Raw genomic sequence first — 72089 nt, forward strand, 5'->3', positions numbered from 1 at the left:
AAGTCTATAGCCAGCCTGGGTTATTAAGATCTATTAATGTGCAGAAAATGAACAGATGGCAACTTGCCTGCTTTATTCAGAAGCAGTCACTCCAGTAAACTTGATGCATCCCTTTCTGATTGATGAAACACAACTTCTTTGCTTTTAAAGGAACAAGAGAACACTACTAAGGGGCTTGCATTACCTGATGGCACTTCCAAGAAACCTATTCTTCCAATTAAGCCGCTTGGACATGGGCATTAATGAACTATAAGTTTGGCCAAGTCACAAGTACAATTATAAGCAGAGCATCTCTTAGCTGTTGTCAGTTACTCCTAACTCCCTTCCCCTAGCCCTTATTATGGAAAACCCAAGCTGAGTCAGGGCACTGTGGCCATTTTAAGTTACTTGCTAATTAATTTCACAAAAGGGTTTATTTCAGCATAAGTGATTACCCTGAATTTGAATTGACCAGACTAATCGATGACTTAGATCTAAGCACACTTACCTTTAAGGGAAGTTCAGATACAGCTCTTTATAAAGGGTCAAAACCAAGACCCCAAAATTAAAAATACTTGAACGTTGGAGAAGCTCTGATCCAACATGCAGCTTTTACCATTCAGCCCATCTTCAGCATAACTGCTAATATCAGTTCCCTGTGAAGAACAAAAAGGATGTGGAAACTACTGTAAAGAAGAGGACCAGATTCTTAGCTGATGTAAACTGATGTAGTTGTACTGATTTCAGGGAGTTGTGCCCATACATATCATTTAAGTATCTGGCCCCAGTTGGGCTGAACCTGTTCTTGCTTACACTGCTGTTACTCCACCTGGCTAACCTCTTTGTTGATATAACAGGGCACAGCTATATGCATTTGAATAAAATTTTGCCCACTTTCAATACAAAATTTGGACCATTGCTTTACACCTTACTTAAGCTATACCTAAGTTGCACTGGTGTTAGCTTGGAATCAGGCATAGACATGGTTAATTAGGATATAGCCTTCTCTATCCTTGATCTCAGTTACTTTAATTTGAAGACTCTCCAAGTTAAATGATTATACCCCCTCCTGGGATTAGTGATTTGCTGAGAGAGGAAATTCATTATCATAAGCACAACTGTGGTCCAAATATAAATGATTTTTTCAAAATAAACAGACTCACTCTCAACATTGCTTCTGGTATTTCTAAGAGATTTATTTTTCCCTTGACTGTAGTATGGACCTCTGGAGACCGAGATCTGAAACACAAAATGCCTCATTGCAGGTTTTCCCTATGGCTTTTTAACTTGAGCATCCAGCAACTGGGTGGGTATGCCTTGGGTGTGAGCTGCTACAGTACAAAGCTTTCCTCAAGTTCTTGTGTCTTCGGTGATGCTACAATCAGCCACTTGCAGGACTTCTGGTGGCACCTTCCATGGTTCTCAGCAGGACAATAAGCTGAAGTGTCCTAGGGCTCTTCCCTAGTGAATTATGAGAGATTGTGCTTGTCCTCCAGGGACACAAGGTGAAACGTGGGAAGGCACTGGAAGATTGTCAGCACTCAGATGATTTATCTACTCCCTCACTGCACACTGTATGTTAAAAATCTCCCTTGGGTTTTGGCCGGTCCCTCAGGATGGGCCAGCCAGACAGCTAAGGTTCAAAGTGGCATCAGGCTCCAGGGAGAGGAGTTTGTAATATGGATGGGGAGGACTGAGGGTAACAATCATGTAAGAACCTAAGGCAGAAGTGGCCAACCTACAGCACATGTGCTGTAAGTGGCACTGGCAGCTGCTGTGTGTGGCATGTGGGCCCCAGGCATCCAGTAAGGGGAAGCATGGGTATGGAGATATAAAGACTCGATGGAACAGAGTGGGGGAAGGACCCTGATGTGAGAGGTGTCCCGTGTTACCGCCAAGAGCCAGGTTAACTCCTCCCTGCTCTGCAACTGCCAAATTCAGAGCTTTGCTCCTCACTTGCCATATTAAACTGTGAGCCAGGAAAGGGTTAACTTGGTTGTGGAGCCAGGAAAGGGTTAACTTGGTTCTGTGATATTTCTTTTGCAGCAGTGTCCTACCTCACTCTGCTCTGTGCAGCTTGTGGGGTGAGCCTTCTGCCTCCATTACAACATCCTAGGCCACAAACCTTTATCAGGTATGCCTTTGGGAATGGGGGGTTAGGGGATGAGGATCAGAGTGGCATGCACAGAGGATTTACCTTGTGCCAACCCTGCCAAAAATGTTGGCCACCACTGGCCAAATGCAACTGTTCAATTAAGACAATCCCCAAGAGACCTGCCAGGATTGCACAGCTTGTGAAAGAACAAGCCAAAGTGGGGATGACCAGGCATTGGAATAGGCTACCTACAGAAGTCGTGAAATCTCCATGCCTGGAAATTTTTAAAAGCAGGTTGGACAGACACTTGGGTGGGGTGGTTTAGTCAGGGGTGATCCTGCCTTGAGCAAGGGGCTGGACAAGATGACCTCATGAGGTCCCTTCCAGCACTCCTTTCCTATGATCCCAAGTATGTGTGGGGACACACACCCCCTTACCCCATTCCTGGATCTGCTACTGGGTTTCAGAGACTTGTATATGCCTGCCCTTGATCATAACCACTAGTTCCGTGGCTGTCATTATAGTAAGTCTCAGGCATATGCATACAAAAAGAGACCCTCAGCTTGTATAAATTCCCAACTGTGTTCAAAGATGAAAAACAGGACAGTGCTATGGTTGGCTTGAGTTATAGCTCAGGATGCCCAGGTCTAGTTCCCACACTGCTACGGATTACTTCTGTGACACCAAGCAAATTATTTAGTTTGTCATTGAAGGTATTTGGGTGCCTAACTCCCACTGGTTTCAGGTCCATTGATTTGAAATCCATGGGAGTTGAATGACTAAATACCTTCGTGGATTTGGGCCTGTCTACCTCCATTCTACATTGTAAAATGGGAATAAATAGCACAGGTCTACCTCATAGTGGTGGTAGAAACATAAATACATCATAGATTGTGAGCTGCTTTGATTTTACAGTGAGGGCGGAGGCGAGTACTTTAAATCTCTGTGAATTTGGCTTATGACAATGTCATACATCACTTATCAGGCAAGTAGAATTTTGCAAGCCTGGTTTATTATTTATTAATTAAAATAAATCTAATATGAACTGCTTGTGTTCAAGAAGGAGCAGCAAGTACATGTATTTCCTAGTACTTGTATACAATTCTTCTTTAGATCAGTAAAAGGAATGACTTGTCCAAGTAAGTGTCACTCAATATGTGTAAAGCTTGCAGAACAGGACCAATGTGAAGCATTAGGCCAAACAGCATTCTATAACATTTTGAGTGGTAGTTATAAATCCAGAGGAACCCCATTAATAATATAGTGCAGAAGCATAAAGTCATTTGGCCCCACCAGCTGGATATGGAACATGGGGCTTCTTGCCAGATCTGGCCTGTGAGAAGTGGCAAAAGCAACGTTAATTCTTGCAGCTGTGGGGTTGCTGTATTGGCACAACTCTGGAACCCAGGGGTGTCTTTACACATACTCTGGGGGGTGCACTTTAATTGGAGCTCTGAAAGCCATTCTAATTAAAGTACCCAGAGCATCTTATGTATCAGCATCCCCACACTTCAAAATGGTGACAGGGGTGCTTTATCTAAAGCTCATCAAATGAGTATGCAGAGGCTGGCTGAAGCGTACTATTTAGCATGCTCCAGCAGACTTGATTAAGTCTGCTCCAACATGCTATAATTACAACATGTCAGAGCAGCCTTCCCGCATTTGTACGGGCACCCCAGCAGTTTAACACAGGGATGCCACTCACCTCTGCTTCTCCCTTGCCACTGATTTTAGTGGCCCACAGTGAATTTGGTGGCAGGTAAGTGGGGGAGAGTTAGGGTTAGGGTATTAACCTCTTGGGTTCCAAAGCTGCACTGATACAGCAGCTCTGGCAGCTGTGTCAACAGACCTGTTAGTCAATATGGCTCGTGGAAATACGTTATCCAGTTCACAAGAAGCCTCAGAGGCCAGATGATCCACCTCCACAAGCTGCATGTTTGACACCCCTGATAGGATATTCCTGTACAGCAATCATGGCACAATTCAATTACTTTTCCTTACAAAGAGCTCACAACAAGTATACACATAGATAAAGATTAAGGTGCTTAGGGGATGCCTTAGACATCCCATTTGAAAAGGAAAATAAAAATCTTTCAAATGCTGAATGTTTTGGAAGCTATTAGGCTATGCTCCAATGATGAGAAAGAAATGCATCAATGGCAAGTAACAAAGTGGAGCTCGATTTACTTGGAGACAAAATATTATTGGTTTAATTTAAAATGTCCAGAAGGCTTATATTTATCGAGGCAGTGGGGATTTTTTTTTAAACTTGCAAAAAGTAGCCCTAATTTTGCAGTTCTATCATGGTCAAAACTCCCTTTGACCTAAGTCAGCAGGTCTTATGAGTTGTCCACCATTTGGGACTCTGATATCCCAGGACAATCCATAAGATTTCATTGTTTTCAAATCCAAAGCTGCCTTAAACCCAAATCCTGAACCTCGCACAAACCTCACTGGACACATATCCAAAGAACGCCTCCTTGTTTCATCAATCACATGGCAGCTGCAATGCAGCAAGTTAGAGTCAGAAAGACACACATAAGCATGTCTTAGATGCTGTCACAAATACTAAGCTACCCTTTGTACTTGAACACCCAACAGACCTGAGGAATATAGAGAGGGAGTGTGTATGGGTCCACAGACAGAATCACAATCTAGGTGTTACTGTATGTAGCTTAAGAGCTGCAGCCCAACTGCAGGTAGTTAAAAGGGGTTTGCCTGCCTGACTAGGAGGACTAGGCCAGCTGATAGGGATGACTGGCTGATCCAGAGGAAAGTTAAAAGCTCTCATGGAAGGGAGCAGAGAGAGAGGGGGAAGGTTAAGATGACGGCACAGAGCTTGGATTACTTTTGCAGGGTCTGAGCAAAGACTGCAGGGTGTCAGTAAACCCTTTATTGTTTAGTTATTTGTTTGTTTTCTGATTACGTTGCTTTTATAGGGATATTTGACCCAGGAAAATATAAAACTGTGCTGTAAACATGACAACCTGCTAAACACTAGTTATGTGGAGCTCACAACCTGAGTTTTCTAAGTGGGAGTTGGGGCCGTGTTCACTTGCAGAGTTTTGGTGAATTGTTGAAGGCCACATCAGCAGTGCCCCCTCCCCCCAACAGCTTACCAAAACTCCCTAAGTGGTTCTTCTCCATACTCAGCCAGGAGGCTGGGATGGGGCTGTGAGTGGGCAGGGAGCAGCATGCAGGAGCAGGATGGGGCAGGGCAGGGATTGCAGGGTCATGACAGTGCAGGGCCAGGGCCCAGGGCCTAGCCATGCTCCACTCCCCACACACCCCTGCATTGGACACTGGTTCCATGGGCAAAGGTGTATGGGGTTCACAGCTCTGCCCCAAGCCTTGGCCCCATGTTGTCACTACCCCATGATCCCAGGGTATACACAGAGACCAGGTAGGTAGGGCATACAAACAGGGTGGAGCTGTGGGTGGGCAGGGAGTGGTGTCTGGGAGTAGGACAGGCAGGTAGGGCCAGGTCTGGGATCTTGGGGTGGTGACAGTGTGGGGGCTGGGACCCAGGGCAGAACCATGATGCACTCTCTGCACGCTCCTGCCCACAGAACTGGCACCTGTCGCAGGGATGTGCAGGGAGCTGATCTTGGCTCTACCCTGGGCCTTGACCCCACACTGTCACCACTTTGCAATCCCAGCCCCTCCTGCCCATTCTGCTCCCAATTGCTGCTCCCTACCCACCTACCCATGGTCCCATTCCTTTTGCCCAGCCAGGTGCCCTGCCCATGTGACTCCCCCCAGCAGTGTGTGCAGAATGGACAGACTGAGTCTGTCAGCAGCAGCCAGAAGAAGCCACCACCATGGGGCTGCCAGGAAGTGAACTTGGGCCCTGCACTGCCCCAACCCTGCCTCATGCACCCAAGGTTGCCCCCCACACCAGGGCCAGGTTAGACCAGGGGATGTGCCAGACAAAATCCATTGGTGGGCCTGATCCAGTCCATGAGCTATACTTTGCCCATCCCTTTTCTAGTCCCTGGATTGGCACCCTTTTGCTAGTAATCGCTTTACTTGGATACATTGGGTCATAGCATAAATCAAGAGCAACTCATTGAAGTCAGTAGAATTACACCAGTGTTAACCAGAGGACAGAAGCCCCAAAGACGGGGAGAATGTGCCCTTTAGCCAAGGCACCCATCTGTGCTCCACTACACTTTTCAGTTAGACTGTAACTAAAGGATCCAGTTGAACTTACTGTTGCTGGGAAGAATGGCAGTCAGACTGTAAGTAGTCCATCAAGAATGACTCTAACCCTTCCATCCCTGTTCTCTCTACCTTTTCATGCATCATGTGAGCTGCTGATCCAGGCAGTCAGGAAAAAGCTTGATTCTCAACTTAGTCTTCATGTGCAGAAAGGCTGAGTATGGGCAGCTTCCATGGAGTGCAGCTGGAGTTGTGAGTGGCGGCATAACTGAAAACAAAGCCCAATATCCATCCCACCCTGCCTGCATGCCCTAAAAAGACTATGGAACAAGTAGGATTCAAAATCCAGTGTCTCTAGTTGAGTGTTTTGGCTGAGTCCCTATTTCAGTATGGTACATATCAGAGCAGATGGAAGGGTTTGTGTCTTGGTAACAATCTTGTTTATCATAATAAGCTGAAGGTGTGGTCAGCCTATAGAAAGGCACAAACATGCTCATGGGCTGGACTCAGGGTATGCAACTGTAGTGGTATGGGCAAACATAATGAGATTATGTGCATGTAGGAACTAGTGCTTGTAGGTAGACAGATGTGGATGTGCAAGTGGGTAGCTATAAGGGCTGTGGTTCATAAGCAAGGGGATTGCCTACATGTGTGGCAGGAAACTAATCAACTCTGCAGAAGGGTAGTGCTTGTTTGATTTTGACAACCATTGATTCTTCCAGATCATGGTGTGTGCACAAGAGGTCACCCAGACATTCAATGCATATGCCTAGGCAGGAGTATGAAGGAATGGAGGTTTCCCAGACCTTCCATCCTCCCTTTATGCCATTGAGACAGAATCCAAAGGCCAGACCAAGTCCAAACATTTGGTGCCTTCAAAGCTGTAGCTGTATAAGTGTCCAGGAAACAAACCCAGGTCTCCTGTGGCAGACAATTATTCTACCATCCAACTACAGGGAACTCCAGTAGTACTTGTAAATACAAGTACTATCCTACTGAAGTTTATTACTCTGCAGCACCACACATGTAGATGCTGGCTGGAGCATGAGGGTGCTCCAGTACAGGGGCTGCATGCCAGATAGCCCCACAATAGAGCACCCTCATGCCCCAGCCAGCTCCTCTGCAGCACATTGAGACAGGTCAAAGCAGACCTGAGCCACCAGGCTGACCCCTGGGTCCCCTTCCAGCTGGGGCTGCTCTGACTTGGATGACTATGGGGTTCTGGGGGCCAAGCTTAGAGAGTTGGGGGCCCAGGTGGTCTTTTCGTCCCTCCTCCTGGTTAGTGGAGGCTGTCAATGGCAGAGCGCCTGCATCTGTAAGGTGAACCGGCACCTCCGGAGTTGGTGTTGTCATGCTGGATTTGGCTTCCTGGACCATGACCCACACTTCAGAGCAGAGGGTGTCCTGGGGCATGATGGTCTCCATCTCTCCCCCAAAGGTAAGAGTTTATTTTCTTACAGGCTAGTTGACCTCCTCCGGCAGGCTTTAAACTAAGTTTGTCGGGGGATGTGGATCTACAGGAGCAAAAGAAAACTCAACCAGGTGTAGGACCTGCCCAGGTAAGAGTTCAGGTATATATGAAGGGACCAGTTGTCTCTCCTAGGGGGTGGTGCCCAGGGCTCCTTTGGGGGGATTAAGGTGTCTCTTCACTAATACAAGCAGCATGGGGAACAAGCAGGTACTGCTTGCAAGTAGTAAAATCAACCTGGTTGGCCTAGTGGAGACATGGTGGGATGAAACATTTGACTGGGCATTAGACATAGAGGGCTATAGGTTCTTTAGAAGAGATAGGAAGAGGAAAAAAGGTGTGTGGGGGAGTTACGCTCTATGTTAGGGAACAGTATACCAGTTCTACCTTCCAAATGGGACCAGAGGAAGGCTTAACTGAGACCCTGTGGGTCAAACTTCAAGGAGGGCAGGGGTAGAGGGATCTGGTGGTAGGGGTTTACTACAGGCCACCACATCAGGAGGAAGAGCTGGATCTGGAATTCTCCAGGCAGCTTGGGGAGGCCCTGAGTTCAAAGGATGTTGTGGTCACGGGTGATATGAATTACCCTGACATCAACTGGGAGGAGCAGTCGGCCAGGTCTAGCCATTCACGAGGGTTCCTGACGTGCGTACAGGACCTACACCTTGTGCAGGAGGTACACGTCCCCCACTAGGGAAAACGCCATACTGGATCTGGTGTTAGCCTCTGGGGATGATCTGGTGGGGAATGTGCTAGTACAAAGGAGGCTAGGGGACAGTGATCATGAAACGATCCAGTTTGCTATTCAGAGAAAGGTGGGGAGGGTAACTAGCACAGTGCAAATGCTTGACTTTAGGAAAGCCAACTTCAGTGTGCTCAGGGCAGTAGTCAGGGAGGCACTCAGGGCCCAGGGGGTAGCTAGTATGGGGGTCCAGGAAAGGTGGTCCTTCCTCAAGGAGGCTATCCTTGGGGCGCAGCAGGATGCAATTCCTCTGTGCAGGAAGGCAGGAAAAGGGTCCAAGAAACCTTCATGGCTGAGCGCAGATATCCAGGCTGGCCTGAGGGCAAAGAAAAAAGTGTACTGGCAGTAGAAACAGGGGGCAGGGACAAAGGAGGAGTACACCTCCCTGACCTGAGCTCGTAGGGATTTGGTAAGGAAGGCTAAAGCAGCACTGGAGCTTATATTAGCTTCTGGGATTAAGGATAACAAAAAGTCCTTCTTCAAGTATATAGGTAGCAAGAAGAAGTCTTGGGGGAACATTGGACCCCTACGGGGTGGGGCAGGGCAGGGCAGGGCAGTTGGTGACGGACGCGTGAGAGAAGGCAGAACTCTTCAACAAGTTCTCTGCCTCCGTGTTCCTGTCTGCTGACAATGGGGTGCTCTCAGGTGATAGCGTAGAGAGGCCCAGGAAGGATGCGAGTCCCCCAACTGTTAGTTCAGACCTAGTTAAGGATTACCTGGAGGGCTTAGATGTGTCCAAGTCGGCAGGCCCGGATGACCTTCATCTGCGGGTGCTGAGGGAATTGGCTGGTGTCATTGTGGAGCCATTGGCATGGCTGTTTGAGGACTCCTGGTGCTCGGGCCAAGTCCCTGAGGACTGGAAAAGGGCCAATGTGGTCCCTATTTTCAAGAAGGGGAGGAAGAAAGACCTGGCAACTACAGGCCAGTCAGCCTCACTTCGATCCTGGGGAAGGTCTTTGAAAAAATTATCAAGGGCTACATTTGTGAGAGCTCTGCAGGGGAAGTGATGTTGAGGGGTAACCAGCATGGGTTCATGCCAGGCTGATCCTGCCCGACTAACCTGGTCTCTTCTATGACTAGGTAACAAAGAGCTTAGATGTGAAGGAGGAAGTCGATGTCTTCTTCTTGGACTTCCAGAAGTCCTTCGACACAGTGTCCCACCCAATTCTGGTGGGCAAGCTGAGGGACTGTGGCATTGACAAATGCACAGTCACATGGGTGGCAAACTGGCTCTAGGGGCGCACCCAGAGGGGGGTGGTGGATGGGTCAATGTTGACCTGGGAGGGTGTGGGCAGCAGAGTCCCCCAGGGTTCAGTCCTTGGGCCGGTGCTGTTCAACATCTTCATTAGCGACCTGGACGAGGGTGTGGAGAGCACCCTGTTCAAGTTCGCTGATGACACCAAGCTGTGGGATAAAGTGAATACACCGGCAGGCAGGGACTGCATCCAGGCAGACCTGGATAGGTTAGAGGAGTGGGCAGACCTGAACAGGATGCGGCTCAACAAGGACAAGTGGAGGGTGCTGCACCTGGGGAGAGGGAACCAGCATTATGGTTACAGGTTAGGGGCTGACCCTCTCGGCAGCACAGAGGCAGAGAGGGATCTTGGAGTCAGGATTGACTCCAGGATGAATATGAGTCGCCAATGCGACAAAGCAATAGGCAGAGCCAACTGCACCCTGTCCTGCATCAACAGAGAAATCACTAACAGGTCCAGAGAGGTCTTGCTCCCCCTCTATGCAGCGCTGGTCAGGCCACAGCTGGAGTACTGTGTCCAGTTCTGGGTGCTGCACTTCAAGAAGGGCATGGAGCACCTGGGAGGGTCCAGAGGAGGGCCACTCATATGGTTGGGGGCCTCCGTGGCCAGTCCTATGAGGAGAGGCTGAGGGACCTGAATCTCTTCAGTCTCTGCAAGAGGAGACTGAGGGGAGATTTTGTGGCTGCCTACAACCTTATCAGGGGCCAGCAGCAGGGACTCGGGGAAAGTCTGTTCACCAGGGCCCCCCTTGGAGTCACCAGGAACAATGGCCACAAGCTGAGGGAGGATAGGTTTAGGTTAGATATTAGGAAGAACTACTTCACTGTAAGGGTGGCCAAAGCCTGGAATAGCTCTCCTCCAGAGAGGTGGAACAGCTCACCTCCCAGAGAGGTGGTGCTCTCACCTTCCCTGGAAATCTTCAAGAGGAGACTGGATAGGCACCTGGCTGGGGTCTTATGACCCCTCCCACTCCCAGTACTCCTTCGTGCCCATGTCGGGGGGTTGGACTAGATGATCTGTCTAGGTCCCTTCTGACTCATTGGTTCTATGATTCTATGACTTGGCTCAACATGCTGTGGTCCCCAGCACACATTCAAATGCGGCACCTGGGAGCAATAAATTCTGGCACAATATGTGCCAGAGTTTACTGCTCCACTCTAATTGCATATGTAGACACACACAGGAAGATCAAGGCTGTACCTATAGCTTGATTGGACTGACTTTCTCTGTGTAATAACCTACTTATTAGAATTCTGAATGCACCATGAGTGGTAACATGGTTTCTGATTAGTATCTGGGGGTATAGCAGGGGTGGATCCAGAAGGGGTGCAGTGGCCCAGAAACACCCTGCTGTCAACACTATAGGAGCAGCAGCATTAACTCCCTGTAGGAAGTAATAACTCCCTTCCTTTTTTGCCACTCCATGGCATGTCTCCTAGCCTCCCATTCCTCCCCCATCACCCACCTGCTGCTGTTTCCACTGACCCAGGGGCAGAAGGCCTCCACAGCCACTCCTGCCTTGCTCCAGCTGGGCTCTGCAGTGAGCTGGGCTTAGCCAGGGACAGTAGCAGCACTGGGTGGGTACTTTCTCTCTGCCCACTCCCCCAGGGGTCCTCTGCCAGCCCAGAGTGCCACTGTTGTCTTTGATTCTGACTCGCTGTGCAGCCTGGCTGGATCAAAGCTCTGGAGCCTTCCCACCTCCTCTCCCCAGCAAGGCAGCTGGGGACAGAGGCAGCAATAGGCAGAGGATCAGCAAATGGAGAGGAGGGTATGTTATTAAGGATGGAGAAAATGGGAGAGGGGACCAAGAGTGGGGATGGAAGATTCTTACCTGATTGGGGGACTTTAAAAAGTTCCCTGCTGCTGCTCCTTCTACAGAGACTGCCTGTCCTGTGGGTAGCTGGGCACAGAGGGGTCAGCTACATCTGTGGCACTGGCGGGTACCCCTACACCCTGCCTTTCACAAAATCCTGGATCTGCCCATGGGGCATAGTACTTGTCTTATGTCCCCTTGGCTGTGAGATTGTTTTCCTACAAACATTTAGAAGCTGGTAGAAAATTTTCCCTTGATACTTTGATTTGATGGAAAGTGGCTTTGTTGACAAAATGGAGATTTTCATTTAAAAAATGTCACTTGTGTTTAAAAGTAAGTTTTCATTAAAATAATTCACCAGTGGAAAGCTTTCTAGTTTTTAGAAATTGGACTTATATTGCAAAAAATCAACCTCCCCTGCCTAAAATTTTCATTTTTGTCTGTTTTTTTAAGAAGGAAAATATCACATCTTGACCAGCTCTGCCAACAATCTACCTGCTAGTTCTTCAGTAACTGGGGGCATCCTGTTTTTTTTTATTTCGGCATTGCTGTCTACTCCTCCCCAGCCATGCAGCGGGCACCTGATGGCTGTCTGCATGTTGTTTATGTAGCTTCTCTTGTGCACACCATTGGTGGCAATGTTTTACTGTGCAGGCATTCTTGCAAAGGAGGAGATAACTTTGGCTTGTAGACTGAAAAAGGGAAGGAAGGGGGCTATACAAACAATGAAGGTGTGTGGCCTGAGGTGGTTACTAGATGTTCTTCAGGTGGAAGAATGGGAGCTTTGTGAGAGAGGAGGAGGAGGGTGTGAACCAGAAGCTGACGCAGAAACCAACTGAATGAAAACATCACATAGACTGCCAAGGCCTTTTGCATAAAGAATGTGAAGTGTGAGGCCTGGATCAGAGACAGCCAGCTCTTCTAAGATGTGGTGGGGTTTAGGGGGAGAGCTGAACAGTGGATCTCACAGGCACAGGCTGTAATCCTGGCAAAGCATCCTTGCCAAGGCATAAGCTGCTAACAGCACTGCACACTCAAAATCACCTTCATTTTATTCCTTTCATGCAACCAGAAGCAACCAACTCCATCTAGTGAGGGAAATGGGCCCTTGTTCTCTTCCCTATATGGCCTGCTTACGTTATTCTATTACAAACAAAGGGTTATAATGGGTGGTAGGATGGGTAATAAACTCTAGGCACGGGGACACTGCTGGTAAGGTGTGGCCATGCCCTGTCTTTCTTGAAGCTCTCCTCAATTCTGGGGTAAAGTAATCTGAGAGGTGGAATGGGCAAGGGGCACTCTAGACAGTCCAGGTCAGGGGGAGCAACCTAAAGTCACTATAAGTGACTAGTACCACAATGCTGCACCTCCTAAAACACTAAATGAACTTGGGCCAGAGCCCTTGAAATAAATGATTCCTGAAAACATGCTTCCATCTCATGGGTATCTTTAGAAAGCTGGGACTGGGGGAAGAGTGGAAGTGGGGTTCTATAGGGTGATACTATTGCAAATTATGATAATTTGGTAAGAGAACAGGTCTACAGCTGGAAACATGACTGGAGCACAAGAGTGCTCTGCTTCTCCTTGCCTCCTTTATTTCATCCTCTGATTGCTGCAATCTGGCATAAATCAGAGCAAGATTCAGGCTGCTCTAACACAGCCGACACTGACTCAGCATGCAACTTGAGAAAATACCCAATGAGTTTTCAAGCTCTCTCCTGACATGGACACTGTTGCAGTATGGTAGCAATGCAAGACATGGTCCCTCAGAGGGAATTTTTTTCCTCTACAAATAACCATGAACTTTACTGAGAAAGCAGCACATCAGTGTCGGTTACAGAGCAAGTGTTTCATAGAATTATCATTAGCTTCTGGAACCCACCCAGTTTTGGGAGATAGAAACATACATAATGTTTTAAAAATATGGTTTTATTCATATGGCCAGCTCATTAACAGTGGATTAACTGGTAAGAGTAATCACAGATATCTAGCAACTGAGTTAATCAGCTTCTCACTTATGTGAAGCTGGATTTGATCAGCATGGAACCATATGCAGAAGGATGCAGCATGTTACTGAACAAGCTTGGTCAACTCCCTCGTCCTCAGTGTGGCCTTCCATCCTTGATGCAAGGACACCTAGCAAGGATCCTGCACAGTGTAATTACTGAATTTCAGAATCAAGATCTGAAAAGGTAGTTAAATGCCTCCCTTTCCCCAAATCAATGCATTTTAAAATACTGGATTTTAAAGGAAAAGAGAAAAACAGCTGGACTCTTGTCAGAAATACTGGGACTCAGCTGGTGTAAACTGGTATAGTTTCAATGGCCTGAAATACTAGCAAGAGGATGTGGGCCTCCACAATCCTTTAATACCCCAATTTCCTTGCAAACCCATCTAAGAGCAAGACATCAGCTCTGAGGACCTAAACCAAGAGAGGCTTCCTGGGTATTTTTGTCTCCACTGTCCCAAACCTCTCTGGGCCTAATCCTATGAGATGCTGAGCACCAGCAAATTCTACTGAAGGCAGAGGGATCAGGGAGTACGATGCAGTTCAAAGGATTGCACCTGTAAGTCAACAGCCTCTAGGAGGTAGCATCCAGGCTACCAAGGGCAGGGAGCTGCATCTTAAAGGGGATCTCTCCTTCATCACTGTTCACAAGCTGCCAGAAACAAATGACTGCCAATCAGTTTAAAAGTCTCCCATGTAAACTTATGGGGTAGGATTTATAAAGGGAGGCAATGTGAGTTAAGTATCCAACACCCATTCAGGTTCAGTAGGAGTTTAACACCTAACTCCTTTAGGCTTCTCTCACCCACCTCTACCCATCTCCAAGGGCATGAAACATTCATTCCAGCCTTGGCCATTCACCTTTGGCTGCATGGCTACATAGAGGTGCTTGCTATTGTCAAGCACAGTGCATTATGGGCCAGAGGATCATTTCCCATCCCTCCTTTGTTCCCTTCTATTTCAGTCTTCCTTCAGGTTTTACCCCATTGTTTACTTGGGCTTAGGAGGCCTTTTGTGAGCCTTGGGGCTTGAAAAGGTTTTTACACAACTGATCAATGAAAAGGGACTCTGAGCATTTCAAGACAACACATATGATCAGACTGCATTTTAGAAGTACTTGGACACTATACTTTCTGAATTAGAAGATGAGAACTGAACAGTGCTATTTCTTAGGCTCTCCACGGTCAATGAACACTATAATCTGCCTCCTTTGAGAGAAGCATCAGCAACATGTATGTGACAAACAATTACTGCACACAAAATAAGCAAGATACCTTACAGGAGGATGTGAAATGCCTCTATATTGCACACACCCCTTCGATATCACAGCTAATCATCACAGTTGTAAAACATTAATAGGACAGTTATAATTCACTGGGTTTGGTTAAACACCTACCATTTATCTGAGTTATGAAAATGTAGTTTATAAATGCACAGTGATCCAGGGCATGTAGGGATGGACAGACAGACAGACAGACAGACAAGCTGACCATGTAATTTTCTAGAGAGTAACTGTCATGTTGCCCTCCTCAGAGCTGACCTAAGCATTTGCCAGCCCTAGGCCCTTCAGCTGGAGGAGGACTTAAAATAGGCATCCTTATCCCAGTCCTGTGGAGGTGCACGGGTGTCTGTTTCAATTGTCCCTAGGGAATTCCAGAGCGCTTTGAATTAACAGCCTGTAAGATGGTCAACAGGCCTCAGTTTCCATGTTACCATCACTGGAATTGGCGTGGTGTTCTGGTTACTTTTCTGGGGGCATCAAACATGGCTTGTCCTTATATCTTACCCATTTGTAAAGGACTTTTCTGTTTCTGTTGCCTGGGGGGGTGGAAAGAAAATGTATTAAAGCAACATTGAAAAACAAAACAGCAAAATATCACACAAACCAAGTGAGCCAGTTTCCATCACAAAATACTGCATCACAAAACCCCACCCCCTCTACAATGAGAGACTGCACACAAAATCTACCATACAGTTCTGACACTGAAGCCTTGCTGCAGCCAAGAGGTAACTCAACTGAGCAAGAAAAAAGTGGTAGATGTTCTCAGTACCTAAGGAAGCATGTTTTATTTGCATGAATTGAATACACAGCTGTGACGTTTCAACTTGCGTGCTTTTTATCAAAATGTGGGGATACAGTGGTCCTGTGTACATCTACCCCTGCAACTCTGCAGTGAAAGGCAGTAGGATGCATCACTTATGTTCTTTTCCTGTACACCCACAGGAATTTCTTTGGGGCAAACAGCACCTTTCCTTTTACCTGCTACTACTTACCACACATCCTTTCTTATGAAAGATGAACTCTACCTGCTTTTTGGGGATACAAGCAGATAGGATGCATTTCAATGGTGACCAATAGGAGAGGGATTCTATTTCTCTGAACCACCCAGTGAGTGAGGAGGGTACTGACAGTCTGTGAGTTATCATCTTCAGGGTAGTAAGACACATGCACAGTCACTGTCTTTTCTATCTCATTTCTATAGCTTTTAAAATAAAGCCTCATTTTGGCTGCATGCATTCTTAGCCAAAATATAAACCAGTGGCTCTCAACCTTTTAAGAGTTAAGGCAACCTTCAGAAAATGCCAGCTCTTAAGTTTTCACTTGCATTTCTGACAATAGAGAATAACAGAACAATTTTTCTGTTAAAAAGAACTCAGAAAGGCCACAACAGGTCAAAATCTTTGTAACACTATGTTTATGGGTCTATCTTGTGAATCATGTTTGCATTCCTAATGCATACCTACCTTGTGACACTCTTGAAAGGATCTAAAGGCACCCCAAGGTGACACTGCACCCTAGCTGAGAAGCACTGATATAAACCCACCATTACCCCTAGGGATATTGATCACAGATAGGGAAGTTTTTGAAAATTGAAGACATCTTTTGGAAAATAACACTTGAAGCAAAGAAGTGTGAACAACTTTGGCCCTATTCCAATTGAAGATCCCCTCAAGAGCTTTCTTTACCCCCAGACTTTTCTGCTTTCAAATTCTGAGTCACCTTTACCTACCAGGTGAAAAAGGAGTCCATCTGCCTCTGTAATGGCAGTAAGGTTTTAAAAGATTTACAGTTACAAGTTACAAAAGAGACAGAGTGGAAAAGCTCAAAGTGAATATAACAGAATATTGTGATGCTTTAAACCTTTTGACTGCATCAAAGGAGGTCACAATCTGACTAGTCACAAATTTCACACACAGACAAACAGCAAACAGTGCTATTATTTTCATTCTGTAGGTAGGCTGTTCATCCCTTTATTTAGGCTAACCTAGGATGCATCTAGAATACCATTTTATCACTCACACTGGGATGTGGATGTGAGGTTTAGATGAGAGATTAAGTTCATAGAGTTAAGGCTCAGTTCTAGAAGATGGTGAACATCACAGCTCCAATCCAGTGAAGCCCTTAAGCCAGTGGTTCTCAACCTTTTTAGAGTCCAGACACCCTTCCATAAGCCTTCTCTGAATTGAGCAGCACCCCATTTATTTATTACAGTGCTTACTTCCTCACAAAGGGGCTGGCCAGCTGGGGAAAAGGAAGGAGCACTTGGGCAGGGATGAGTGTGTTCTTGCCTCCGTGCACAGGGAATGAGTAGTGGGGGTGGGGGAGCAACCAGGGAAGGACAACCTGAACCTGTGCTTATCTTCTCAGGCCTCCTATCACCCTTCAAACGATTCCACGGGTTGAAAATTACTGCCTTACAACCATACTTTAGCATGTGAACAATCCCATTCACTTCTTCTTATAAGTTTAAAGTACATGTTTTTACACACTTTCCAACAGATTGTTGCATTTCCATATTATTCATAGTATTTCATATTTTTCTACTAAATAGAAACCTTGGAAAGCAACCTGCACCAGCCTCCAGACCAGCATGCTCCTCAGACTGGCACTGCTCATCAGTGACCCATATGGGAAGGAAGAGCAACAATGGGGTATGAAGAGAGAATGTGTTAGTGAGTCCTCTCTGCCTAAAATAATGGCTCCAGTACTGGCAAACTTTACAGTGGAGAATGACATAAAGCAGAAAATCTCAGAGGTCCCAAAGCTGGCAGACAGCCCTTCCTTTTAGATGTGGGGAATGATGAAAATCAGCAGCGATGTGTTTTTAATTACTGAAGCAAACAATTAAAAACACATATTTGCAGTTCAAAAAAGAATCTATAAAAATGTAACAATCTAATCAAGTGTGCCACTTACTAGACCATCCTCAGGCTGCTGAAAATATAAATTGTAAGCCATTTATCCCAGAAGACTGGTCACCCTTATTTTAAATTTACCAAATTAGCATGGGTATCTGACCATGGGAGCCTGCCTCCCGGGAATAATATGAGGACATTTTTATAGAGTTCCTTTCACTGAGTTCTCTTTCCCAGAGGCCCTGTCCTACAGGTTTTTCTGTGGGAGAGGAAAATCTTCTCCAAGATTCTCAGGGTCTAGACAAATGACATTTATACTAGTGAAATGTATGCCACTGTTGTACACTAATATAAATTACCCCAAGATCCAGAGTGGACAGATGAGCAGTCATCTGGGAGTAGCTGCTCCCAGTAGCCACTATTACAGCTCTTTGCCACTTGGTGGTGTGATAAAATGTTAGCTAAAGATAAAGATAATAACCTGTTGCATCAACCAAACAGCTACTCAGGGATGCCATTGGACAGATGATACCTACTGCTGGAATTTAGTTGAGTGTAGTTCGGCCTCTTGAAGGCTCAGATCGAGCGAAAACATTTACTCCCATTTTTCTGAAGTTAAATATACACCGACTGTATGGCACAGAGGAGTAGAGTTTGCATTATCTGTCTGCTCCTTGTTCATACCTGCTGGTAAAGGCTGGTTACACAGGTGTAAATAAGCTATCTGTCCAAGTCCACTAATAGGGAACTTTAACTGTAGGCTCATAAGTGACTTCTTTATCTCCAAACTAGTCACAAGAGAAACTACTGGCTGCAAGCAACTCCCTAGAGTTTGAAGATTCAAAGGACCCATGTCAAACATCATGAAAGATGACAGAAAACTCCAAGAGACACAATACGTGGACTGACTAGGAATAGGCCTGTGTGAGTAGGCAGCTATTCGATCCCGCTTCAGATCCAGCTGCTTCAGATGCCAGTGATCCGATCTGGAGCACTGGATTGGTTTCCTGCTTCAGTCCAGCCAAAACGGCTATGAAACTTCAGAGCTGCCTTGGAGATCCACCTACAAAACCACAGACTAAGGAGAGGAAATAATCAATACAGACAACCAGCTGCCCCAAGACAGACACAGTTGCACAAGCACCCATGTCACGAGTTTTGCTTGTCAGCAGCTTGAGGTGCAGTTCCCCCCAAACCTCTGCACCTATCTCCTTGAAACCTGGCAGCTTTCATGGCCTGAGCAGGGGCCACCACCCCTGCAGTTTTCAGCCCGCTGTGCCTTCACACACACAGGGTCATCTATGTCATGAGTTTTGCCTGTCAGCAGCTTGAGGTGCAGTACCCCCCAAACCCCTGCACCGATCTTCTTGAAACTTGGCAGGTTGCGTGGCCTCACCAGAGGCCACCACCTCTGCAGTTTTCACTCCCCTGTGGTGTAACACATACCTGTGACATGAGTTTTGCTTTCATGAATTTGGGGTGCAGTTCCCCCCAAACCCCTGCACTGATCTTCTTGAAACTTGACAGGCTTCATGCTCTCAGCAGAGGCTACCACCCCTGCAAGTTTCATGCAAATCAGACCAAAAAACAACAAGGTTATAGATATTTCATTGATTCCCCATTATACCCTATGGCTGGATATCTGAAGCGGCTCCAAAAATTTTCCGAAGCGGTTTGGAAAGCCTAACGAAGCCAGTGCTTTGATCCGGGCATACTTCTCTGGATCTGAAGCACAGGCCGAAACCTCGCACAGTGCTAACTAGGAACTCCAGTTCAGTAACCAGTTCAGTAAGATCACAGGCCTAATTCTGCTCTATCTATATCATGGTAATCAGGAATACTCCTCCTTGAAATCCATGGACTTTTATCAGTGTAAAACAAGTGCAAGAAGTTCCTATATATTTGATCCCTGGAATCCACCCTTCAATACCATAAATTAATTATCCCCAGAATAATCATTAAAAATAAGTGAACTATAATTGGCAATTATGGCCCTGCTAGCTGATCTAAAATAGCAAATCCTATGAAACTGAATGAACCAATACCTCAGTGGGATTCAACAAAAGAAAAAGATTTCCTCTGTGATTTTAATACAGTAAGATCTATTGTTGTCATCATTGTAGTATTCAGGTATACTGTAAAGGCATCTTCAACCCCCAAATTTAGGCTCTGCAAAAATTAATACTAACAGAAGTGTTCACGTTAATTAAAAACAAAACTCAAATGAAAACAGGTCCTTTCTTTTTGGTCTAAACTTAAATATGCAGTACTTGCAAGTCCAAACCTAGACATCTGACTAGAAACAGGATTCTGCATACAAGGCAATAAAGGGAGTGGGCTAAAACATTGCAGCATTGAGCTACTGGGCAGAAATAAAAAATGACCAATCTACCATCACCCCAAGGAAATACAATCTAGAAAGCAATTTTCCTTTCAGCTCCTTCAGAGTTAATCATCCAGAATACCATTCATTTAGATCAAGGGTATCAAACTCACGAGGGTTGGCAACAGCTTTCATCTTTGTGGCTGCCAGAGACATTCTATCAGTGCAGCTCCAGAACCCAGGGGGTTAACACAGACACTACTCTGCCTCCCCATCCCCACTTCTTCCTGGCCATTTTCCCCTGATGCTGATTTTAGATGGCAGGTAAGGTAGGGGTGGCAACAGGCTTCATAGGCCACATCCATCCTGTAAAGGTGGGTACATGAGAAAACCCATAGACAGAATGAGCCACCTTTGCAGGACGGATCCAGTCCATGGACCATATGTTTGACATCCCTATTCTAGATAACTAACTTAAGCATATGGTTATTGACTTTACTCACATATTTATGTTTAAGCATGTTCTTAAATACCTTGAAGAACCTGGGGGTCTAATAAATTATTAGCAATTTGACTGTTAAAGGGAGGAGAGGCTAGCTGTGCGACAGCTGCAGAACTGGCCACAAATGCTCAGACTCCCCTTCTAAGTGGTCAATTTTTTACAGACCTTGCCAAAAGCTGCAACTTTCTTTCCCCAAGAAATTCTAGGGAGCAAAATCATTCATTTGCTTATAGACTCTTGAGTCCTTGTCATACCTTTGTGGATGGACAGCCCCTGAGTATGTCTACACATTTACCACAGAGCTTCTGAGTAACCGAGGGGTTTGTGTTAAAAATAGTCTCGACAGAGATGAATCAGTGGCCCAGAGCAGGTGGGGCAGTCATCACAGCAATGACAAAGACATTTCTCTGAGCAACTCAACACAAGCAAAGCTCTGCCAACTAGGTTCCAGTGTTTGCCTCTAAGACTGAAATACTGGGACTCTATCCTCACACTGCAGGCAATTATTAACCCTGTCAGTGACTTCCATGGGGAAAATTATTTGTTCCATGTGGCAAGAGGACCCCAGTTGCCAGATTTTCACTTTGTGTAAATCACTGGACTTCTACTGAAGCCATGGTATTGCATAGTTTAAAGCACCAAAGGACTAGAGCCTTGGCTAGTATAAGTCTACTGAGCCATGACTGCCAACAAACAACTAAAATCTGGGTCTCGGATGATGACAGTACTTTAAAAGCTGGAACAGAATAATAATTATCGCTAGATCAGAATGCAATTGAAAATCTTTTGATTGGGTAAGAGAGAACAAAAAAGACAGACTTGGGTGACTGAAGAGGACATTTCCATCACTATGATTCTATGAACATAAGAGAAATAAAATATCTAAAAAAGCCCAGACTGGTATGAAAGTAACTGTTAAAACATAAGGCAGGGTAGATTTACACCTTGTAGACTAACTCAGGGGTATCATGCACACAGCCCATGGGACAGATCTGGCCTGCAGAACCACATCATTTGGCCCCCGGTACTGGGTCACAGGTTGACCCTCAAGCAGCAAATGGTGGAGGCTGAACCACCCCCATGCACAGGCCTGGGACATGTACCACACGTGCCACCCATGGCCAGCGATTACAGATCCTTTGGATTTTGGTTACCCACGTGCAGACCACCTGAAAGGAGCATGAATTGCCCAGGACAGAAAATTAAAGTGTTTCTGAATTGTACTCAAAGTCTGTGCTCCGATCATGGTTCACAGAGTTTGAGAGAGGCTATTTAAGGCCAAATTCCAAGCATCTTGCATTGAAGAGCTCCTCAACAAATCTCACTAAATTTCGTGACATGGTCAACAGCTCTGGACCCTGGCCTGTAGAGTTGTATGCTATTACACTAAAACAAATCAGACATTTCCTGTACTGACAAGAGCAACCTAAAAAAAAACAAAACACTTTTGAGCAATTAAAAGTACTCACCTAACCCAGATGGTGTCCAGTCCCATCAGGGGTAGTGCCTTGCTAGACCTGGTCTTAGCAACACGGGATGATTTTGTGGGGGACCTGCGGGTACACAGTAACCTGCGTGATAGTGACCACCACTTGGTAGAGTTCACTATCCAGCGAAGGGTGAGAAAAATATCCAGTGATACTAAAGTTTTAGACTTCAGAAGGGCCAACTTTGGTAAACTTAGGAACCTAGCTAGTGAGGTGGTGGAAGTCAAGAGCATTGAGCTAATGGGGGTCCTAGAGGGTTGGAAAGAAAGGGGCTAAGGAGATAAAAAAAGCCCCTTTGGCTGAACAGGGAGCTTCAGAAAAGACTGGGGGTGAAGAAAGAGATGTATAGGCAGTGGAAGCAGGGGGCAGCCACCAAGGAGGCATACACCACCCTGGCACGCTATTGCAGGGAGTCAGTTAGGCAGGCCAAGGCAGGACTGGAGATTAGGCTGGCTACAACAATTAAGGACAATAAAAATTATTTCTACAGATACATAGCAAGCAAAAAGAAAGTGCAGAGTAGCATAGGGCACCTGCAGGACAAAGCAGGTCAGTTGGTGGTTGACACAGAGAAAAAGGCAGAGCTCTACAATGAGTTCTTCTCTTCAGTATTCCTTAATACTGACCAAGACAATTCCCCCACCTTGAGGTTAAACAGATGTCCAAAAGGCACCAGATCACCAAAGGTTAGTGCTGACTTAGTTAAGGAGCACATGGAAGGGCTGGATGGGTACATGTCAGCTGGCTTGGATGACCTCCATACATGAGTGCTGAAGGAATTGGCCAGTGTCATTGCTGAGCCACTGGCACGGCTGTTTGAACTCTCATGGTGCTCCAGCCAGGTCCCCGAGGACTGGAAAAAGGCCAACGTGGTGCCCATTTTTAAGGGGAGAAGGGAGGAGGCGGTTAACTTTAGGTCAGTCAGTCTTACCTCTATCCCTGGGAAAATACTAGCAAAAATCATCAAAGAGCACATTTGTGAAGGCCCAGCAGGGGAAATGATGCCGAAAGGAAATGAGCATGGGTTCACCACAGGTAGATCCTGCCTGACAAACCTTACAGTCTTTTATGACCAGGTCACACACTGCCTTGACACAGGAGCTGAGGCTGATGTAATCTACCTGGATTTTAGGAAGGCCTTCACCACATTTTCGCATCCTACTCTCATAGGGAAGCTAATGAGCTGTGGAGTGGATGCCTACACAGTCAGGTGGGTGGCCAAATGGCTTAGGGACCGCATCCAGAGTGGTGGTGGATGGGTCATTCTTGGCCTGGAAGGAGGTGGGCAGTGGGGTCCTGCAGGGGTCAGTCCGTGGACCGGTGTTATTTAATATCTTCATCAGCGATTTGGATGATGGTGTGGTGAACACCCTCTCCAAGTTCATGAATGTTACCAAATTATGGGGCAGAGTTAACACACTGGAGGGCAGGGAGCAGATACAGGCCAATCTGGACAGGTTGCATCAATGGGTGGAATGTAATACGATGCAATTCAACAAAGATAAATGTAAGGTACTCCACCTAGGGAGGAGGAATCCCCAGCACACCCACAGGTTGGGGGAAGACCTCCTCAGCAGCTCAGAGGCTAAGAGAGATCTTGGAGTCATAGTTGACTCCAAGATGAACATGAGCCGGCAGTGTAATGAGGCCATCAACAAAGCAAATTGCATCTTGTCTTGTATTAGCAGATGCATGACCAACAGATCATGCAAGGGATCAAGGGAGGTGATGCTTCCCCTCTATTCAGTATTAGGCCGCATTTGCAGTACTGTGTCTAGTTTTGGATCTGGAAAGGTTTCAGAGGAGGGCCACTCACATGATTAGTGGTCTCCATGAAAGACCCCACAAGGAGAGGTTGAGAGATCTGGATCTCTTCAGCCTATACAAAAGACAGCTGAGGGGTGACCTTGTAGTCTCCTATAAATTTATCAGGGGAGGACAGCAGGGAATTGGGAGTGCACTGTTTACCAGAGCATCCCCAGGGAGTAACTAGGAATAAGGGGTGCAAACTAGTGGAGAATAGATTTAGGTTAGGCATTAGGGAGAAATTTTTTACAATAAGGGTGGCCAGAGTCTGGAATGAGCTTCCAAGAGAAGTGGTGCTATCACCTAACTTGGAGGTCTTCAAAAGAAGGCTTGACAGTCACCTGCCTGGGGTCGTCTGACCTCAGTCCTCTTTCCTGCCAGGGGCAGGGGGTTGTACACAATGATTCATTGGGTCCCTTCCGACTCTATAATCTATGAATTAATCAATCTCTCTCTCCCAGACAATGTGAAAGAGCCAGGGATCATTCATAAAGAGCTGTGAACTGTCACATTCAAAATGTTTCACTAAGTGATAGATCTACAAGTACTAATAGTTTCCTGGGAGATAAGTGAGAAAAAAAATTAAGTTGCTGAGGAAGCTGAAGAATACTGGGAATTAGGGCTGTGTGAAGCTTAGGTCCCCGATTCGATTTTGCACAAATTTGGCCTGATTTGGTAGCCGAATCTCCAAATCCAAATCAAATCAGAAAACCTTTTACTCTCTCTGAATCTAATAGGAACCCTCCAAATTGATTCGGAGGGATTCGGAAAGACTTGGAGATTCAGACATAGACACAGCTTTAAAAGTTTTTTTCTATATACCTCTAGGTAGCAGGTGGCTCATGAATGCTGTGATGCTGGGGCAGATGAAGCATCCCATAGGAGTGCAGGGGGCCCTCCAACATGCTCGGCAGCAGACCCAGAAGTCGACCAGAAGCACTTCTGGTCCACCTCCGGCCCTGCCGGGGAGTGTGCAGCAGGGCCCCCCCACACCGCTCCAGCTCGGCAACTCATGCCTCCTGGGTCTGGGGGGGCCATCCGGGGTCCCTCTGCGGCTGATCGCTGAGCCAGGGGGTGCAGGGGGACCTCCTGCATGCTCCCCGGTAGATCCGGAAATGGACCAGAAGTGCTTCTGGTCCACTTCCAGGTTTGCTGCTGAGCAAGTCGGGGGCCTCCCCATGCCCCTGTGGGACACTCCATCCACCCCAAGGTTGCAGCATTCACAAGCCATGCCTGGTATCTCGAAGTATGTAGAAAAAAACATTTAAAGCTGTGGCTATGGCCAAATTGCTGATTCTCCAAATCAGCATCGAATCTTCTGATTTGGAGTCGGCCAAATTGCACTGGGAACAAATTGCACTGGGAACAGTGATCCGAATCAATGAATCGAATCACTCCCCAGCTTGGGCCAAATCCAAATCCAAATCCAAATCTGAGTTGAATTCAGCCAGTTTCACACATCCCTACTGGGAATATGAAGAACTTGGGAAAAGTAACATTATGTGTTTGGAAAACAAAAGTCTTAAGCAAAATATTAAGAAGTTCAGCTATAATAAAAAAAAAGTGCAAATGTGGTAGTTTAGTCTGCTAAACTGTTAGAGAATAAGGGAGAGGAGATTGAGCAGACAGATTAGCACTGGATGTATGGGATCCGATCTATTTGATTGTAAAAAGCACCGTGTAATTGTCACATTAAAATAAAGCGATGCTTTTAATTAGATGGATGATTGGTCCCGTCTCAAATGAAATGAGGAAGCTGTAAATCCCTGCATTGTTTTTTTCCCCCGCTGCTGGCTGGTACAAACAGAAGGAAAGCAATAGAAACAAGGAACGGCTGATGCCACACTGTGGCACCAAGATACAAATGCAGCTGTCTCCAGAGAGAGAGACAGAGAGAGATTCATAACCATTTTCTGCTTAGGTGGCTCTCAATATGTGGAGAAAACCCCAAGTCCTGTGTTCCTTCTCAAAGTTAACTTCCTTATGTGACCAAAGTTTGTCTTCTGCTGTGCATGTGTGACCCCTACTGTCCTTCACTGCAGCCCTGTGTAATGCTCTTGCAGAATCTTATGTTTTGGTTAAATGTTTTATTTAACTGTGACATCAACAGTTATATGGATGATCCTGGATTCAGTGTTTTTTAATGTCTCTCTCATGGAGCCTTGACAGTAGGGGAAAAGTCCATAAAATACCTTAGATGCTTAAGTCCCACACTGAAATCCTCAGAGCTCCTGCACTCAGCTCCATCCCACCCTAAAAGCACCTGAAGTCTTGGAAGTGACCCAATTTTTCACACACAGTGGACACATCTACACTTGTGCTTTAATGTGCATTAGCTTATTTTAATGCACATTAAAGCATCACTAAAATGTTCTATTTAGTTAATGCACTTTAAAATAGGCTAATGCACATTAAGCGTCACTTAAAAACCGTGCTCTTTAGTTAATGTGAATTAAGACAGGCTAATGAGCATTTTACTACCATCTCCCAATGAATGGTGCCTATACATAATCACGGAGACTGCTCTGACACACTGTGTGTCAGAGCAGACTTGAGTCTGCTGAGTGTGGTAGTTACAAGCTTTAGTTCAAGCTCCCCCACCATCAGTTTGAAGCGCAGGGATGCTGATGCATGAGACACTGCAACACTTTAATCAAGGCGCCTCTCAGACCCGCTCTAATTAAAGCACTGCCCCCCACTCTCCTACGAGGCACATGTAAAAGTGTCCTACGGGCATTTTTACATGCAAACACTGCAGCACCAGGCGCTTTAAAAAGCGCCCCGCACTGCAATGCTTACAGTTGTATAAGTGGTGAAAGGCACATCAGCACAAAGAAAATGGCAGCAGTGCACTTCTGAACTAAAACACCTTGGAGCTGATGCGCATTTTGCCGCTTATACAACTGCAAGCAGTGCAGCGCGGTGTGTGTCAGCTCCCACACAGAGCAGGCTCGATTGGTCAAGGCTGCTCAGAAGCAGCAAATCTCTGGTGCATCCAAGATGCCCTGAGGTACTAGCTTTAATGCAGGTTAACTTTTAAGCACATTAATGCATGTGTAAACGTGCCCAGTTTCCTTCACTGTCTTACAGTTCGCTTCTGGGCACCACCGAATATAAGCATGCTGGTTTTAAGTGGCTTTCTTTCTGAGGTGACTAACTTTCCTCACACATTAAGCAGGGAATCTGTATTTCATGGGATTCCACAACAGCTACCTATGATAGGTTTTGGCCTATTTGTCTCCATCCTATTTTAAGCTTTATTACCAGTTACATACTTAAGGATCCACAAGATGGCACTATGCCACCCATTACAAAGTGATCTTTGGCTTCTGGCTATACCTTCTGCCTCTGTTGGTAGGACACAGCCACCAGCAGTGAATTTTTCCTAGAAGTATGCTGAGTCATGTTTTGCCCTTTGTTCGAAGTACCACTTATCTGAATTTTGCATACTCTTCCAAACCACATCATCTGGCCTGCCCCCTCTGCCCTTGTTCAGGAAAATCTCCAAGGGCATCTATACACATGCCTGACGCCAGCTCCAATGTGTGCTAATTATCATGAATTGGAGCAGACTCAATTAATCAATTATTTGATGTAATTGAGGCTGCTGAAGTGCGTAATAAGCACGCGCCATCAGCCTCACCACTGCGTGCATTCAGCATTCCTGTACTTCAAAAAGGTGGTGGAGGCACTTTAACTAACACTTGTTGAAAGAGCTTTAAAGTGCCCCGCCACCATTTTGAAGCGCAGGATGATGCATACACGAGAAGCTGTGGATGTTTTAATTAGAGCAGTTCCCGAGGGTTGCTCTTATTAAAGTGCCCAGCTGATTTCTAGGAGTATTTTTGTCTGAATAAGCACTATAGGATACAGGCAATTCTAGCTACCCCACAGTGTACAGAGTAACTGTTTTATCATACGACTAAGTAATTGCAGTCAATACATCTGAAACTAATTAATAATACTTGTCCTTGACAAAGAGCTTCATATGTTCCAAGTGCTGTGCAAACACCAATTCAATTAGCAATCTTACTAATTACCAAACTGCCACATCATCTTGTTCACTCTATTTTAGAAGACTGAAATAAATACGATATGTGCTCATCTAATCCACAGCTCCATGGTAGGGATGAACTGATGCTTCGACATTCAGCTCTGAGTTGTGTTCCAGATACTGAAACCTTCTCACCAAACTTTGGAAGTGCCAGGACATGGCAATCAGGCCTATACTGTGTAATGCCTTTTCCTTACCTTACTCTGAACTCCCCCAAGTCAAACTGCTTGTGGCACTACACACCTGGTAAAATTTAAACCACAACAATACAAGGTAAGATGTCCACTTGGGTTAACTAATTCTGATTAAAATAGCAGGGCAAACAATAGGGCTGTGGCAAACGGGCCCTATTCAATTTGGATTCGACCCGAAACAGGAAACAGTGATTCAATCCATTGATATGGATCACTGTCCCCAGTCAGATTTGGCTGAATCTGGATCTGAAGATTTGATGCTGATTCTGTGAATCAGTGATTCAGACACAAGCACAGCTTTAAAAGTTTTTTTCTACAGACCTTGAGGTAGCAGGCACAGATCACGATCGCTGCAGTGCTGGGGCAGATGAAGCATCCCACAGGAGCACGGGGGCTCTCCAGCTTGCTTGGCAGCGAACCAGGTTTGCCAAGAAGCATGTAGGCTGCCCCCGTGTCCCCTTTCAGCTCAGCGATCAGCTGCAGGGGGACCCCGGGTGCCCCCCAGACCCAAGAGACACCAGTCACCGAGCCAGGGGGGTGCAGGGGGGGGACCCCCTGTGCACTCCCTGGTGGTCCAGGAAGTGGACCAGAAGTGCTTCTGGTCCACTTCTGGGTCTGCTGCCGAGTGCGCTGGGAAGCCCCCTGTGCTTCTGTAGGATGCTGCATCTGTCCCAGCACAGGAGCATTCAGAGGCCCTGCTATCTAGAGGCATGTAGGAAAAAAACATTTAAATCTGTGTCCATCTCCAAATTGCCTAATTTGTTCAAATGGATTCAGAGAGATTAAAGGGTCCTCTGATTCAATTCAGATTCAGAGAATCGGGTCAAATCTCCACCGAATAGAATCAGGGACCGAAGCTTTGCACAGCCTTAGCAAACAAGTTTTAACCAGATTAGCAGCTTGATTTCAACCCCAAACTCCTTTACAGGCTTTTAATTTGAGCTCCTAAATTGAGCTGTGACCTAACTTGCTTCATTTGCGCTGCTATTTTTAATCCAAATTACCTAGACATACATCTTCATGACATTTCTATGTATGATTAAATATAAATGAATTGGAACTTTTGGCATTATTCCAAAACAAAGCAGTCGTGCTGGGGTCTGTTATAAATGTAACAAGAATGGGCCTTGGCAAAGGCACTGTTCCTCAAAACAGGGAGAAGAAGATGGAAGCAGGATGCTATAAGCACTTAGGCTAGGGACAAGAATTACACATAAACGGGCATAAGTGATCAGAAACTGGTTCAAATCTGTAATGTAAACAGAAGTTCAGTTCACATAAACTAGGTTGAAAATGGCTGAAACCAGTTTAAGATAAACCTGGATAGATGTAGTGTCAGACTTAACAGATTTAGGTCAAATTGGTTTATTGAACTTCTGTTTCAGATCCCCACCAGACTGAAGTTAACTCACAGTCCCCCAGCATCCCAACATGCTTTCTGGGCTGGGTGGGGCTCTCTGCTCCACAGCAGGGCTGGCTCCTCTCCTCTTCTCCCTAGCTGCAGCTCCAGCAGTGTCTGCAGGCATCTGCCTGGCTTCTGCTCCCCCACTTCCCTCCCCTCTCTGTGCTAAGCAGTCATTCTCCCATCCCTCACAGACACCTCTCAGCATTGGCTAGTAGACCACATACTGGCTACCTCTGAGCTGTGGGGGACAAAGGCAGAATCAACAGGTAGCTGCTGATGTCCTTCTGTTGTTTTCTTAATGGGGTGATAAACGCTAAGTTAGAGATGATAAAATTCCCTGCTGGGCTGCTCAGGAGGTAGGGAAACCCCTCACGAATCATAGCACCATGCCAGGGCCCTGCCACTCCCCGCTCAGCTCAGCTCTGTGGAAGGGAAGGGAGGGCTGCTCTAGCACCCCTCAGCTTCTAGCCTGAGCCACTGCAGGCATATGACTGCATTTCTGGGATGTCTTTCTGGTTACAAAACTAACTTAGCCCCTAACCAGGTTAAACTAACCTGCAAAAATTGAATCAATTCAGGCTCAGGCTTTTTCAATGTCTGTCCCTAGCCAAGCAAGGTAGTGTGCTCTAGTGCAGCCCCCATCCCCCCACCCCCTTGCTTCTGGCCTGAGCCATTGTAGGCATGAGACTGAATTTCTTGAATCAAAAGTGAATGAGTGTCTGTTCACTTCCTTATCAGTTCAATCCTATGATCCCTGCTGACTTCCTGCCCCTGGGGCAGGGGGCTGGACTTGATGATCCTCCGGGGTCCCTTCCAGCCCAAATGTCTATAAAATCTATACCATTTACACCAATGATTCTCAGCCTTTTTTGTACCAGGACCCATTGGTAAACGCTGATGGCCAGTCCCAGCCCAGCAGAAAACACACAAGTATTTTAGCCCAAAAATACTTATTACACACTACAAGCTGAAGCAGATCTACAGTCTTAATTTTAAAGACAGAAATCAACATCAATAGGAAAATATTAACAACAATATCAACATGTGGCCCTCCATTACTCCCAAGTGGCATATATCATTGTACAATTTGCACAATGCAAATTGCTGGTGCCTCTCACTCCTGATTTCCAGCCCCCTGGCCTGCTGGTGCTTCTCAGTCCCAACCGGCAGCCTCCCACCCCTCAGATTCAGCCTCCCACCCCTCGGCTTCAGCCTGGCCAGACCAGCACAGGCAGGAGTTGCCCCTGCAGCCTAGAAGGTGGGACCTGGCATAGAAGGGCGGAACAGAGTGGCGAGACTCATTTCTGTCACTGCCAGGAACCCCATGTCAACAATACCGCCAGCAATGTGAGGGGTAATGGATTGGAAGGGGGCCACCAGCTACTCATGTGCCAGGCCATGGCTTTGCCCCATTGCCGTGGCTCAGCTGCCACCATCACAACCTTCAGGCCATCTATGCTGCCCACTACTCCACCTCCCTTCTAGGGTAGAGCCATGGCCTGAGGGAAGCAGCTGGTTGTGGGAAGAGGTAAGCATAGCATGGACCCCCCTGACTGTTACTCCTTGCACTGCTGGTGGCACGGCTGGTGCAGGGTCCCAGCAGCAGCAGCAATGAGTCTCATTGCCCTACTCTGCTGTCCTGCACCAGGTGCTGCTTGCTGAGCCACAGAGGTAGCTCCTGCCCATGCCAGTCCAGCCAGACTGCAGCCCTGTGTCCACTGTGGGTGCACAGATCTTGAGGGCATGTGCCCTGAATCCCCCTCTACCGTGTCATCTACACCCCTCCCCACCCCCATAGACTTACCTGGAGGGAGCTGTGGGAGCTGCTTTCCATGCTGCCTGGCTGTCACATGCATGTATACATGCACATGTACATGATGGCCCCTAGCTGATCACCCTCCTCCTCCTCCTTTACCCAGCCCGAAGTAGCCCCTTGCAAGCTGGAACTCTGCCAACCTGCAAGAGGAAATGTGCGATTTCCTATGTTTTTCTCTTTTAAAGGAGAAAATTCATTATTTTCCATGTTTTCCTGCGATTGTTTGCAACCCTTTCATATATTTTTGCAACCCACTTTTGCTTTGTGACCCATGGGTTGAGAAACACTGGCTTAAACTAACCTGCAAAGATTGAATCAGTTCAGCCTTAGGCTTTTTGATTGTTTGTACTTAGCCACAATTTGCATGCTCAGAAGCAGTATTCGCTCTCCAAACACAGGGCTCGTTCAAAAGCTCAGTAACTTCAGTCAGGGCTTGGTCACAATGAATTCGGGATCAGAGAAGTCTTCAATGTCATTTTTATATTTATATAATAATAAAAATGGGGAGTTCAGGTGAAATTAAAAAAAAACAAAGCTTGATGCTGGTCTAATACTGCTTACACAGAAGTCTGTTAAAATCCCATTAACTTCAATGGGAGCAAATATAAGCCAATAAACTGAAGACCCTACATTTACTGCATACTTTGCATATCAAGCTAACGTACACAATTCCACTTACAGTTAGGTTTATGCTAAGCATAAAACTTTTGATTCTGGCTATTTTAGTTAATTTTATGTGCCCACCTTCACCATATGGAAGACTTACAGAGTGTACAGTTCTACTGATTTCAGTGGAAACACACCAGCGATGGTTACTCCCAATATCCCTATTTCATGAGGAAGGAACCAGAGGTAGCATCTCATTTGCCTTACATTTGGATAAGTGGAAGCTGTGAAGAAATTCAGAAATAAAACCGCTGAAAAGCTAATGTCCTTATTAAAAGTCATGCAGCCAGTCACAGTGAGGGCTGTGAGCACTGTTTTTTGATGCAAAATAAAGCATCAGAAAAAGGAGGAGAAAATCAGTTTGGAGAAAATTAACTGACACCACACCTCCTGGTTTTTCTGTGAGAATTTTAGCACTAAAAAATTCAAAGAACTTTATGAAGTTAATTTTATAGACAGGGAAGCAGAGCACAGAAAGAGGGAAATGACTCATCTAAGGCCAGCCCTCAGACCCACAGGAGAGCAGAAAACAGAATCCAGGGCTCCTGAGTGGCAGGCCAACCATCCATCCATTCGGACACACAAACCCTTGGCAGAATACACCCAGCCCAAACTCCAACAAAAATTCCAGGAGGATTTTGGTTTTGTTCCAAGACAATCTGCAGGACTGAGCACTCAAAACAGGAGCTAATTTCTTTTTTTCTGTTACAAAAACAATGAAAAAATGCTGAAGTCTACAGTGTTCCTGCATTATGTCAGCTGTTGCAATGGTCACATCAGCTACCATATTTTTTTTCCCCATATGATGCCACCTTTTTTCCCAGAATCCAGATACTGGAAATTCAGGTGCACATTACATATGAGAAAATACAGTAATAGTATTGCCAAGGGAAAGTGAAAGTAAAGCTGCATGGTAGGCTCCCTTGCTGCCGGCTGTGGACCCCTGGCAGAGGCTGTCATGGAAAAGTCTTTTTTAAAATTCATTCTGCCTTTCCAAGTTGTGTATCTTATCTGGGGTTGTATCTATGCAAGAAAATATAGTATTAACAATACTGCAATATTTATGATGCACTAACACCAAGAGCTCTATTGTGGTGGGTGCTGAACAGAAAACAAGCAGAGACTAAATAGTCCTTCAGTGGACAACGACCCTTGTCCAAGTACATAAGCAATATAAATTCAGTAGTGTCAGTGGAACTACACCAGTCCACTACACCATGTGAGGATCTGGACCCACGTACCTCAGACCAACTTACTATATACTGAGTATAAAACCTGTTTTTTTTAAATATTCCAGAAAACCTACATGATGTGTCATGACTGGTACCCAACCATGCAAAGCCCCCCACCCAGAAAAGGTGCAGTTGAACTATCTCCTACATCTCAGTCATTTATCGCAGTAAGGAGTTTGTGGTAGATTTCATCTCATCCCTATCACACACTTTCTGCTGCTGAATTACTAATACATAACTAAATATAAAATACAAGGAGCTGCAATTGTCTGTTCTGTACCCTTGTGCTCCTTGAAAGGAGTTAAAGGCATGAACACCAGCAGAACATTTAGGAGGATCAGATGCTGGGTTTTTAAAGCTGCCATTAAAAATAAATGATCAAATGATCCTGCCAGATTTGGAGTGCTTGACATTGGTGTGAAGCGAGCATCTGAGTCACATTAGTACTTGAAGAGCTGATACAAAACTGTGACAGAAATAACTGGTGAGCTCTGTCCCAGCTTCTCCATTGTTATTTCCTTTTGCTTTTATATCTGTATAGCATACAGCAGTCTCAGGATGAAAGGCTCCTATACGTATTTTGATTTACTTTTTCCAGACAAGCTGAGAATAGTCAACCTCAGCCTCTTTCAGTTACCTTTGCTGCCAGCTTTCTATTTATCCCAGCAATAAGTCAATCCTAGGCTTTGTCCACTGGAAATGCTTAACAACCTTTAATCACAGAGAACTGTGCACAAGGGAATGGAAAATCATAAAGGACAGGGCTACAGCCTGCATAATGTTAAGCTTGATCCTGTGAGAAACAGATTCCCCTTGACACCAGCACATTGAAGGACCAGGCCCCAGCCAACGTAAAGCTAGCAGGCACTAGAGATGGTTTTTCATATTCAACTGCATTGCTATTGGTTTTGGAGACAAAATGCCTCTTTCCATTTCATTTTAACCACTCTGCGTACATATTAACTACTTTTCCAGTCATGCCTGGCATCCACAAGCAAGAGTGGTGCTCCATTGTGCTTGGTGCTGTATGAACAGCAAGAGAACTTACTTGCTCCAAGGAGTTTAGAGGTTTGAATGGGAGAAGGGGTGGACAAATGAAGGACTATTACCTCATTTTACACCTGAGGAACTGAGGTGGAGAGGAAGTATTTGCAAGGCACAACACAGTGCTATATGAACTACCTGAGCAAGTCCAGGTACTGGAAGCAGTATAGCCAGTTTACCTTAGTGCTCTGCCTGGTCTAATCAGGTCTGCTGAAAAGCAAGGCTTGCTCCTTCACTTAGCTCAGGTGTCTCTGTATGGCACTGTGTTGTGCTGTGCACAGACATAGACCCTCAGAGATTAAGGGCCTGTGTATACCACAGCAGTGTCTTCTTCAGGCCCAAGATAGTCCTGCATCTGTCCTGCTCAAACTCAGAAATAAGCCAGTGAAGATACCTCAAAGTCATTGAAAATTAAGGTTGGAAGGGACTTTAGGAGGTCATCTAGTCTAACCCCCTATTCAGAGCAGGACCATTCCCACCTAGTTCATTCCAGCCACGGCTTTGTCAAGCCAGGCCTTAAAAATCTCCAAGGATGGAGATTGCACTATCTCTCTAGGCAATTCATTCCAGTGCTTCATCACCCTCCTAGTCAGGAAGTTTTTTCTAATATCCAACCCAAATCTCCCTTGCTGCAACTTGAAACCATTGTTCCTTGTTCTGTCATCACTGAGAACAATCTAGCTCCATTCTCTTTGGGACCACCCTTTAGTTGTCCAGTTAAAGGCTACTATATCAAATCCCCTCCCAATCTTCTCTTTTCCAAACTAAATAAGTTCCCCCAGCCTCTCCTCATAAGTCATGTGCCCCAGCCCCCTCACCATTTTCTCCCAGAGGTCATCCCTCTGTGGCTGCTCTTGAGATCTTGGTCTCCAAGGTGCTTGAAAGCAGCTTTTAGGGGATGCTGCACAAAAGTCTCCAAGGTATTCTACCAGTTTTGGAGCCTTTGTGTGGAAACATGCGGGCAGGGCGCACTGTCATGCTAAAGGCACACCCAAAGGGACTTTTGCACAGTCATGCAAGAGGCTGAAGAAAGAGCCAGGAACCAAACCCAAATGGTCAGTGTAATGCAGCTATAAAACCATCCTTCTTATCCTTCACCTATGGTCTCTTTGCTCTTAGCCTATTGATTCAATTCTCAGGTGATCAATGCCCATTCTGACATTCCCTGCTCAAACTTGTTAGGCATAATTAACCTTCAAAGAATGTTTACCACCTATCTACTTCAATATACAGAGCCTGTGTGTCACTGGGACTTCCCTGAATCAGGTATATGGATATAGGAGTAGCAGAAGACTGACTACCACAGCAAGGACCACCCTTTCTTACTAGATATGTGCATCCTTCCTCTCATTACAACCAGGGAATTCGTTTTGTTATTTAGTAACATATATAGATAACAAGATGCTGAAGGACTACCTGCTGCATGGTAGGGAACATGTATTATTCATGGGTACGTATGTTCTCTCTTCTCAGTGATCTGATGATTTTTTGCATGAAGCCTCTCTCAAATGGCAACATTTTACATGAACATGTAATTCACAGACACAGCACAGTCCATCAAAGCATGCTGCACTACAAAGTGATCTGGGTTAATTATACAACCTTTTAACCCTGGGATGCTTTCTTACAGTTGCTATGACCAAGCATGAGAAAAGCCTTTTTACCTAATCCATACTTGAAACCTAGCAATGTATAAATTCTCTATGTTTAGACTCAAAGGGCTACATCCTAATTTTACTTTCTGATCTTAAAGTGCACAGCCATGTAACTGAAGCTTTTGGCACCTATGCATAGCTCTGGTTACACATGCATGTGCACACCCACTGGGCATGCTCTATCTACGCAGAAAAAGATTTCTGAGGGTGATACCTTTTATTGAACCAACTATGTAGTGGGAAAAAGTTAGAGAAGCTTTCATTCAGAGACCTGACCTGATGCAGAATGTCTTGTATTGAAAAGCTGCTCTAACTTTATTCCAACTACATAGCTGGTCCAATAAAAGATATCACCCTAAGAAGTCTTTGCCTCACATAATTTCTGGCCCATCATGGCTACATCATCACCCTTACACTACTGTAAGCAGGTAAATTTCAGGACTTATGCAGCCTTATGTGTTTAAGTCACAAAAACCCAAAGCTAGCAGTGGGAGATGGGAAAAGAGCCATCCTACTCTTTAATCAAATGGTCAAGTGGTTAGTGCATTTACCAAGGGAACAGGAAATGCAGCATCTAGGCACCTCTCAGTCAGAAGGAGTTTGAATCTTGCATTTCCTGTTCCCTAGCACAGAGCCCTAATCATCAGGGCACAGGCTATCCAATCTCTTCTGCAGCCCTGCTTTTGCAAATGGGTAGCCAAGACAGAGAGTAATGTTGGACCAGGAAAGAAATGAATAAGCCAGATCAGTAAGATGGCTGCTGCTCTGCAAGGGAGGGGGGCCTGTATTCTAGCTTCTAATGGAGCAAAAACTTTCCCTAAACATTTCATCCAATGAATATTAAATGCAAGGCTAGCCTCAAGAGCTAGCCTGAAGAGGAGGGCTGAATAATGTTTGACCTGTGGCCTGGTAGACAAAGCACTGTGCTGGAGATGCAGATTCAAATCCCCTCTAAGTAACTGCCATACCCACTAGATTATTGAGTTAGAATATGGGAGGATTTTCCTTTGATGCAACCACCTCTTTGCTTCTGGTAGGTATGTACATAGGACAGCAAAGCAAAACAGAACCTCAAACTTTGTCTAAGTCCCAAAAACTAAAGTTACGTGCATGCATATGACATTTAGGTGCAGGACATGCAATTGGATTCAGCCCAAACTACCTTCTCCAACCTCCCACCATGCCCCATTCCATTTCAATACCACAGAGACGTGCAAAGAGAATAGGTGTCCATGTATCACTCTACTAGTGATAGGTGGGACAATCAATTATTATAATTAGAGGTGGCCAAAAATGACTTTCTAGTCCATGAAGAAATGTAATACACTAAAAATAAAACAGTCCCATATCTGGACAAAATGTGGATATTTTTCATCAAATGAAACATTCAAAATATTTTATTTTTGGTTAAAATCTTTTGTTTTAACAACTTAGAAACTGATTTCAATTCTCTTTTTTAATATTGGAATGGAAATATATTTCTAAACAATAAGTCATTTCAAAACAACTTAATTAAAAGGTTCCACAAATGTTGAATCAAGATTAATAGTTTCAAAACACTGTTTTTCACTTTTTAATGACATTTCATTGAAAGTAAAATGCTCCATCAAAAAAAAAAAAAAAAAAGGTTCAATTGGTGAAAAAGCCTGCTGCGCCCCCGTGAGCCCAGGGACCCCCAGGAGAGACCCCAGGACCCCCGACGAGCCCTGGCCTGCCTGCCTGTAAGCAGGGGTCCATGCTGGGAGAGATATAGCCAGCCGGGAGGTGGGTGAGTGGGGACGAGGAGGGTCACGCCCCCTCCCCCCCCGCCAGCTCCTACTTGGCCCGGCCCCCCAGGGAGCCACGCAACCGGGCTGCTGACGCACAAGCCACTCACCTGTCCCCTCCTAGCCCCCCCGAGAGCAGTGCGGCACTGGCCAGCCCTTTTGCACATGTGCGGAGTTTAAAAAAGGGCCCAACAATAGCAGAAGCCGCAATAGGGTCCCGGCTCTGGAGCGAGATCTGTGGGTGAAAGCCCACTGCACCCTGGTGAACCCAGGATCCCCGATGAGCCCCAGCCTGCCTGCAAGTAAGCAGGGGCCCATGGTGGGAGGGACATAGCCAGCTGGGAGGTGGGTGAGTGGAGATGAGGAGGGTTATACCCCTCTCCCCGGCTCCTACTTCACCCACCCATGTGACCAGAGCCTTGCGAACAGGCTGCGCAAACAGGCACACTTCTGGGCCGGGCGCACAAGTCAGCAAGTTTGCACAGGAGGCTAAGCAGGAGGCCCCGACACCCTGCCTGTGAGCCCCCTAGGGTATGCAGTCCCAGTTGCAGCTGGCCTACCAACGGCATCATGCAGATAGGCATGCACCGCAACCCGAGGGCCCTCTCAGGGTCTGTGGCCCCCGCCCCTGGCTCCTCAGAGGCCTCCACCCAGATGGAGCCCATGGTTCTGGGCTCCATGCAGATGGAGCGTCAGGCTCTCAGCTGCGGGGGCTGCCTGATACTTTTTCAGGCTCTGGGGTCCAGGAGCATGGCCACCTCCCCTTGTGAGGTCTGATCCCTTTCGGGGTCTCTGGTGTGCCAGCTGGAGGAGCTCCAGGCCACAATCCAGAGACTATGTGCCAACAGGGATGGTGAGCTGGAGATAAACTCCTACTGCCAGGCCTTTCTCCCCCTGGAGGCAGAGGATAGACCACGGTCACCCTCCAGGACAAGGGAGGACTCAGGGACCTCCCATGCTGGGGTTGGACCCAGGTGGTCAAGGGCCCCAAGGCCACCGCACCAAGGACCCTGCCCCACTGGAGCTTTGCAACAGGTACAAACCTCTTGCAACCCCAGCAGAGCCTGCTAAGTTGCCAGCTCCTGCAGACAACATAAGCTCAACTGTAGCTACTGCCCCTGCTCTCCTTAAGACAAAACACAATGTGTTTGTTGTGGGATACTCCATCCTGAAGGGGACTGAGGGGGGGCAATCTGCCACCCTGACCCCTTAGCCCAAGATGTCTGCTGCTTCCTGGGAGCCCAAATCAGAGACATTGCGGAGAAGATCCCTGAGCTCCTTCAGCCCAATGACTACTACCCTATGCTCCTTATCCGTGTGGCCACGAATGACATGGCTCAGAGCAATCCCAGCCAGATCATGAAGCGCTACAGGGATTTGGGAGCGGGGCTTAAGTGGTTAGGGGCGCAAGTGGTGTTTTCATCAATCCTCCCAGCTTCGGGCTACGGGCTGAGGAAGGAGAGGAGGACTGAGGTAGCGAACCAAAGACTGTGGCGCTGGTGTCATTGGGAAGGCTTTGGCTTCCATGACTACAGTCCACTCTTTGGTGAGAGAGGCAACAAGCTGTTGGGAAGAGATGGCCTCCACCTCTCTCCCCTGGGGAGGAGGCTCTTCTCAGCCAGACTGGCTGACCTGTTCCACCAGGCTTTAAACTAAGCCCACTGAGGGACGGGGGGACTACCATGAGCAACCCTTGCAAAGCCAGCAGGCCAAGGCACTTAAGGGAGCCCATCCCTGCCCCATCCCTGGAGCAAGCTGTAGGCAAGGCAAGGGCCCCAAAGGGACACTTGCTTGCCTGTACACAAATGCCAGGAGCTTGGGGAATAAACAGGAGGAATTTGTCCTCCTACTTAACACAAATAATGATGACATCATACAGATAACAGAGACCTGGTGGGACTCTACCCATGACTGGGCCACAGGTATAGATAGTTAAAGGAGAGATCGAGTGGACAAAAGGGGCAGGGGTGTAGCTCTCTAGGTCAAGGAAAGCTGCAAGTTGACATTGGTGCCCAGGGTGGACAACTGGAGACCCTCTGGGTTAAAATCCATGGGGAACACAGGACAGGGAACACACTGGTGGGAGGCTACTGCAGACTTCTTACCCAGGATCAAGAGCTTGACCAGGAGTTCGCCAGGGAATTGGCTGAGGCCACACGCTCCCAGTGCATGGTTGTCATGGGAGACTTCAACTACCCAGATGTCTCGTGGGAAGAGCGCTCGGCCAAATCAGAGTGGTCACAAAGCTCTCTCTCATGCGTGGATGAGCTCTATCTGATGTAGGAATTCTATGGGCTGATGAGAGGTAAAGCACTGTTCGACTTGGTTCCGGCAACGGGGGACGATCTAATCAGCGACCTAATGATCTAAGGGAAGCTGGGTGACGGTGACCACAAGCTGATCACCTTTACCATCTACCATAAAGCTGGCAAGTCAGTCAGCAAACAGACGTCCTTGACTTCAGGAAAGCTGACTATGACAAGCTCAAGAGGCTTGTCAGTGAGGCCCTAATGGGCCACAACCCAAAGGTCAGGGGAGTTCAGGACAAGTGGTTGCTCCTCAGCTCAGTGGTTGAGCGATCGTGGATGCACAAGCAAAGTCTAGTCCATCTTGGAGGAAAGGCAGCAAAAGGGCACAGCAGCCCCCCTGGCTCTCCAGGGAACTAGTGGACCTCCTAGGTCTAAAAAGAAAGACCTATAAAGGATGGAGGACTGGATCCACCTCCAAGAAGGAATATTCTGCACTGGTCTGTACCTGCAGGGAGTGAACCAGGAAAGCCAAGGCTGCAAAGCAACTCCAACTAGCTACAAGTATCAAGGACAATAAAAAGTGACATTGTTAGATATGTGGGGAGCCGGAGGAAAAGCAAGGCCAACATTGGACCCCTGCTAAACCAGATGGGACAACTGACAACCAACTCCCAGGAAAAAGCCAACTCGCTAAATGGGTACTTTGTGTCAGTCTTTTATCAGTCCCATGGGACACCCCTGCCCATTATGGGACAGGGAGGCCCAGGTGAGAGAGATTCCTTACCCTCCATCAATGCTGACCTTATGAAGGAACACGTTAAGAGTCTGGACACCTTCAAGTCAGCTGGCCCTGACAGTTTACACCACAGGGTACTCAAGTAGCTGGCAAGCATCATAGCTCAGCCCCTGGCACAGATCTTCAAGAATTCCTGACACTCTGGTGTAGTGCCCAAAGACTGGAAGAAGGCCAATGTGGTGCCTATCTTCAAGAAAGGGAGGAAAGTGTGTCAAGCAAACTACAGGCCCATCAGCCTGACCTCTATCCTGGGGAAGGTCTTAAAAAAGATAATCAAAGAGGCCATTCTTAACGGACTGGCCAATGGAAACATCCCGAGGGATAGCCAGCACGGGTTTGTTGCAGATAGGTATTGCCTGACCAATCTTATTTCCTTTTACGACCAGGTGACCTATCACCTGGACAAGGGGGAAGAGATTGATGTCATATATCTTGACTTTAAAAAAGCCTTCTATCTGGTATCCCATGATCATCTCTTAGCAAATCTGGCTAACTGTGGGCTCGGCCTCACCACGATCCACTGGCTTGGGAATTGGCTCTGTTGTAGGACCCAGAAGGTGGTGGTTGATGGAAGTCAATCGCTGTGGTGCGCTGTGACCAGTGGGGTCCCTCAAGGCTCTGTCCTTGGGCCTATACTATTCAACATCTTCATTCATGATGTGGACATTGGTGTCAGAAGCGGACTGGCCAAGTTTGCCAATGACACCAAGCTCTGGGATAAAGTGTGCACACCTGAGGACAGGAGGGTGATCCAGGCTGACCTGGGCAGGCTCAGGAAATGGGCAGATGAGAACCGGATGGTGTTCAACACCAAGAAATTCAAGGTTCTCCACCTTGGGAAGAAAAACCTGCAGCATGCTTATAGGCTCGGCAGTGCCACGCTGGCTAGCGCTACAGACAAAAGGGACTTGGGGGTCCTGATTGACCAGAAGATGAACATGAGCCTTCAATGTGTTATTGCAGCTAGTAAAGCAAATCCCAGGATGTCATTCTCTTATTGTACTCAGCCTTGGTGAGGCTGAAGTACTGCATCCAGTTTTGGGCTCCACAATTCAAAAACTAGGTGGAGAAACTTGAGAGAGTCCAGAGGAGAGCCATGCACATGATCAGAGGTCAGGAAAACAAACCTTATGAAGAGAGGCTGAGAGCCATGGGATTCTTCAGCCTGGAAAAGCGCAGGCTCAGGGGTGATCTGATGGCCACCTATAAGTTTATCAGGGGTGACCACCAGGATATGGGTGAATGTCTGTTCACCAGAGCGCCCCAAGGGATGATAAGGTTGAATGGTCACAAACTCCTCCAGGACCGTTTAAGGCTGGACATAAGGAAGAACTTCTTCACTGCCAGAGCCCCCAAGGTTTGGAATAGAGTGCCGCCAGAGATGATTCAAGCACCTACTTTGAATGCCTTCAAGAGACATTTGGATGTTTATCTTCCTGGGATCCTATGATCCCTGCTGACTTTCTGCCCCTAAGGCAGGGGGTTGGACTCAATGATCTTCTAACCCAAATGTCTATGAATCTATGAAAAAGGTATTTTTTCAACAAAATGTTCCATCAAAAATATTTCAGTCAATACTGTGTGTATTGTTCTAGTGTACCTTCAACTCAGGAAAATAAGAGTAGTAAAATCTTCCAGAGCGTTACGGAACCTGATTGTTTCCTTATCAAGGACAGCCTGAAAAGTGCTTAGTGCTGAACCTATGCATGAATGGAAAAAAACAGAATTGCACGGCAACAGGTAGACTCCAGAATTCTAGAAAGAGTGCACCCAGCTCTGACTTCCTGATGCAATGATCTGACTGCATACTCCTCTGTTGGGAAATGGGCAGAGATCTTTGCATGCCAAAAAAGGGAAATCAATAAGACTTCTACAAAGTCAGAATGGCTAGAACAGAAGAAGATGATCTAAATATGGCTGTAGAACATCAAGACTGAAAAAGGCCTAGGTTTGGGAAGTGCCTATGTGGTATACTGTTATTGGAAATAGTGGGGGAAGACCAAACAGAGATCTGTCCTTCTCTGAGGGCTTTATAGCACTGCAGCAGCATGTCCAAGCACAGGGACATATGGAGGGAGACTGAAGCATGCCCTCGTTTCCCTGAACCTGCATGCATGATGCAAACCAGAAATGCATTAGTGAGGGACTAACCTGGGATCATCCCTCTATGCCCTCTCTTAAGCTCATGGACCCTTGTGTGCCAAAGACTAGGCACCAGAGACAAGCTTGAAATAGTCTGACTGGAGAACTCCCAGGTCTAGCGTGTGCCTGTGGATGTGAGTGCTGTGGCATGCATGACTATGCCTCTTCTTTCTCAGTTCCTCTCTTTGTGTAATGGCAGCACTGTGGTAAACATATTCACCTCCTGATGAGCCCTCAGTCATGGAACAGGACTGCCTACAAGAATAGGAGTGAAAACTATAATAGAAAAATCTGCTTCTCATTGAGGGAATATTAGCAACTTGCACCTTGGATAAAATGTTCCAGAGCAGTTCACCCTTATGAAAATGTTGCCCTTGCAATGCTGCCAAAACCAAAAAGAGTTTGGGTTATCATCTCTGTAAACAAGCATGCCCAGCAGGTCATCTGAATGGCACAACCCCTCCCCCTTGGCCCTGTCCACATGAATCAGTGTGGCAGGTGTTTAATAGGGCCTGCCCCCCTGTTCTTTTCTCCACTCCCTTCCCATGTTAAATACTTCAGACTATGAAATAAGATGGGAAGGACAAAGGCAGCAGGCGTGGCTCTGTGGCTGACATATCAATCTAGGGATAAAATGTTTTACCAGCTTCAGTTTTTGCTTTTTGCTGTGGACTTGACACAGCATATCTCCGGGCTTCATTTCCTCCCTCTTTACAATGGAAATATGACGGTATCCTCCACTCCTTTGTAAAGCACTTTAGGACTCCAAGAGGAAAGAGCCTATTGCAATGTACACTCAATGATCCTCTGTTAGTTCTGTGTTTGTATAGCAACAAGCATGGTGAGAGCCTGATCCATGACTACAGCTCCGATGAACAGTAGTGTAACTAAGGTGGTGGGGCAGGGTACCAAACCCAGGTACCCACTGGAGGGGGAAAGCTGGGGATGGTCCAAAAATAGCAGCCAGCCCAACACCACCATCATCTTCCTGGCCTCTGCTGGTGCCTCACATGCTGCTACACAAACTGCCTGGCTACACCTCTGCTTACCAGCAACCATATCAGTAATACTTCAACAAGAACAATGGCATTCAGCAGTTCCCTTTTACAGACAGCAAACTAGCTTCCTCCCCCTTTCATGGGTGCACAGTGCTGGAACAGGAAAAGGGAGCCTCCCTAACTTGTGATGCTGGCATTAAGGCTGAGCAAAGGTCACTTCCTGAGCTTAGGGGGCAGCTTTGTTACTCACCCTGATGTGCACATTGGCCCTAACTGTGGAACATCAGAGAGCAGATGGCATCACACTACATTCCCTGTGTGGCTCAGAAGTGTTCTGGTGAAAGAAAATATATTTACAGATTTTAAAGCCAGAAGGGACTTTTACAATAACCTAATCCAGGGATCCTCAACCTCTGGCATGTGGGCCAAATGCAGCCCACAAAGCCATCACGCCTCACCTGCAGTCATAGGTGGTAGAAGGCCAGAACTAATGGGGCTTAGGTCAAACATGGAACAGCAGGTAGGCCACATGGCAGCCCAGCCATGGGCTCTGGGCAGCTGCACCGGGGAGTGGGGGCATGCACACTTAGATGCGCAGCCAGGATTGCAGCCCTGGTGTGTGGATTACTGCCCAGCATGGCATCCAAGCAAATTTCAGTGTACTCTGAAGGGGTAGGGGCTTGAGGGGGTAGGAAGAGATTGAGGCCCTCACAGTGTGAGAGGGAGTGGGACAAAGGCAGGGGCTGGGGTGAATGGGACCCCAGTCTGGGTCATGGGACAATCAGAGCCTAGGAAGCTCATCGGGAGGGAGTGGGGTTCCGCCACTGCATGCACCATGGGGGAGGCATGGGGGGCATCTTCCCCCCCTGCACCTTGGGGGCCTCCATCTGTCCCACCATGCCATGACAAACTTACCTGGGGGCAGGGTGCACATGCACACATGCACTCAGCCCCCACAAATAATATTTGTTCCCTCTGCTTATGCCTTCAGTGCTCCCCGCAGGTCAGGACATTTGGTGGCAATGGAGCAGTGTCCATTAATATGGCCACCTTCACCCTCCCAAATTCCCAAACCCCAAGCCCTGCATGCCCAGTCAGAGACAGGCTGCACCACCTCCCCTCTCAAAAGTGGGCCATGTCCCTTTTCCTCCCTGCAGAGCCAAGCCATGCTCCCTTTACCCCTGTGGAGCCAGGCTGGGGTCAGGCCATGCCCCACAAGGCTGGGTCACACTCCTCCCTCAGGGGGCAAGTGAAGCCTCTTTCCCCCACTGTGGGGTTGGGGTTATGACTGGCTGCCCCTCCACCCCTCTCCACATGTCTGGAAGGTGGCCCCTCCACCAGCCCCAAGTGCTGGAACAGAACCACAATCCAGCCCACAGTCAGACTAGGCACTGCGCATCCTGCCCACTGGGGAAAAAGGTTGAGCACCACTGATATAGTCCATGCTCATCTAATGCAGGCCAGAGGGTGTCATCCATCACCAATCATTTCTGCATACAAGACCACAGCTTCTGACTAAGCTAGAACACAACTGAAAGTCAAATGGGCTACACAGGCAGTAAGCATTTGGCAAATTGGATAGCAAAGTAAGGCAAAAAGGAGCTAGAAACAACTTCCCTGCTCCATGACCATGAAGTAGGAGCTGGGGACAGCACAGGAAATGACCATATGATTATGCAGTCATATGCTACACAGCTAATACACATCTTTCAGATAAGATCCAGCAGGGATGAGGTCAGTGTCAGCAGGAAAGGTTCCCTAGAGAATAACAAAAGTTTCAGTGTTTGCTTTATTTTTTGTCAATTGGCTTTAGTGGCTTAAAAAAAAAAAATGTAAGTGAAAAACAGTCTTGTAAACTGGCCCCTACAGTACTGTGGGCCCAGTGAAACCTACTGGGTACTTTCCCCCATCTACTTTCTGTGTTTTTCAACAAGAACTCATAAATGCCCTTCCTTGCCAGGGATAAAGAAATGGAAAGCAATGACAAAGAATGCAAGAGACAACCTTGTTCTACCATATTGCAACACTTAAGGGCTTTCCAAGGTATTTCAGCTCCTGTTCCTGGCTAGAGTCCAGAAGTCTGAGAAATGATACTCATTTAAAGAGTTACCCCAACCTTCTACACCTGCTTACCCTCCTACCTCTTCCCAATAGGTTCCATTCAATGTTTGGGGAAAACGACTATACTGTTCTCATTATAAGTCTTTCCCATATCTTTAGGTAGAAGCTATTATATTATATTATATTATGTATGTAATGTAATGTAATGCTGTGTGTGTGTGTGTGTGTGTGTGTGTGTGTGTGTGTGTGTGTGTGTGTGTGTGTGTGTGTGTGTGTGTGTGTGTGTGTGTGTGTGTGTGTGTGTGTGTGTCTTTGAATTGCTACTGCCTTTACAGAATCCCAGAGGAAAATCCAATCACTGAGGAAAGAACGTGAAGTTAAATGCACTGAAAGGACTAAAATAAAAACTAAACTGAAAACATTTCTGAGGTGGCATTTTTATTGTAGACACAAAAATTCCACAAGTACAAAAATCAAGACTATAGGGGGTCTGATCGTGAGCCAGCCCTGCATAGCACTAGAGAATGATTTTTAGGATTTTTCTGAAAAGAAAAACAAAGATTTATGATCAAAATAGTGCTTGTCTTAGCCACATGCAAGCGTTGGAGGTGAGGCGAATCCTACAGTGCTTAAGAGTGAAGCTCAATTTACTAAGTTTTGAGTAAGGACTACAGGATTTGATCCGTTGTGGTCAAACAGTGCACTGTAGCAAAAGGTCAGTGCTACTCAGCGCACGTAAGATTTCACATTGTACCTACTAAACTCATAGGAATCTTAAGATTTAGCCCTGTGAACACAAAAAGCACAGCAGCTTTCAAATAGCATTTTCTGAGTTGCTTGCTGTCAGGGTATATCTTAGGATCCTGCAAACATTCAATATCTCAAATTTATCTGTGGTATAACTCACTACAATGTAGGGCCTGGAAGGGGGCTCTTGTACCATCAAGCTCAGTCCTTTGCTATTACAGGCAACAGCATTGTATAGTCCCTGTCCACGAGGTCAGGGAATAGGCTTCTGCTCCCTGCCCAGCTCCATGACCATGAAGCTGGGCAGGGACCAGGCTCTCCAGCCCCTGCCCCACAATCACAGAGCAGTGGCCGGGAACTGTTCTAGTCAGGGGCAAGTCCAAGCACTGTGTCCTGATTGGGTGATCGAGGCATGAGGCTTGGAAAGAGGTATAGGGTTGGGACAGGTCCCAGCTCTCTGCCCCATCTGCTGGTGGGGCAGCTAGCAGCGAGCTCCTGGCTGGGAAGGGAATCCCCACCCAGTAGGGGGCTCACTGCTACCTGCCCCACTAGCAAATCAGGGCAGGGAGCTGGGACCTGCCTCTCCCCTCCAGCTTTTTCCAAGTCAGGAGATTCCTGTCGCCAGGGTAGGAGGCCATTGTCCCTACCCAGACTCTGGTGGCAGAGCCCACTCCAGCAGCAGGCAGCCCCCCAGGGACAGGGAGCAATGTCTGAGCTCGTGCTCCCTGCCATCCCTTGGACTACCACCCTCCCCCTGATTTCTGCAGGGGACCACTACAGGGCCACCAGGGGCAGTAACAGATTGCTGCCATTAGGGGTGTATGAAATGGGCCATATTCGATTTAAATTTGGATTCGGCCCGAATCAGGGACAGTGATTTAATTAGTTGATTCAGATCACTGTCCCCGATTCATAGTTTCTAGGGTCGGAAAGGACCTGAGTAGATCATCTAGTCCAACCCCCTGCCATGGCAGGAAAGAGTACTGGGGTCAAACAACCCCAGCAAGGTATTCATCTAACCTCCTCTTAAGGACCCCCAGGGTAGGGGCCAGCACTACTTCTCTTGGAAGTTGGTTCCAGACCCTAGCCGCCCTGACCATGAAGTAGTGCCTCCTGGTATCTAGCCTAAATCTATCCTCTACCAGCTTGTGATCATTATTCCTGGTCACTCCTGGCGGTGCTTGGGGGGAACAGGGACTTCCCCAGTGCCTGCTGATCCCCCCCTGACTAGTTTGTAACTGCCGGGTCCACCAGGGCCCTCCCCCCATGCCCCTGCTCCCCCAGCTTGGTGATTGGCCATGGGGATGCTCCCCCCAGACTCAGGAGGCAGCAGTTGCAGAGCCAGGGAGGCGTGTCCCCCCCCCAGCATGTTCCCCAGAGGACCTGGAAATGGACCAGGAGTGCTTCTGGGTCTGCTGCCAAGCACTCCTGTGGGACGCTTCATCTGCCCCACCATCACAGTGCTGATGAGCCGCCTGGTAGCTAGGGGTATGTAGAAAAAACATTTAAATTTGTGTCTATGTCTGAATCTTTCCAAATCTCTCCAAATTGATGTGAAGAGATTAAAGGGTCTCCTGATTTGATTCAAATTTGGAGATTCAGCCACTGAATTGGGTCGAATCTCCACCAAATCAAATCAGGAACCAAAACTTTGCACAGCCCTAGCTGCCATGATCTGCAAATCTGCTGCTGAGACTCGCAACACGTAGACACCTGCCTGGGTCAGTTTAATCTAAAACTGATCCCACATTATTTGTATGTGTAGACACGCCCAATATCATCCAATCTTCTCTGTGTAACATCCCAAGCCTCCTGTATACCAAGGTCACCTCTTTCCTTTGAGTTTCATCAACATACTATCACTTTTTGTGCCAATCAACTTCATCAGCGAAATTAGCAAATCAGGTCAGGCCTGACACTGATCCTTGAGAAACTAGTAACCTTTTACCAGCCTTAGACTTCTCTTTTGTAACAACACCTGTATCATCTTCCCTTTCACCAGTTCTTTACCCATTTCACAGCTCTGCTATTTTCCATCTTCTCCATCTTTTCTCTAATAATTTTCCATGTGGCAATCCAGCTAATGGGAATTAGAGAGCTTTAAGTGCTGTATGTTCTCATTTCAAGAAAAGCATCCCTGAAGTCAGTGGAGTTACACTAGGTATTAATGTGGCCCAACAGTGTTACATTCAATATTCTACAATAAAGGGGAATCTATAATCCACAGATCCATGGCTCTTTCCAGAGTCACAACATAATGAATGACACTAAAGGGAAAAGTTGTAGGATAGTTGATATTTGTCTCCATTTCCACTTCAGCTACTGATCCACTCAGATCATATTCCCTGCATTCTCAGAAATTCCACTGAGGACCCTAGCCATTTTGCCCAAACACTGATAGGACTGGGCCTTTTGTACATAAAATCTCCATGCTGGGTCCTGGTCTCAGGTGCAAATATGAGTTTATGGGAAGACCACTTCTTCAGAAAGGAACCAAAGCCTCAGGAAATGCAGACTGAGCACAGCAACAGATTAAAGCTAGGGAGAACAGTAATGGGAAAGAGTCCTGAGAAACAGAATGGGAAATTATTTCATATTATAAAAGAACACCAGAGCCTGTGGAAACACTATATTCCCCATAAGAGGCTGGATTCTGCCCTCAGACAAACCCATAATTGGGATTTCAGTAATTTATACAGGTGAGTTCAAAGCACAATGTATCCTCAAATGTAAGTAGTACAACCTACCCCTAAGCCACAGGTGCAGTATAGCAACAGGACTCCTTAGTGAAAGCACAGCAGATGGTGAGACTGATTCAGCTTTCACCAGGATAAATCTGTGGTAGCTTCATTGACATCAGTGGAGTTATTCCAAAACTACAGTAGTGTACACAAGAGCCGTATCTCTGTTTACTGAAAATGGATCCCATCATGCTAATTGAAAAACAACAGATGTCTCAACTAACAGTAAGAGGAGACAGGAATGTTCCAATTTTCTTCTAAATATCATTTTTATTTCTCTCCTAAGAGAGGAAGAAAATTTGCCACGTTTTGCTCTACAGGACAGATTCTCAGGTTCTTGGCTTGCTCAGGGCAAACCAGTACAGCCCTACAGAAGTCAAGGAAACCACACTTATTCACAGCAGTTTATGAGCTAGACTCTAAGGCGCTAGCCCAGAGACATTTGGTTGGATTCTCCTCTCACTTAAATCTAAAGTTACCTGCAGACAGTGGAGCAATATTTGTATAAAAGTGGGAAGGCATCAGAATCATTTTTCTTAAGCATTTGTAGGTCATAATAATTAAATTCTTCTGCTATTCACAGACTTTTAGCTAGCAAGCTCTGAAGCAGCTTAAAAAGGTAAGTGAGCAACAGTGTCATGGCAAGGAAGTTTGGCATCTGGGGCAAAGCCCACAGCAGCCAACAGCCCTTGTCCTGCACACAGATCTGGGGGGCACTGCCCTCCCCATGCTTGTCCAGGAGTGTACACAGTGGCAGAAGTCACCCTCCCATTGTCCCCGTGTCCCCCCAAAAAAACTGCTCATAGCTCTGTCCCATACCCTGCCCCAGCTGGGTAGCCTGTCTGGTGCCCCTTCACTTCGGTGCCAGGGGCAGTTGCCCCAGTTGTCCCCCCTTGCTACAGCACTGGTGAACACCATTACAACCATTTCACGTAAGAAGAAGCAGAGGCAAAGAGAGGATAAGTGATATGGCCAAGATTTTACAGAAAGTCAGTGGCAGCAGGGACTAAACCAAAATTCTCCCAGAAGTCCTTTTCTCTACCCATGAGACAGCACTGTCTTTGATTGCTTCAGTAATCAGTAACATAACTAAAGAAGATGTGGGGAGGGGGTGACTGAGGCAATAACCTCAGCTGCCCACTAAGGGAGGGAAATGCAAAAATAGCAGCCACTGCAATTGCTGGCTCACCTTGTCACTGCCAACAGCAATCCAAAAGCTGCCACTGCCCTGTGCACCACTGCTGCCCAGGGCTCAGAGCTGCCCTGTTATACTCCTGTCAGTAATCTGAGCTGCATGTGGAAACCTGTGCATCCAACTCACTCCACAAAAATCACTGAGAAAAAGGCAACTTAGCAAAGTTAAATCTGTCTCCACCTCTGTTTCACAAGAAGGAAGACTTGTTCATTTTCTATGTAGTATAGCAACTAGCAAATCCTCATGCAGTAGGCAAGGCTAAGGCCACATTTATCTTGGAAACTGCAAACAGCAGTCCTACTGTGTCCAGGCATTTCTGCCAAGACAGTAGACCCCAGACTGGCCTATCTGGAACAAACAAAAGGCCAAAGAACAACTAAGCCTTATGTAACCAATGCACTTTAATAAGGAAAGCAATGGCATAGCCCCATTACTGAAGCCATGGACTGCCTCCTCTACGATCTCTTCTTGAGTTTATTTCCTTTCTCTGCTGGCTCATGTCTTCTTTAGACCCTGATCCTATATATTGCTAAGCCCCTTCTGGGATTTAATGAGCAACTTTGTCTTCTGTTGACTTAGAGGGTAGTTGGAAGCACTCAGCACACTCCAGGAGGTGTTCATTATTTTACATGATTCAATCCTGATCCTGCAAATGTCTGTTCCCATGCTTAACCCTATGTCCCAGAAATCAGGAGCCTGACTCATGAGTGCAAAAGTAAGTGCAGAGAGTAATGTTTTTGAGATATGGACCTTGGCCAGGAAGCTCTTAGGAGAAGAGACGCTGCACGCAGTGGGAGACAGTGCCATGGGGAGATCTGAGCTAGTTCTGCATGCATTAGCTCCCAAACTAGAAGCAGCACAGTGGCATTCATTGTTTTCTCAGCAAGTCTAATTAGCCCAGGTACAATGCTATGCAAACACTGAGACACTACTGTCCTTGCAGAGTGCTTGCAGAGTGAGCTTGGGTATTTCCATGTTGCACTGTCTAATACCATGTCAACATACCCTGAGAAGAAAATACTTCAGTACATTCCTGTGAAAAGGGTTACTGTGGATTTACTCTACTACAATTCAGATCCAAATCTGGTCCACTGTCTGCAGACTTCTATGCACTTTTTTGACACTATATAACAAGTAAGAATGATCTTGTCAGATTGAACCTGGAGAGACTCCAGTGCCTTTGGTGGAGTAACTTCAGACAACGTACTTCAAATTGCTATAACTGAGAAGAGGGCATGTGGGAACGGTATAGGTAACACCTGTTGTGATCCACAGATCATTTCCCTGATGTAAATAGGATCTCTATTTTTAAGCTTGGCAAAAAAAAAAACAAGCAGAAGTCATTTTTAGAAAAAAATAATACATGTCTTTTCTTCATGCAAAGCTGTAGGGCCAAATCCTACTGCAAATCAAGAGAGCGGTGTGGTGCTCAAAGTTGTTATTTACACCAATTTGTACCAGCAGATGAGGAGGGCCTAATGCATGGCATTTTCAGAATCTCCCATTATCTTTCTCTGTCTCTTCACCTAGGAGAAGATTTTCCCTGCAGGTTGTAAATCTTAATTAGAAAATCTTTCCCATTAATTGCAAAAAAAAAAAAAAAAAAGCAGTTAGTTAATAGAAGAAAGCAAAACATGCTTACCTATTTTTGCCACCCTAGCAGATGCTGTAGCTCTTCTCCTCTGGGAATGACTGTGTTCACTCCAGCACAGTGGGGAAGATGCTTCTTTCCTGACCCTGCATCTTGCTGGGCTGAATTCCCTCTGCACTCATGCTTTGTCTCCATGGGAATCTTTTTACATTAAATGGAGGGGCCTGGCAGGGAATACCAGTCAATCTATTTTCAGCCCCACACAGCCTGCAACAGACGCTGATCTTACCAGCAGAAACTGTAACCTGAAAAGCGAGGCACAAAAAAAAGAAAGATTGCAACACTTTTGGTAGGAAGGGAATGCAAAACTTACCTCAAAGCTATGTACATTAGCTTCCAAGAACAAAATCAAATAATTAATCTGCCCTGTCTTTGTTTCTACAAAATATTCCTTTGGGAAACTAGCTAAGCCACTGATGGTCACAAACAGGGCACAGTACCCTCTTCAGCAGAAAGGCTCAGAAACAATCAGAGGTCTTTTCAAACACAAGGGGTTTTGGGGGGTTTTTTGATCTGGGATAATCAAGTTGTCCCTCTTTTTTAATTCAAACTTTCTGATTCCCCAAATATCAGGATCTAGCATCCAACTGATTTCAGAATTACAGGCCTTTTACCCTGCCCAGCCCCTTGACTGACAATCCTCAGGACACCCTTCTCATAACCCCTCCTCCCCTCTTACCATTTCCAGTAGCATATGTAAGTGCCTCCCCTTTTCCTGTATGCATTGTCTGTTGCCATCAAACATCTGTAATGTCTGTCAGTCTTGATTGCATACAGAGCAGAAGCAGGATGTGTTTGGGGATGGGAGCACACCTTCTTTGGTAAGCAAAAGAAACCACTTCTCCAAACAGTTGTAATAATGGGGCATTTGTGTCTGGGAAGCTGGAATATTTAGCCAGTGTTTTGCTTGTAGCCAAAGTCACAAGGTACAGAGAAATAGTCTGGGAGGTTGTTATGGAAACAAATCCCTGGAGATGCCGACTTTCCACAAATGCTTCACAAAGATGTGCTCTGACTTAAGAAGGGAAAACAGCAAGACAAATTGGCAACTTTTTCTCTCTCAGATATTTGAATTGGTGTGCTTGAAGTTAGGACCTTACAACGGAACTTTCCAAAACACCTACATGACTGGAAGCCTAAGTCTTAGCAAAAGTCAACAGGACTTTACGCTTCTAAACTACTTAGATGCTTTTAAAATCCTGCTTCTAAATCCCCTAGACACCTAAATGGCTTAATAATCCAAAGATGCTCCATATGAAAACATCACTAAAGTCAATGGGAATGACAGGTGTTCATCACACCTGTATAGCAGACTGCCTTTATTTAAGTGTCTGAATTTAGGCATTCCTATAGAATATTCAGTTCTCTCTTCCATGTTTGCAGGTCTCTACTATGACAAGGAAAATCCACAAAGTCCACTTCACTATTAAGTTCTGAAAAGACTGTGTTGTATCTGCAGAAACTTCAGATTTTTTGCAATGCTTGTTTTTCTTAATCTCTGTGGGGTTTTTTAAAATGTGTAGAGACATTTCTATTAGCTGTAAAAGCTACTCATGTCACAAACACCACGCATACCAATTTACAATCAATTAGGAGCATTCCTCTAAATAAAATAAATTTCCAGAAAACTAGAGAAAGCTTTGTAGGAGACACTGGAGTTCAGTTATTGGTTATCAGCTGTTTCATCTCGTATCCTTTTTCATCTAAATGCCCAGTCACATGACCATGCAGGTTTGCAGAACAATCCACCCTTAAAAACTAAGTTTTCTGCCAGGCAGCAGAAAGGAAGTCCAAACCAAGGAAGAAACAGACTGAAGAGTTTTGCTTCTGTCTTTGAGTCAGCATGTTGTGTCCCTTCTCCTCAGCTCTGGTTTAGCCTGAGTTTTTTATATCTCAGTTTCAGGACACTTTTAATTGCTACCCCAAACATGGGCATTCTACTGAGAGAGAGAGAACGAACACCTCTGCTACCTTCCATTGCTTCTCCAAAAGAGCCGGCTCATCCACCAAAATACCGTGCACCTGCTAGGACTACACAGAGGTTCAAGCAAAAAAGTCTCTTTCATATAAAAAAAAAAAAGAATTAATCCTATTAAAGTCTTTCTGAAATACAATCTCATAATGTAATAGCAATTTACTAGACTCTCTTGACAGATCAGAGTAACAGCTTATATTTAGTCACTTGAAAGTGCTATCTTGCAAATAGTTTTTAAGTCCTATTAATTTTCACTGGGATGACATGCCTGATGCTGCTCGCTTTAATAGTTGATAAAAAGAGGCCTTAAGTCTTTGACTACACGATTAGTTGTTTTCACTGACAACCTACCAGTGGCTCTCAACCTTTTCAGATTAAGGCACCCCTCATTAGACTCAAGACGCCCCTTGGAAAATGCCAGCTCTTAGCGTTCCCTCAGTTTTTGACTACAGAAACATAACAGAGCAATTCTTTTGTTGCAAAGAACTCAAAAAGACCACAGTAAGTCTGAATGTTTTTGACACTATGGATTTCTGTTCGGAATCTCTGGGTTGATCTTGTGAATCATGGCTGTAGCACCCTGCACACCCTTGAAAGGCTCTCAAAGCACCGTGAACCCCTATGCTCAACCCCCAATGGCTGTCCAGCCCAACCCTAGAAGCAATGCTGTACTCCTGGTTGTTTCCTCATCCACACTTCCCTTCAGTGTTTGGAATTCCACAGGGAAGGGGGAGAGGAAATAAGGCCACAAGCACAGGAAGTCTACCAGCAGCAATCCCACAATTCCCTCTTCATGACTTCTGGCCCTGATGTACCCAATTTCCTCTATGACCCCCAATTAAAATCAAATACATGTGAACAGATAAGCAGCTTGAGGACCAATTCATAGAAGGGCTCTGCTCATGGGACAAGAAACAAAATGTGGACAGCTCTGAATGTGGGCTGCATGATAGAATACAGATAGGGAGGGGCCAGCTGAAGGCAGCCCCTGGAGTTGACCCTAAGTATCAGTAGAGCCCATCCTTCACTCCTTGTTCAGGAAAAACTATCACCATTTGAGTGGGAGATGAGAATGGCAACATCTAGGGTCAGGTTTAAGGGTTTGCTTCTGCACCAAAAAAGACAATGGGACTTTTCCTATTGACTTCAGTGGGGAAAGGTTTTATGTCTAATGCTTTGGTCCTTCACTTGCACCTGTGCAAAGAGATCCCTGCATCCTCCCAGAACCCCTATGAAGTCCTTGGGGAGCTCTGGGAGAGAGTCAGGTGGAGTTTGCACAGGGGTAGGTCCTTGGTGTGGGACAAGGGTCTATGTGAGCAAAGGTCTCAATAAAGAATTCATTCAAGGTATGGAGCAAGATCTCAAAACAACAAGAAATCAATAGGGACCCAAAGGTGCACATGAATCTTGCCTGACAACCCACATGGTTCTGACTAACTTAAAGCATGAAATAGATGTTCTTTAGCCCTGCTTTATGGTTGGCACACACACTACACAGAATATGCAGAAAATGTATAATTGCATCACTATATTCCATTATGCATGTTGTTTTATGTATTACATGTGTTACATGCAATATATAATACATTCTGAAATCTGGAAATGCAAATCCCTTGTGTACTGACAAAGCAATACATCAGACCAAGGGGTGCCTTTGGCATCACTGACTAAAGTTGTTCTCGCAAAAAGCTGGAGCGTGTGAATAGGCGTGTTTTCACTTTCCATCTAAACTATTTGTTTGGAGCATTTATTAGAAAACAAGAATTTCAACTCAACATGAAGCTTCTTCCTCATTTGAGAGATCACTATTCTGCTCTTAGGATTTATTCAGATGAATTACGGAGAATCTGAACTGGTGCCAACACAAATCCCTAACACCTATGCCCCCAATTAATAGTACACTAATACAAATCACTAGTAGAATTCCTAATTTGCACCAGGGCAGTGTATTTACAATAGGGATTTTCAGCAGTATAACCAAATCACTGAGCAGTTCCCTACTTTATACAAGTCCTGGCAAACCCCACTGAAGTCAATTGTTCCCAGGGTGTCCGACTACAGACCTGGGCACTTGCCACATAAAGCATGTTGCTTTTAAACATTGTTATTTGATACATTCATGATAAAATGAATCATTTCAAACATGCCTTGCATAGGAAGGCACTTACTGTGAAAATTTAATTGCTATAATAAATACTAAGTAACACCCAATGTAAACAAAGATATGTTCAAACAAACTAAAAAAAAAATTAAGACAGTCTCTACCAAGCCCATTGACTTAAAACACAAAAGACCTGTTTTTGAACACATCAGCTGTGGCAAAATTTGGGACAATAATCCTCACAACCGGTTAAGAAACTAGAGTGCTCCCGGATCTGTGCATCTATAAGCAAACAGAGCAAAAGGTGTCAGGGGAAGACATCTGTTTGCTTAATTTCCCTATAAGCTGCAGAACACACTGTGATGCTTGGATACAGCCTCTCCATTATGCAGAGGCTATGGTATGGCAGGCGTGACCGATCCCAGTGCCAAGGGCACAGTGCTGGAACAGGAGCTCTGGACACAGCTTGAGCCAGATGTTTGCAGCCCTCTTAACTATTCCTTGCCTGGCTTTCTAGCTGCAAACATAGCTGTGGCTTCTCTTGTGCAAGGAAGAAATATTAGTCTTCAATGCTATTACTGGCCGAAAGCATGCTCTCCTGCCATAAAATGGAAGGGTAAGGGGACAAGAAAGGGCACCCCACAAAGTAAAGCAAGGACATCTGACTGCACAAGCTAATGAGGCATGGCAAGTCAGGACAAGAGTGCCCCAGTTACAATCGCTGTGCTTTCAAGATCACGGTTCACAATCTGTTGTGCTGTCCTGGCTGTATTCAGCTGCAAGTGCAGAACAGGCAGCACAACAGGATCCTGGATACACAGACAAGGGCTGTGAAAAGGAAGAGTCTTAATCCACACCCCAAAAGAGAAGATTGTCACACTTCTGTCAGCATTTTCTTCTCTTTGTAGCCCTGGCTGTTGGTTGCAATGAAGTTGGGATATTTCATGGACTCCAAATCTTCTGCCTCCAGAAATTCCGATTTGCTGAGGGACGAAGTACTATCTCCCTTCTTGGGCTCAGAGAAGGGAGATTGCTGCTGGCCACAGGTGACATGGGTGTACTGGCTCTGCTCCTCCTGGTCAGTCTCTCGGTGGTAGAAGTAATTGAAGTTGGACACAATGACAGGCACGGGCAGGGCTATGGTCAGCACACCAGCAATGGCACACAAAGAGCCCACGATCTTACCCCCAATTGTCAGAGGGTACATGTCCCCATAGCCCACGGTGGTCATGGACACCACTGCCCACCAGAACGCATCTGGGATGCTGGTAAACAAGGAGTCGGGGTCGTCGGTCTCTGCAAAGTACACGGCACTGGAGAAGAGGATGACTCCGATGAAGAGGAAGAAGATGAGGAGCCCCAGCTCCCTCATGCTGGCCTGGAGGGTCTTCCCTAAGATCTGCAGCCCCTTGGAGTGCCGGGAGAGCTTGAAGATCCGGAAGACCCGGACCAGGCGGATGACACGGAGGATGGCCAGCGACATGGCTTGCTGCTGGCCCCCATTATTCCCACTGCCACCAGCCCCAGGCTGCTGCTGCTGCTGCTGCCTCTGCTTCTGCTGCTGCTGCGCCAGCTCGGTGCCCAGCGTGATGAAGTAGGGGATGATGGCCACGATGTCGATGATGTTCATGATGTTCCTGGAGAACTCAGGCTTGCTGGGGCAGGCGAAGAAGCGCACCAGCAGCTCAAAGGAGAACCAGATGATGCACAGTGTCTCGATGAGGAAGAAGGGGTCGGTGAAGAAGGGCCCGGCGGCAGCCCCTGGGTGCAGCGGTGGCCCCGGGGTGCCATCGGGCGCTGGCAAGAGGAGCAGGGGGTCCTCGACCAGGACAGCCTCCCCAAAGCCGGTCGGGGGGGTGGCCTTGCTGTCCTGGCGGAACTCGGGCAGGGTCTCCAGGCAGAAGATGACGATGGAGATGAGGATGACCAGCACGGAGACGATGGCAATGGCACGGGCTGGCCCTGAGCTCTCGGGGTACTCGAAGAGGAGCCAGACCTGACGCTGGAAGTGGTGGCGTGGCAGGGGCTTCTCCTCCTCCTGGATGAAGCCCTCGTCCTGGCGGAAGCTCTCGATGGCCTCCTGGCCCAGCTGGTAGAAGCGGATCTCCTCCAGGAAGACGTCGAGGGGCACCTGCACGGGCCGGCGCAGCCGCCCGCCGGACTGATAGTAGTAGAGGATGGCGTCGAAGCTGGGCCGGTTGCGGTCGAAGAAGTACTCGTTGCGCAGCGGGTCGAAGTAGCGCACGCGGCGCCGGGGGTCGCCCAGCAGCGTGTCCGGGAACTGGCTCAGGGTGCCCAGCTGCGTCTCGAAGCGCAGCCCCGAGATGTTGATCAGCACCCGCTCGCTGCTGCAGCACCCGCCGCCGCCGCCGCGCTCCTCGCCGCCCGCCGCCGCCTCCCCGCCGCTGCTGCCCGCCCGCCCGGCCCGGGGCGCCGCCAGCGCCAGCGGCTCCTCCGCCCGCATCGCGCCCCGCGCCCGGGGGCTCCGCCGCCGCACCCGCCGCGCTCCTCCTGTTGCTCCGGCGCCGCCTCCTGCGCCGCCGCCGGGCTCCGGCTCGCGCCGTCTGTGTCTCTCCCTCGCTCCCGGCTCTGGGCGGCCCGGCCCGGCCCGGCCCTGCCCCCGGCCGGGCACACGCCACACACGGGCGCGCTCACGTACACACCTGCCGGGGTGGACGCAGGAACGGGGCGGCGCGCACAGCTTGATCCCTCTCTCACCTCCCCACCCCACACCCCGAGCTTGCTTAATAGCGCTCTCTCACATACACACACACACACCGCTCTCTCTCACATTCTGGCGCGCGCGCGCGCACACACACACACACACACACACAGAGCTTGATCTCTCTCTCTGTCTCACACACACAGCTTGTTTAATATCTTTCACACACACACCGCTTTCTCGCACACAAATAAATACAAAGCTTGCTATCTCTCTCTCACACGCACACACAGCTTGCTTAATATCGTTTTCACACACACACAGCTCTCTCATACTCTCTCTCTCTCTCTCTCTCACACACACCCCGCTTTCTCTCTTGCACACAAATAAATACAGAGCTTGCTATCTCTGTCACAAACACACAGCTTGCTTTCTCACACAGCTTCATGTGCAGAGGAGCCTGGTGCTACACACACACACTTTGACGTACAAAGAAGCCTGGTGCTGCACACACACACAGGGCTTGATCATATGCACACACACACACCCTGTGCACAGGATCTTGGTGCCACACACCACTTGATGTGCACAGCAGCCTGCTACTTGCTTCCACCTTACTCCCAAACGCTCCCACCCTCCCCACCAGGGCCTGTGGGCTGTGGGTAAGGGATTAGTGCATACACTGCCCACCCCAGACCCAAACCTGCACCCTTTCTCTCCTAAAGTGGGAAGCTAAAAGCCATACAGGAGGAATGGTTACAGCTCCCCTGCCAATAGCTTTGCCCAGTACCCAGGTGCATTTCAGGAGCTAGCTCTGCAAGCAGCAGGTTCCTCCTCACAGGGAAAGTGTTTTAACAACAGCCAGGAAATGAAATGCCCCAAGGAATAAGATAGCAGAGCCTCATGCTCAGAGTACAGGATTTGTACTCAGGACACCTGTTTTTATTTTCCTCCCTGTCTTTGTCATTGGCTCCATTTAACCTTGAGATTCCACATCTCTGTAAAGCCTCCTAAGATCTTCACTTTATAGTTGCTGCCTTTGCATTAAAAGAGCAAAATATGAAGTTACTCCAGGGCAACTGGACAGATGGACACAAGCCTCTCAAGATGGGAGTCCCAGAACTGGCCTCACCAAAAGGACAATTCCATATGCCAGGTCACGTGGCTTTGCCCTTTTAGCAGTCCTTTCTAGCACTAAAATCAATTACTGTATTGTCAGGAGCTGCCATCTGTGTTCCTTGGGGGCAAGCTATTTAGCCTGAGTCAGGCCCAATTTCTCCATCTGTAAAATGGAGCTAAGGCGTAATGCCACTTCCATTCCCTCCAAAGCACAACAAAATCCTCTGATTGAAAGTACTCTATCAGTACTAAATACTATAATCAAGGCTTTTATCATTGTAATACATGATGCCATCTCTGGCTTCCAGCCATACTCTTAGTTCACAACAGCCCTAAGTAGTACACATTCAGGAAGGAAATATTTCCCCAATACCTCCTGCTTTTCTTGTCAAACTAGCTGGTGACATACTTAAGTACTTAAAGCCTGGAACAATTTCTGACCAGTTCATTGTTGTTTCCTTGCTTGGTCCTATTGTCAAAAAGAAGGTTAAAAAAGAGATCATTAAACCCATTTTGATGTTGCTTGGTCCTTCCCCCGCCCCTTTGGTTTTGCAGTACCAAATGAGAAAGCATTTCATGAGAACTTGCTTCCTATTTAGATTATGCATAATTATACAAATTATTCAGCACATGCATTAGTCTGCTGAAGAAGAGAGATTTTTTTAAAAGACCAGAGTACCAATATTTATCTTCCTGATAGTAAAATCGCTCTTCACCATGATTCATTTTTCCAAGGCAATGATGAATGATTCATTCACATGAGTATTTGAATCATTATTATGATTTATTAAATTCTTGTGGTTAACTATTCAGGAATCGGTAAGGTTCCATGCAGTTCCTAGTGAACAGGTATAGTTTCAAACAGAGGCCTCAATCCCTGTATTAGATATAGTAATGGCTGGGGTGGGTAGAAAGTACAAAGGTGGCTTTGCGCTCCCCTTTATTTTGAAGCCACCGCCCCAGGCCTCAGAGCCATATACAGCCTGGTCTAAATTAAGCTCTGCTTCTATTCCTCTCTCTTCACCCTGACAAACAGAGAAGAGTTAAATTGCAGCACACACTGCCATCCACTTCCAATTGCCCCTGGCAACAACCTGTGTTGAATGCTGGATGTGGCACTTCATCTCCAGTGAGGGAGTGCCCTTTCACAAGAAACATGTTCCTGCCCCTTTACATACTGAAAATAGCATAAAAGGACGTTAGGGCCTCTCCAGCCAGTTCTGTGCAAGAAAAACCGAGACTAATTTTACCGCTAAAGCTCCTCAAGGTTATGGATGCTTTGAAGGGGACAGGATGAGGAAGCGTGGACTCTGCTGTCCAAATTTCCTGTGAATAAGTAGACGACTTCAGCCTCCAGGGCTGTGATAGTCTTCAGTGTGGTAGCCTCTAACAGCACCAAACTCACATTTAATACTGTTAAGAAGGGAATAATTAGCTTATAATTAATCCAGATATGAAAGCAAGCAGATGCTGCAAGTGCTTAGCCTGGAGAACTGTTAAAATTGCAGTACCACACACAGATATTCAAGTCTGCCAGCTGCTTCACGGGAAATTTGAATTAGGAAAATAAGAGTTTCTAAAACAATTTACTACAAGTCTCTACATACTTGTGTACTAAAACTGCCAGTGTTCAAAAAAAAGAAAATCCCAAGTGGCTGAGGACAATTCTCTAAATAAACTAGATGTCTGTAAGACAGGGCAGTGTGCCGTTCTGGTAAAACGGAGGTGATTTTCTTCAAGCATAGACTTTTATAGCCTGCATTACCGTAGTCACTCCCTGTCATGTATTTATCTTCATTATATCCTTGTGGTACAGGAAAATGCAATCATCCTGTTTTATCGCTGGGGAACTTAGGCAGAGAGATGCCAAAAAACATAGGTCCACCAAAGCTCCCAAACACTTAAAATAGCACTTTAGAGAGAATTTAGATCCCTGAGTGCATGATCCTTGAACCCCTTCTCACCCCCTCCTTTAACATATACACACTTAGCACAGGCAACTGGTGCCTCCTGAGTGTGGGGGGCACCAGATTGCCAACAGGGGGAGGGTCCCCCCACAGCCAATCGCAGACCAGGAAGGGGGTCCCCCAGTGGCTGATTGTCGAGCACAGAACCTCCAGCAACGAAACCAGCAAAACCCAAAATGCACTTCTGGTTTCGTGGCTGGCGCTTCCAGGGTGTGCACAGCCAATCTCAGGGGGTGTACATGCACCCACGTGCACCCTCTACGCATTGTCAATGACACTTAGCCCACTAGATGCCTGATTTATTTCCCATTAAAAGATCCCCAGATGTTTAAGAATCACGGCCAGCCCATCCTATCCTGAAAAACCTGTGGCCACAGGGGGCCCCCCAGGTAAGGGGCCCCTTGCGTCTGGCTGCTTGCCACCCCCACTCCACCAGCTTCACATCCAGCTGCTCGCCGCCCCCCCCCCCCACCGTTGATTCCACCAGTTTCTTCAGATGCTTGCCATCCCCCCACCGCTAGCTTCTTCAGGGCAGGGGACCCCCCAAATTGTGGGCAGGCCCTGCTAAGAATCATAGAAATTAAGGGCTGGAAGGGACCTTGAAAGATCGAGTCCAATTGCCGTTCTCTGGGCAAGAATACTGCTGAGATCAAACAATCCCAGCAAGGTGTCTGTCCAGTCTCTTCCTGAAGACTTCCAAAGTTGGGGACTGCACCACCTCCTTGGGAAGTCTAGTCCAGATTCTGGTCACCCTTACCATAAGTAATCTGTTTCTTACATCCAACCTGAAAACAGCCTCTAACAGTTTATGGCCATTGCTTCTTGTCTTCCCCGGGGGCGTCCTAGTGAACAGTCTTTTTCCCAGCTCCCGATATTCACCCTTTACATACTTATAGATGGCCACTAAATCCCCCTTCAGTCTTCTCTTCCCCAGGCTGAATAGTCCCAGATCCCTCTGTCTTTCCTCATAAAGTTTGTCCTCCAGGCCCTTAATTATTCTTGTGGCCCTTCTCTGGACTCTTTCAAGATTCTCCATATCTTTTTTGAAGTGGAGAGCCCAGAACTGGACACAGTACTCCAGCTGGGGTCTCACCAGCGCCAAGTAGAGAGGAAGTAATCACTTCCTTACCCCTACTTGTAACACACTGGCTAATGCATCTCAGTATGCTGTTAGCTCTGTTAAAGTTCTGGCATGCCCAGAAATGCCTCCTCCACCTTGTCCATAGTGAGCAGCTTGGTACTTTTCTCACACTGAGCCCCGCTGAGACCCACAAAGCAGGTGATCCCTCTATGGCCCTTCAGAGCATGATCCTATAGGCATGTTCTGAGCGTATTTATCACACCCACAAAATCAGGCTCTCCATAAAACGCTCTGACAGCACGATCACACAAAAGCCTGAAGAGGGAATGGTTTCCCCTTTCTACAGGAAAACACACTCACATACAGTGTGGGAGACATAGGTTAAGTTCTGCCTGAGAGGGTTCAAAACTATAACTTCTACCTCCCTACCTAGGGCTTTGCAAAGGGGGTGTAGAAGCAGCAACTGGTGTTTCAGGGGTGGTGGCAACTCCTCCCAGGAGCAGCAGCTGGGGATGTAGGTCCTCAAATCAGAAAAATCCTCTTTGCATCCCCCACCCCCTCATCCCACCTCCTTCTCCTCTGTTCTCAGCAGCACATCCTATCCCCTCCCCCTCCTGCCGCTGCTTCTACCCCTGTCTGACCTAGGGTGCGAGGGAACTCCAGAGCCACTCCTGCCTTGCTCCAGCTGGGCTGTATGGGGAGCTGGGCTAGGCTGGGGACAGCAGCAGGCAGGTCCTGGGCTTGCTGGGAAAACACCTAGTGAGAGTGAATGGGCAGGGAGGAAGAACCACCTGCTGCCACCACCATCCCGGGTTGAACCTGGCTCCCCATGCAGGCCAGCTAGAGCAGGGCGGGAGTGACTGTGGTGTTTCCCCTGACCCCAGATCTGGTGGGAGCAGTAGCAGTGCTGGACAAGGAAAGTGGGGAATATGGGGGAGGGGGACATGCCATTGAGCACAGAGCAGAGGTGAAGCGGGAAATTCTTACATGCTTCAAGGACTTAAAAAATTCTCCAGATGCTGCCACCACAATGTGGTCCAAAAGCGGGGGAGGGGAGAGGTGAAACCATGCCACTGCACCCCCTCTGAACCTGCCCCTGCCAGCAAGTTACAGGTTATTCATGCAGGGAGGGGGAAGAACCAAGAGGAGCCATTCTCCATCTATTCCAATACGCAGAGAAGAACTGAAGATTCATTAGCCCAGAAAAAGAAAAGAAAAATGAGCATAACTGTAGCCTGGTAGTTAGGGTGCTTTCCTGGGAGACTGGGGTGGGGGACATGACCTGGCTTTCAGTCCCTGCTACCTGGATTGCTTCTGTATTTCACATTAAAGACTCATTGGAGGAAACACAAATAGGCCTTGGAACAGGAACCCAAGGCCCTCTCCTGGGAGGAGAAAGATGGGTTTGTGTCCCTTCAGAAAGAGGTATTTTACCCTACCTCACCAGCATCCTGGGTGAGTACTTTAACTACTAAACAATTCTAGAAAGTAAGGTGCTGGCTCCCCAGGCACAGAAAGAAAGTGTGCCTTCCCTTTGGTTTTGGAGCAAAAAAGTCAGAGATTGCTCAGGGCTGGGAGTTTTTACTTGGGGACAGGACTTCCCTGTAGCCCAGAGGCTGGTAGTGGGATTTCACATATAACCCCATCATCCTACTTGCTAGCTTCAGATACGCCCATCCTATTCAGGATGTTATCTACTGTGGCATCCACTTGGAGGTATTCACTGACCCTATACAGGGAAGTCGGTGGGGAAAGCAGTAAACACCTAGAGTTGTAAATTCCACCTGAATCCATCCCCACATGCTCAGCATCACAAACAAAGCATTTGACCACTCCAGAAATTTTTCCTTATGGGTAAAAAAAGAAGAAAAGCAGGGGTAATACCCCTTTACCTTAAAATTCACTAGAATGTACATTAAGGTAAAGCCTTTCTAAGCCATCTGATGGATTTGGAGACCTACTTCCTACTCATTTTTATGGGAATTCAGATCCGTTCAGCAGCTTTGACAACCTCAGTCTGAAATCGTCACAGGCCCTGTTTCTTTAATCCAGATGTTTTTTGGGTTTTTTCCCCCACAAAGTGGCCTCTGGGGACAAGCCCAATTCTCAGAGACCTTGGGCACTGTTGCGGCTATCATTACACTGGGCTCAGCACATTCAGGAAACTCAGGCCCAAGGTATCTCAAGCTGATCTCCTTTATCCAGCCTCAGAACCAACATCAGAAAATGATGTCTGTAACAAATCTCCTCCTGAAAAACTCAAGCCTCCCCTCATTCCATGGCTTTTCATCTTCCTCCCCTTCTTCTACCAGAAGTGACCTCTCTGCTCTCCTCTCCCAACTTTTGAACCATATCTTTGCCTTTTTATCTACATTACCTAGCACTCAGGTCATGTCCACCATGCCCCCCCTCCTAGGGCTGAATACTTGGCTACAGCTCCTTGTCGACATGAACTAGTTAATTCCCCTTCCTCCACATATCAGGTGGCTGGGTACTGGAAAGCTGAAGTATTTTACTGGCACTCATCTCTGTGACACTTTCATACAGCAAGCACCATATGAATCTTGGTTCAAAACACTGTGCAGGATTTAAGATGTGAAACATAACCTTCTGCAGGCATGCCGCACAGAGGTGAAATACACTCACAAGAAGCCAAGACACTTCACATGCAAAATGAATCCAGATGGTCTAGGAAGAGTAACCGCCAAAGAAAAAATGTGCTCACTGGCAAAGCAGCCACATTAAAAAGGGATCAGTGCTTCACATTTACACACACAGTCCAATTATAGCCAATTTGACCACTCCCCATTCCTCAAGAGTCATAAAACCACATGTCCAAGTGCTAAACCAAAGGGGAAGTAACATTAGCTCATGCCTTTCAGCTATCACAGTACCACACTGCAGTTTTCCAGTTTTGTTCCCCAACCAGCCTGGTGCACTTGCCAACAACTTCCAGTCACCAGGGCCTCAGCCTGTAGTGGCACTAGGAGCCAGATTCTTAATTTCCTTGCATTTCATTAGCCATCTATACTTGAGCAAAACAGGTGTAAAGTATTGCCTTTCTGATCTGGTAGTATGTTATATATGCTTGCTTTGAGAAGCATAAGCAAACATATAAGTTACAGACTGTAAAGAACAAGCCCTTCACTCCAGGCCTGATTTCATGCAGAGCCTTTCTTGACACAAAGGGAGGAAAGAATACAAGGTGTGCAATTCTCAACTGGTGCAGTTCCACAAGAGCTAGGGACAACAGATGGAATAATGAGAGCCAGACACAGACATCTGACAACACCCAAAATTGTGTCCACACTTTGTCCACACTATAGTTTCTGCCATTAATACCACTGCTAGAATTGCACTAGAAGAAAATTATGGGCCCATATTTTCCAAGGGCAGTATTACCCTAAGTAATCTGTGAAATGAAGGTCTCCATCCCAAGTCCCTGCTGAACTGCTGATATACCCCATGGCTTCATCTCAGTGCCCTCCTGAACAATCCCAAACACTGATTCCACACTTATTTCATCCATATTGTCCTTCTGAAAACTCCTGAGTTGGCTTCAAGCACCAGAGATTCAAACCCATTACCTGAGAAGTAGCCAAACACTAATGCTCCAGCAGAGCTCACCTCCAGTGGCCCCATACAAAGTCAACATTTTCCAATATGATTAGGTAATTGAATACCCAAGTTGGTATACTTTAAAGAGGACCAGTTTCCAGAAACCTCAGAAAATTAGGCTCCCTGAATATGTATATCCTTTAGCATCTCCAATCCATCCCCTGTTTATCAGGGCTCAAGCTCAATTATCATCCCCAAAGAATACACAACACTCATAACCAGGGCTATCCTGGGTGTCAAATTGGGGTGACTGCCCTGGGCCCCACACTTTGCTGGGGGGCCCCTCTTGTAGGGCCCACATAGTGCTGGTGACTCTGTGCTGCTGCCAGCTTCATGTCCGGCCACTCCCCACCCCTCCTGCACCTCACCACAATTGCCAGCTTCTTCATGTCAGGGCCCTGCACAGGCTGATTTGCCCTGGGCCCCGCACCCTGCTAGGATCATCTCTGCTTGTGACAGAGGCGTAACTAGATAACTAGGAATTTTGGTGCCTTGGGAAGAAGCGGAGGTTCCTGAGAGAGGATGGGTTCTGGAGTGCTGAAGAATGGAGGAGGGAGAAAGGGGTGTCAGAGAGTTTTATGGTATGCAGGTTGATATTGCTGCAGATGGCATGTAGACTCTGCCTCTAAATTGGCACCTAAGGCTGGTGACCCTCACCCATCTCTAGTTCTGCTACTAACTCATAATGCTTGAAAGAATGAAATACTGGATTCTTGCAGGATGTGGATCTGAATTAGTCTGTATTGAATGCAAGGAGAATAAATCATATTTCTATTTGAAGAGAATATATATGTAATATCTACTGTAATAAGTCCTGCAGCCTTAAATAAAGAAACTTAAAGCAGCTAATTAGCAGTCTGATGCCATTTCTTTCTTTTTCCCTGAAAGGTTCATAGAATCATAGAAGTAGGGTCGGAAGGGACCTTGTAGATCTTCAAGTCCAAATCCCGGCCTGGGCGGGAGAAAAGACTGGACTCATATGAGTCCAGCCAGGTAGTCATCAAGCCTCTTCTTAAAGATCCCCAGGGTAGGAGCCAGCCACTTCCCTAGGAAGTTGGTTCCAGCTCCTAGCCGCCCTAACTGTGAAGTAGTTCTTGTGGATGTCTAATCTAAATCTACTCTCTAATAACTTGTGTCCATTGCTCCTTGTCATGCCAGGGGGCGCTAGGGGAAACAGTGTCTCCCCTAAACCCTTCTGGTCCCCCCTAGAGAGTTTATAGAGTCACCAGGTCCCCCCTCAGCCTTCTCTTGTGAAGGCTGAACAGGTTTAGGTCCCGCAGTCTCTCAATGTAGGGTCTGCCCTGTAGTCCCTGGATCATGCGGGTGGCCATCCTCTGGACCCTCTCAATGTTGTCCACATCCCTCCTGAAGTGGAGCACACAGAACTGGACACAGTACTCCAGCTGTGGCCTGACCAGCGTTGCACAGAGGGGGAGGAGCACCTCCCTGGCTCTACTTGAGATGCACCTGTGGATGCACGACAAGGTCCAGTTACCCCTGCCAACCGTGACCTCGCATTGTCGGCCCATGTTCATGTTGGAGTCAATAATGACTCCAGGATCCCTTTCTGCCTCCATGCTCTCAAGAAGGGAGTTTCCCATTCTATAAGTGTGCTGCTGGTTTCTACTGCCTAAGTGCAGCACCCTGCACTTGTCAGTATTGAAACGCGCATCCTGTTTACGTCAGCCCACTCCTGTAACCTATCCAGGTCTTGTTGCAGTCTTTCGTTCCCAACTAGCGTGCTCACCTCACCCCAAATTTTGGTATCATCAGTGAATTTAAACAGGTTGTATTTCACCCCGTCATCCAAATCACTGATGAAGAAATTCAACAGCGCGGGCCCAAGGACCGAACCCTGGGGGACTCCACTGCCCACTTCCCCACAGGTCGAATATGACCCATCCACCACCACCCTCTGAGTACGACCCTTGAGCCAGTCTGCAAACCATCTGACTGTGTAGGCATCAATGCCACAGTCGCCTAGTTTTTTCATGAGGATAGGGTGGGAGACGGTGTCCAAGGCCTTGCTGAAGTCTAGAAAGACTACATCCACGGCAACACCTGCATCCATTGCCTTTGTGACCTGATCATAAAAGGCAATCAGGTTGGTCTGACAGGACCTGCCCCTAATGAAACTGTGCTAGTTGCCCTTCAGCATCATCCCTGAAGCCGGCCCATCACAGATGTGCTCCTTGAGGATCTTCTCAAACAGTTTCCCAAGGATAGAGGTAAGACTGACGGGCATACATCAGGTTGTTACATACGTTTGTTGAAGAAATGGAAACCTGTGAGGACTCTTTCAAGCTTGATGGAAATATTTACTCATGTAACACAGGTAACAAACACCTCCTGTTGTTTGCTGTGCTGATATGCAACAAAATTTTAAAAGAAAGGAAGTATTTCCTTTCTTAAAGAAGAATATGTGGAAAATCCATGCCACTAAAAGTTAGGCTCAGAATTTAATTTCACAATACTTACAACAGTCAGGGTATGGTCTCTCACAGAATTTGTAGCTTGTCCCTTTCCATGCATACTTACAATGTAGTCTATCATCACATCGTACTTCAAGCAGAAACTCAGCTGCAGTGTTAACTACAGAGGAGCCAGTGGCTGCTTCACCATATGGAACAAACAAGCACCTCATTCACTACATAACCTTGATTTCAGGGCATAGCCTTGATTCAATCCTAGAGCACAAGATGCCCCAGGCAATGCAGGGAGACCAAGGTCAAGTAATTAAAGACTTAACCATTATGCAAGCACCCAGGCAGGGAGAACTCAGGTTGAACAAGAAATTTTAATGGACATTTCTTAACTTTTGCTTGTTTGACTTCAGATCCTTTTAACTTTGTGCCCCTCCCTCTTTGCCTCTGCCCCCCTCCTCCCACCCTAGGCAAACAACTACATTTTTAAAAAACAAATTGAAAATAAAACTTCACCCTGTGAAAACAAATTGGACTGCTGCATGCATAACCAGGAAGGGGCAGGAAGCCTGGATCCACACCACATGCCTTGCGAGTTAATGTAGGTAACAGCAGAAAGCTGAACTTTCTATGTGGATGTGTCCCTGGAGGAAGATTGCTACACATGCACTTTACCAGTGGGTTTCACTGCTGTGTGCTAGATAGCAAAGCAATGCTGAGATTCTACAGTAAAGGGTTCAGTTCCAGGTTCTGGAGGGAAGTGTGAGCTAATAGTGGCAGACCCCTCTCTGTCTCTTCTGTAATATCCATCCTGTTCCCTCCACTCTACTTCTGCCTCCCCTCCTGTACACATCCTTCTCTGAACCCCCAATGACCCCCAGCTTTTGACCAAGCCCCTTTTTCTTCTTGCCGACCCTCCCCCGACACGTGTCTTGCCTTTTTCCCCCATGGCTTTTTGTCTTCCACTATCCTAATTGCTGCCAACCCCAAAAATTAAAAAATCACCTGTCACATCTCCAAAATCATCTTCTATTCTTGGGTCTGTCTTTTGGATAACAAAGAATGTAATTTTGGCCCCAGCTCTTGCTAGACATCCCAGCTGAAATTAAATTATGCAGATCTAGATAGCATGCTGCCTGACCACAGAGTTTGCAGCTTCTTCCCATACCTTCAAACTCCAGGAGCACGGGAATGGGGAAGAAAGCCAATCAGAGGAGGCTTTCCCAATAGCATAGGTGAGAAATTGAGTACAAGTGCAGAGACCAAAATCACATCTGTGGCCCTGGAATCTAAAGAGCTGATAACACTGCTCCTGCCCAGGTGTCTGCCTTTCTCCTGTCTCCTTAGAAGAGAAGCAACATAGAAGAGAAGCAACCTGCCACCTGTTTCCACATCCCTACCTGCTGCCTGGAGTAAGTGCTGGGAAATGGGGAAGCAAAAAGGAAGCAAAGCAGATCTCCCTGTGGTTACAGCAGTGGCTGGGCAGTAGCCGGGCCAGAAAGCTGTGTGCTGTCTGGGGCTAGTGCCAGGGCCCTCCCATGTATGAGGGTGGGAACAAAATGTGCAGACTGGGCACATATAATTAATTGGTGGGTGCCTGCAGGTGGGATGAAAATCACCTAGCTGGGTAGATCTGGCCTGCAGGCTGTATTTTGTTCACCCCTGTGTTAGTGACAGAGGGATATCATTCAAGAAGAGTGTAGTTACTACTTGTGAAGTGCAGGGAGATGATTGGCATGATAACCTTGCAAATATTTAAGACTTGAGCAATGGTACATGATGCTCAAGAGCTTGTACCAGAGTGCCCCAAGGGATGACAAGGTCGAACGGTTATAAACTCCAGCAAGACCTTTTCAGGCTGGACATAAGGAAGAATTTCTTTACTGACTGAGCCCCCAAGGTCTGGAACAGCCTGCCATCAGAGCTGGTTCAAGCACCCACATTGAACACCTTCAAGAGAAATTTGGATGCTTATCTTGCTGGGATCCTGTGACCCCAGCTGACTTCCTGCCCCTTGGGCACGGGGCTGGACTTGATGATCTTCCGAGGTCCCTTGAAACCCTAATGTCTATGAAATCTAAACAGTTGGTCCAATAAAAGGTAATCACAAAAAAAGCCTTGTTTCTCTTCTATGTGTAAACAGTTGCTAAATTGAGCCCTATTTTTGCGGGGGCCATTCACTCTGAGTAACTTTGTAAATGGCTGTTCCCACACAACGGGTGCATCACTAATGGTTTCTAGAAAGAAACATTGCTAAATATGACCTTTTATTTTTAATGGTACAACATAGTTCTTAAATTTTCTTCAGGTTAAATCTGTGAACATTTTTGCCACCTAACTTTATGACACACAGTGCTCGTTTTCCTCTCTGAAATAAATTGAAACTGCTGTTTTCATACCCACACATAATAAAATGGCTGGGGTTAAATAATGAGGCTCAGCTGTTCCAGGTTTAGCAACTTTTCAAGCAGTGATTATCTAAGTCACTAAAAAAATAAATATTTTATTGCTTTTTATGAAAAATGCATCATTCCCACCTTGAGATTTCCAGCAAGGCTTTAAACTGCTGCAACTCTGGATTAGAACTGAATTTCTAGAGATGTTGCTCCCAGTGAAATCAAATGAGGTTTTGCTGTTGGACTTAGCCAGAGAAGGGCCTTAGGTCTGTTTGCGCAATTAAAAAGGGGAGTAGAGGATCATAAATTAGGGTTTTGCATGGAAACTATTTTTAAAATCCAGACCCAGCATGTTTCCCAGAGAAATCATTGAAAACACAAGCTTCCAATTTCTTTTTTGCAACCTACACTATATATTAACCTTTAGAAAAAAATTCATTCTAATAAAATCATATTTAAAGGAAAGAAGGAAAACTTCAAGTTTGACCCTCTTGATACAGTAGAGCAAACCAAAACCCCAGACGCAATATTCCTACACTTGGCATGTTAGGCCCATTG

The 72089-nt window shown here is 46.7% G+C and overlaps 1 protein-coding gene across 3 annotated transcripts; it reads right to left on the minus strand.

Moving 5' to 3' along the window:
- Positions 1–13429: 13429 nt before the first annotated feature.
- KCNA6 (potassium voltage-gated channel subfamily A member 6) lies at positions 13430–58983 on the minus strand. Of its 3 annotated transcripts, none has more exons than XM_090043885.1 (3): positions 52869–58983; positions 52181–52434; positions 13430–15340 (listed from the first exon to the last, which is right to left on the minus strand). In XM_090043885.1, exon 1 carries the CDS (start codon positions 58727–58729, stop codon positions 57140–57142), a length of 1590 nt encoding a protein of 529 aa, XP_089900011.1. In that variant the 5' UTR covers positions 58730–58983; the 3' UTR covers positions 13430–15340; positions 52181–52434; positions 52869–57139. The 3 variants fall into 3 exon arrangements, with proteins under 3 accessions (XP_089900011.1, XP_089900013.1, XP_089900012.1); XM_090043887.1 differs by lacking the exon at positions 13430–15340 and adding an exon at positions 32022–32136; XM_090043886.1 differs by lacking the exon at positions 13430–15340 and adding an exon at positions 48442–49140.
- Between the last annotated feature and the right edge of the window lie 13106 nt (positions 58984–72089).

This window comes from Crocodylus siamensis, chromosome 4 (assembly GCF_052110815.1).
Source record: "Crocodylus siamensis isolate JL-2025a chromosome 4, ASM5211081v1, whole genome shotgun sequence".
Lineage (NCBI taxonomy): Eukaryota > Metazoa > Chordata > Crocodylia > Crocodylidae > Crocodylus > Crocodylus siamensis.

What these genes read in the sequence shown, in the direction of transcription:
- KCNA6 (XM_090043885.1), bottom strand. Translation starts at nt 58,729, where the DNA reads ATGCGGGCGGAGGAGCCGCTGGCGCTGGCGGCGCCCCGGGCCGGGCGG.